The 51,006-nt window shown below is 42.4% G+C and overlaps 3 protein-coding genes across 6 annotated transcripts; 1 reads left to right on the top strand and 2 right to left on the bottom strand.

Moving 5' to 3' along the window:
• Positions 1 to 5,790: 5,790 nt before the first annotated feature.
• Positions 5,791 to 32,060, top strand: LOC143005296 (RNA-binding motif, single-stranded-interacting protein 2-like). 4 transcript variants are annotated; one of them, XM_076156610.1, is made up of 14 exons: positions 5,791 to 5,950; positions 15,540 to 15,703; positions 19,948 to 20,006; positions 21,185 to 21,276; positions 25,510 to 25,667; positions 25,847 to 25,926; positions 26,023 to 26,132; positions 26,321 to 26,364; positions 26,549 to 26,642; positions 26,792 to 26,842; positions 26,975 to 27,085; positions 27,203 to 27,283; positions 27,432 to 27,519; positions 27,657 to 32,060. In XM_076156610.1, exons 1-13 carry the CDS (start codon positions 5,879 to 5,881, stop codon positions 27,510 to 27,512), a joined length of 1,197 nt encoding a protein of 398 aa, XP_076012725.1. In that variant the 5' UTR covers positions 5,791 to 5,878; the 3' UTR covers positions 27,513 to 27,519; positions 27,657 to 32,060. The 4 variants fall into 4 exon arrangements, with proteins under 4 accessions (XP_076012725.1, XP_076012723.1, XP_076012724.1 ...); XM_076156608.1 differs by having other exon boundaries at positions 26,023 to 26,159; XM_076156609.1 differs by having other exon boundaries at positions 5,792 to 5,950; positions 15,537 to 15,703.
• A 1,275-nt stretch (positions 32,061 to 33,335) lies between these two features.
• faim2b (Fas apoptotic inhibitory molecule 2b) lies at positions 33,336 to 37,000 on the bottom strand. Its single transcript, XM_076156788.1, has 12 exons — positions 36,612 to 37,000; positions 36,403 to 36,463; positions 35,699 to 35,766; positions 35,540 to 35,604; positions 35,399 to 35,452; positions 35,252 to 35,302; positions 35,132 to 35,171; positions 34,981 to 35,018; positions 34,250 to 34,337; positions 34,053 to 34,148; positions 33,793 to 33,846; positions 33,336 to 33,684 (listed from the first exon to the last, which is right to left on the bottom strand). Exons 1-12 carry the CDS (start codon positions 36,624 to 36,626, stop codon positions 33,535 to 33,537), a joined length of 780 nt encoding a protein of 259 aa, XP_076012903.1. The 5' UTR covers positions 36,627 to 37,000; the 3' UTR covers positions 33,336 to 33,534.
• Positions 37,001 to 39,410: 2,410 nt separating this feature from the next.
• On the bottom strand, positions 39,411 to 50,684 carry LOC143005350 (nuclear receptor subfamily 1 group D member 2-like). The gene is made up of 8 exons (XM_076156739.1): positions 50,058 to 50,684; positions 44,270 to 44,584; positions 44,078 to 44,166; positions 43,818 to 43,962; positions 41,590 to 42,164; positions 41,118 to 41,303; positions 40,805 to 41,015; positions 39,411 to 40,689 (listed from the first exon to the last, which is right to left on the bottom strand). Exons 1-8 carry the CDS (start codon positions 50,125 to 50,127, stop codon positions 40,493 to 40,495), a joined length of 1,788 nt encoding a protein of 595 aa, XP_076012854.1. The 5' UTR covers positions 50,128 to 50,684; the 3' UTR covers positions 39,411 to 40,492.
• Positions 50,685 to 51,006: the final 322 nt, after the last annotated feature.

Genomic DNA, 51,006 nt, shown 5'->3' with positions numbered 1-51,006 from the left:
TTATGTTTCCAGTATGATGGTTAGGCAAAATATCTAAGTAAAAGTAAAATCACAGTTCAAATCCAAGTAAAGCTCTCTTATTTCCTCCATTACTGATTCTGACCTTGAACCCTAAACTGAGTGTCAGCGACTCAACCCCTCCCTCACTCATGAACTCGCTGAACTCCCCACTCCCATTCATTTCCACTTTCCTCCACAGACATCCCATCCTCCCACCAAATGGGACTCTGCACCCCCAACCCATTGATGCTGTTGGGCTGTGTGTGTGTGTGTGTGCGTGTGTTTAGGGGGGTAGGGGGACTACAATTTAAGTGGACATGGGGTGGCATTTCCTCAACATGTGCTGCTGTGCTGCCCAAGAAAAGCTGTGTATAGTTACATTTGCTTTGTGTGACTTTTATGCCAAGGTTGCACATTCAGATTCTTTAGATAAATAAACTAAGATCGATTTCTGAATAAATCTGAATAAAGAAATATCTGAAATTAAATGAAAAAACTGTGAAAATGACCAAAAACTTATTAAGCTTCTACATTTAAGACAAAAGATACATAATAAAATGACTGAGTAGCTGCTCGTGTAGCTGCTGGTCAGACAGAGCTAAGTCCATTGATGGAACTCTCCTCCTTAGCGATTCTGCCTCCAGCAACTTTGCAAGCGAAACATTGCATGCATTTTTTAAGCCTCTTTTAATGTACAGATGCTTATTTGGGATATTATGGTTTTATCCACAAGTATGAAGCTTCTCACTCTTTGGTCCATACTTTTTATAAGTCAGTTTGCGCCCTGATTTTCATAGGTTTTCCATCTCGCTAAAGTTTATTTGAGTTTTTAGGAAAGCCCTATATAAAAAAAAAGTCATGGTTCCCACCAATTCAGATAATCTGTTGTATATTCCCATATCCTCCACTATACCCCTAACCCAAACACACATATATACTGTATACAGATACAGTACTATAGAAAAACACAATCACACACACATACGCACGCACACACACACACACACACACAGCTTAGCTACTCTAGATGTAATAAGTATGGATTTGCAGGCCAGAACACTTGGGATGGAGGGGGCTGGGTTACTTAGCAACGAGCCTGTTGATGTACAAACAAGGTCTATGTCGTCAAAGTGACTGGTCGTGCCAGACTGAGGTTCTGCTAAGTGCAACATTGTCACTGGTGCTCTTAAGTGCAGACAGAGACACAGCCCACAGACAGGCTGCACTCAATGAAAGTGAGACCAACAGTACTAATTCCTAGAAATAGTGCTGACGGTGTTATTTGTGCGTTACTAGACGTTGAAGTGGGACGTGCAGCGCTCAGAGTGACTGCTGTGGGCTGCCTGTGGAGAAAGGAGTGGGAGAGGCTTAGCAACACACACACAGGGCAGAAATGTGGTAATTGTGCAAGTTCTGACAGCTCATAAATGTACAGATGTTAAAACCGAGAGACGGTGAGAAAACGAATTTATTTGATATGTTATAGTCTTTGTTTTTTAAAGTATTACATTCTTTTTTGAAATCAAGACAAAGGATAAAACACAGCCGATTTCCCCTTTGATTCGTTTTTCACATTCACGTACGAACGTTGCATCTGTTTCAGCTCAAAACAAATTAGGAGTAAACTGCACACACGCTGGAAATTTCAGTCTGAAGGATTGGCAAGGTTGTACACACACAGCAGTCACGGGAGTTTGCCAGATTCTGTCAATTTTTGCCCACCAGCTGCAGGCAAACCTGAGAGTAATGCGAGGGTGTGTTTCTCCTCCATCCATCCAGCGGTCGCTTTATAGAAAATTGCATTTGATGTCACCTCTTGGTTTTTTGGCGTGTAGATGTGCTGGAAAGAAATACGTCTCTACATGACACAAGGATCAATGTGTATCCAAGCATAGGACTTGAATGTTGCATCCTGGCTGTGCTGAGAGGTGGAGAGGAGCAGAGGTGCTTTGAAGTGTAACTAATACCCGTTGCTTTGTAGTGTAACCAATACTTATTATTTAGAATGCCAGAACATTTTAGGCACCAGATTCCCCCTGCCATCTGTGTGTGGATACATCGCACAACCAATCTGTGGCAACGTGAGAACGTGAAAAGGCTTTTATATATAGCAGAAGTCGATTAGAAGCCTGAATTAGATGGAAAAGTGCAGTGAATTGACGTGAGAGGTAATTTCAGGACAGTCGTTCACACACTGATAGCAAATGTTTAGATTCGGTACCATGTGTGGCTAACGTTTAACGGCCTTCATCTGTGTCCTTCAGAGGAAAGCTGCAGAAGGTTTCTCAGCCAGTGTGGGCACCAGATGCGCTTGACCTGCTCCCACACACCATGACCACCACATCACTGTTTGTGATTAAAAGATTGGACTGATGCAAAAGAAAAACGCCGTCCCCCTCAGCTCAGATGTTTGTTTTAGCACAATTAAGATGATAGAATCTTTGTAAAAGGCTGAGCTGTGATGGCTCCCACAGACTTCAGTTCAAATACACACTTTCACTGTAGGTCTGAACAGTCTCATGTGTGTGAAAACACTTCATATCAGCATATACAGACAGGAAATACAACGTTTGATCTTTGGCTGCTCTCATGTGGTGAACAATCCCAAGTTTAAGTTTATTTTAGATCATTTTAAGTTAAGTAAAAAATCATGCATGATGTATTGATGAAATTTAATGGATTCTGTCGCCGAATAAGACTTGTTGACCTTAAGTGGCTCGAGAGGGTGAGCATGGCAGGTGAAGGAAAGCACATAGAGACTGCTTGCATGAATTATAAACCAATGGATGCTTAAGGAAATTGAATTACAATCACATAATCGTCTTGAGGGGCGGCATGGTGACTCAGTGGTTAGCACTCTTGCCTCACAGCAAGAAGGGTGTTAGGCAAGTTCCTGGCTGGGAGTCTGTGTCCTTTCTGTGTTGAGTTGGTATGTTCTCCCCATGTTTGCGTGCGTTTCCTCCGGGTTCTCCAGTTTCGTCCCACCTCCAAAGACATGCAGCTTAGGTGAATCGGAAACTATAAATTGCCTGTAGGTGTGAAAGTTAGTGTGTGTTTGCCCTGCGACAGACTGGTGACCTATCCGGAATGAACCCTGCCTGTCGCTCAATGACTGCTGAGATAGGCTCCAGCAACCCCGGCTATGGATAATGAATGAATGAATAATCGTCTTGAATGGCTCAACAAACTTCAGTGCATCTTTAGGGGTCAACACAATGATCCATGTAATCCATTAGGTCAAGGTTTATCTCACATTTTGACCTGTAACTCTTGATAACTCTTAATAACACGCTTCTTTTTCACCCGAGTATCTTGGGTCAAGGCAGATTCAATGAGTATGCTTGGATCCACTTGGCCGTGATTGAGAGTTTGACCAAAATTACTGCTTTTGCTTATGCTCCTATAAGTTGATCCAGTTTTTGCCATTGTGTGACAGAAGCCTCTTTGGAATACACTCTATAGTGGCTTGTCAGCAGAACTTTCTGGCCATGTCAGGAAAATTTGGCAGCAAAGTTTCCAAAACAGGATGTGAACCATTTATCTGTGTTTTTTTTAAATCTTGATAAAAAGGACGCCGCACATATGGACAGATTCAGTATAAATATTTATATTCTATATACATACTTGGATGTCTTTTCAGTCCTGAACATTTCAATGTTTCTGGTAAGTTTATGACTGTGGTGGAAATCTAGATGGCGGTGAGCACAAGCATTAGCAACGACATCGTGATCATTTAATGTTCTATTTTTAAATCACTCTATCAGTGCAAGTATTTTCCATTGATTCCTTAGCTCCCGGATCTAAATCCCATTGTGTACTGCTTTATAAGGTTGATTTGTTATTGACATTCACTATACAAAACATTGTATATGTGTTATCTTCAGCTCTTTCAATAATATTTTTGCAGCTTAACAGTTAAATACAAAAGCGCGTTGGCGAGTACTTCCCAAACACAATGCTACTTTCTGTCAGAGAAGATATATAACAAAAACTGCGTGTTCAGGTTCCACTTCCCACAATGATCCTTACCGATGAAGTAACTCTGGGTGATGTGTGATCTAAATATGTGCAGTCTTGGCAAAGTCAGTTTAAATGTGAGTGTATTTTCATGCCTCAGAGCTACCCAAAGAGAGTTTACAACATGAGCATCACTATCCAAAATCATGAAACCAGAGAACTCTGACTGTAATATGTGATATATTAGCTGGCGCCACTCTATATACAAAGACTGTCTTTGTTTGTGCTCATGCAAATTTACAATCGAATCAACTTTGCTATCAGTTCACGACCACAAAGTATTTTAACTTCATAACAGTGACATTACTTGTACAGCAATCATATAGATAAAATTCTTAAAAGCAAAAGCATTTGGCATTCGGTGCAAACACAGATAGACAGCTACAGAAAAGCAGGATATCAAGCCAAAGTGTCCTACTGCAGAGATAGCTTTTAAGTGCACCCTTATCAAAGACATCCTGAATACTGTCATTGCTAATTATCATTTGTTTGTATCACAGTGGGGGCACACTGACTGCACATCTTTGATAACGGTTCATAAAATACTCATATGACTCGTAAAAAAAGCCCTAATTGTGCCTGTTGTGCTCTTTCTGAAATAGCCTGACAGGGTTGAAAGACGGCAGTGTTCTATCTTGGCTTAAACTTTTAGGAGAATTTCACAGTTGGAATTTCTTGGCGATGAAATTTTCCAATATCTCCTTAAATCCTGCTGTTTTTAGACCTTGGCCTGGTTTATTGTGCCATAGTATAAGCTTTTGCATGGAAAACGTAATCGGAAAAAATCACTGAAAGCGTAGGCGTACTACCAATCTCACCTTTCACTTCAGAGCTATATGACCTTTATCAGAGAGCAATGATATTTTTTTAAATTTTCGAGTTGAGAGTGATAGCGGCTGATCCATGCCCTTTGTTTTGAAATGTAGAGGGAATGTGGGGTGACATGTCTGTTTATAGAATAATTATGAAGGCAAGAAACAGGGAATAATTTGTGATGCTTTGCTATACATTTTACTCTATTTCAAGTCACTTTATATTCAACAGGAAGTCATAATGTTGTTACTGTTGCTGGGCAGAACCTTGTATCCTTGCCTTGGTGTAGAATTGGTCAATTTAGTCAATAGGTTTAGTCAAAGTATTTGCTGTGTTTTGCTCAAACCTGTAAAGGAGCAAGAACTGTTCTCAAAGATGACCTCAACATCTGCAAAAACTGGCGATTTTTACGTCTTTCCTCACTGTTGGATGAGAACTTTGTACCGTCAGACCGTTGAATTTACTACATTTGTTAATCTTTTTTCCTTTGACCGTTGCTATTGAAGCCCGATACACAGTACAGGACAGCCTCGATTTTTAAGCGTTTTGTCAAGTCAAGTCAAGTTCATTTGTATAGCCCATTACCTCATACAGTATAATGCCTCAAAGGGCTTTAAAGGCCCACACAATGGCTCCCGACCTAGCCTGAACCTCTCTAAGACAAGGAAAAACTCCATAAAAGTGGTCCCCTCTCCTCCGTAAACCAGGTGTGCAGTAGGAGGTGAAAAAAAACATTACAAAGACGTTAAAGAGATGGAATAATAGAATAAGTACAACTGGTTGCTTTTCTGGTCATTATGAGGCTTTCTCCCCTGGCGAGTGAACACATACGCCGGAGCTAATCCTCTTCTCCGTGGAGCCCCATGAGGGACCCCTGAGGGCGCCCAGGAGCCATCGGTGGGGGCCCGGGGCCTCCTGCTCGGGGGAGGCTGCAGCAGCAGCACCACTAGCAGTCAAGCAGCGGGACTCCAGCTCCAACTTCCCCAGATGCTGACGTCAGCTGGCAGCCTGGGCTGTGCTCGCCGCTCCGGACATAGCGCCGAGAAAAATGCTGCTCTCCGTACCGCCAAGGACAGGAATCAACCCATACAACGGCTATAACAACAGAAACAACAAAAAGGTAAAGGATTCGGACATTTTCTTCAGTTTTACGCTTGTTCGCCCCGCAGGGCAACACGGCAGCGTGTGTGGCGACAGAAAAGGCTTGTGACAGTGAGCTGCAGTGTCCTTGAAAAGCGAAACGTTCTGAATTTAACTTAAGACTTGGCGGAGAGAAACGCCGCTTTCGGGCGGCAGCGGCGGGGGGCTTCTAGGTGGGACATTTCCTTGCCGCTCGGACCTGTCAGGCCGGGGCGGTCCGGTGGGGGGTTATTTATTTTAATTTTGTGGCGTTTGTGTGCCACAGTTTGGGGCTGTCGATACGGGCTCTGCTCACTCATTTGAGGAGGAAAAAAAGTCAATGGTGGAGAGCAACTTTTATGGGGAACTGTACCGAGCTGGGATAGCGCGTCTTGTCCGCGAATGTGCCCGTGCAGGGTGGGGGGCAGGGTGGACACACGGGCCGGGGTAACACGGTGGAAAAACACACGGTGCCTCTTTCTCCCCTCGCTGGATATCGACACTTTTAATCGGCTCTTCATTGTCTGCGTCGCCGCGTAAGTTTGCAAAGTTTTTTTTCTCCTCGTTTCCCATCTGAAAGCGGAATATGCCCCACCCCTCCATGAATCCCACCAGGAATACATTCCCAGAAATGATGAATGCGCTCCTGGTTACGCTCTGTGTTGACATTGTCACTTTGTAAGCGCTCTGAAGAGGACAGGAGAGGATATTAGTGTCCATGTTATGAAACAATATGGAGAATATTGAGGTAGTTTAGTGTAGAAAGTATCCAAATTACGCCGATGATCGGATTATTGTTGATGTTTCTTCACAGATTCTCGTTTGTTCAGACAGACTGTACAGTTTGTCTCCCATGGACATCAGAATTTAGTAGCGATCATAAATCCCTTTACATTAGACTTAAATGATATAAATAACAGTATGTTTGGATTTTGCATCTGGTTTTTATCCTCATTCCTCTCTGTTCCAATTTTGTCTGGCTCAACCAGACTTGATTGTGTATTGTGTTTGTACTGTATTGTGATATAATTTGAATGAACCTGTGTTGCAAGTTTATACAACATGCTTGTCTAATTAGTTAATTACTTTATATGTAATGCGTTTTGACCTCCTTTAAGTCACCATGTTCACATCTGAATGTATGCTGCCATTATCAGATAAACAACTCCTTACCATAACAGATTAATATACCAAGAAGCAATGGGAAATATCAAACATCAAATTAAAAAGAAGATAAACTGAAAAAAGTAAATTTCCTAAACTGTATTAGTCCAGAGAGAGCTTCAATGTGGATACTGAGCTGTTGCAAGACCTCAATAATGTTTTAAGTAGCTGATTTCCTATTAATGATCTATGGACAGTGTGTGTGTTGTCCTTGAATGCCCTGCTTCAAACAGCAGTGACTCTGTTAATATCAATGCCACATGTGTACTACGCATTAGATATCCACACACACTGGATAGGTGAGTTAAAACTGTATTTTTTTCTTCATAGTGATGTTATTTACTTTTCATATCCACACCTCCCACACACTGTTTATAAGCACATTCAACCTTCCATTATACTGTCATTAAGGCATTAAATACATTTTCCCAGAGTTCATGTATGCACCATGTGACTGAAATCAGCACAAGTTGAAGTATGCTTTGAGAAACAGACCTAGATTATGCCATTGTTCATAGATATATTCCGGCATGTAAATGTCTCAATCAGATTAAGCCACATTGGGTGCAAGCATGCAGGTAAAGGTACAGAGTGACTATGTTCACGTTCACACAGCACTACGATTATTTGTTTGTACCCCAATTTATGTAAAAATGCAATTAAGCCTTGTACATGCCTGGAGTCTATTATACATTGCAGTATGAGATTAATCTGCCCATTGGGAACATAACTGAGAAAACATACGCAGAGGCGGTGTACTATGTTTAAGATGTTTACATGCCTTTATAGTCTAGGTCTAATACTCGGAGTAAGTATTAGATTTGTGCAAATTTCAGTCACATTATTGTGTTTACATGATGTTTGAAAAAGACGTTTTATTGCCTTAATCGCCGTATGATTGAAGCCTTAAAGTGCATGTAAACGCCCTGAGTGTCAGTGTGAGGCCAAGCTTTATGCTTTTTGGGACTGATTGCTTATAATGAGGCTGATCCAGGAATGTTCACGCCGAGTCTCTCCAAAAGTCAAACCAGCTAAATGCCTTAATGTATTTCCATCTCAAGTACGTTCTTTATGTCCATCGGTGGCGCTTCACTGCACATTATGAATAGATTGAGTGGGCTAGATTTAAAAAGGGAAACGTGAACCTGGGGTTTCCATGATTCTGATAATAACATACCATCTGAGCAAGGTCATGTTATCAGTGAAGTAAAACTAAAAAGTAAGGAAGATAAGAAGTCCAGCATGTTTTCCTCCTCTAGTATGTCAGTGGTCCCGAGCTTTTTTTAAAAGTTCACATCGAGGTCAAGTTCCTGTGTTATGATTCCTCACATTTCCTCCTGCCTCCTCCACCTCTTTCTCATTCTTTCCCTCTGCCCTTGTCCGTTCTGACATACCTGCAAAAATACACTAAACAAAAGGCTGGACACAAAGTAAACATGTGGAGGGGCCAACAAAATGCTCATTGTGCGCAAGCTGATAACTGGACGAGATGAGTGAAGGTGTTCGGTGTTTGTGTTGCGCCTAAAGCCAGCTGCTCCTCCCCTGACTCAGCATCTGATTTCCTGCCTCATATAAATAACATTAATGTGCTCAAATCAAATTTGTCCGTCTCCTGCGTCACACTTCCTGGATGGAAAACGGAGGCGGCTTGTCGCTTCTCACGGTGTCGCGGCTTTGTCAAATGGCTTGTTGTCTGTGAGTCAATTGGATTTTTATTTCTCATCTTGGTGGGAATTTAAAGGTGTTAATGCCTCACTAGTCACTTCAATGGAGCAAAACACAACGAGCACAATAAGAAAGGAGAAATACATTTAAAGGAGCATCGAATTATCTGTGGGATGGAAAGAGGCCCACTAAAAAGACCGTTCCGCACATGGCGCAATAACAGAAGTGAGCACAAACTTTCAGATTTCACCACTTCTTGCTCATTCTAACCTTTTGTGAACCTGTGCTCTCTTTACCTCGACCGTTGTATGATTTTACTTCAGTGCAGCACTAGTTGACGCTCAGACAGGCAAGAGTGGAATTTTTGGAATTTAAAAGTCTTAACAAACAAAAGCAGTTGGTTGAAAGACTCACGTTGCCATATATACATCATAATCCCAGTGAGGCGAGTGAAATGTGTAGCATTGGTTGTTTGTCCTCTATGTTGCACTCGTAATCTGAATAATAGCTCATGTAGGATAAAAATGCTTCATGCAGACACCTTCATTAAAACGCGACGAGCCGTTCTGCAATAGTTTGGCAGGTAAAGCAGGTTTGTGTCGCCATAGGTTGTCGGTGCTAATCTTGAGTGGGTCAATCTGTAACCATGCTGGGTGCATATTTACATGAGCTCAATGAAGTTTTGTGACATATGGCTGGAGAATGGCTGGAGAAGAATCATGGCTATTAAAGAAGAAGAAATAATAACCATAATATGCACAATAATCATCAATTTTGTCCTTTGATGTTCCAAATACAACCACAAAACTCGTATTCCGAGAGGTAGATCAATGATTATGGGAAATAAAATAAAAACTAAGCTTTGAGAATTTGGTAGAACCATGGCAAATGTATGTTAACCAAGTTCAAGATGAAGAACAGAGAGTTTACAAGTAACAGGGACAAGTATTGGCAGTAATTAATAAAGCCTGACAGGTACTGGGTTGATGCACCGCCAATACTGTGATTGATCTTTAAACAAAACAGCCAAAATGCATCATCCTTCCACATGTGCTGTCCACATGTGCTTGCTGCTGTTGTTCTGGATTTGATTCTAAGACAACAATGTTAATGAATGTAAAGAGTTGTGACAGCCATAGATCTAAGCTTAATCCTCATTGTTACTAAATGTCAAATACGAAGTGTCCTTGTATGGGGACACAGCTCCCTGGAGCTCAGAAAGGCTGGGCGTTGTTTATTTTAAAGTGCATCAACCGAATGATGGAATGTAAAAATGTCTGAGGTTTCTTCCAACTCATTAAGTCAGTATAATATAGGGATTCACTAAAGGTTAACATCATGTGAGTGTTATTTCATACTGATGGATGCAATGCATGACACAATCTAGGTATGATACAAACTTAGTATTTCCAGAACTAAACATGTTTGGTGCAAAATAACAATAGTAAATTATTTCTAAAGGCAGGAGTTCACTTTCAATTCACATTGAATTGTTGGTTGTCGTTGAGTTTCCAGTACATATGTACTATAGGATATACTTATATACGTATATAGTGTCAGGTAACTGGTACAGCATTAATTTTGCGTACAGGTGAAACGATAGCGACTTGTTTACAAAATTAATGGAATGGAATGGAATGCAGTCTGAATAATGTATTCTGCAGGCGGTGTAAAAGGACTCGGTTTAGTTACATTGTCTCTTTGCAATGCCACAGATAATTACTGTGTGTGTGTGCGACATGCTGCTATACACCAAATATGCTCACGCAAGCATGTTAAGCAGGAGGAAATACATTACATACCAAAAAGAGCAGCTGGCTACTTTGCCATCTTTGCATTTTTTGCATTAAGTAAGCTGGTGTTGGTGCCTTGATTCTTGCTGAACTGGACCTGTCACAGCCACCTTTGTCCCATTGGCTCTGCTCCAGGCACTGTATATGTTTATCCATCTCTGGCCTTTGTTTAATGTGACAGTTGTTTAGAGTGGTCGCCGCCCAAGGTGAACAGGTAGAGGGAGAGAGAGCGAGCGAGCGAGAGAGGGAGAGAGCGAGAGACAGAGAGAGAGAGAGAGAGCGCGAGAGAGAGAGAGTCCTTGGAGAAAGCACAGCTGTCAGAAATTTGATACCTGGACTGCAGTGATGCCAGACACTGAGTGTTTGTTAGATCTCTCGCTGCGCTGTGGCCAGTGTTTATAGGTATCTGTTTCCAAGCTGGCGAGCTTTCGCCACCTGACCCAGTTTGATGGCCAAGTGTCCACGAGCATGTGCATCGAAAATCTCCTCTGCAACAATCTCACGAGTTGGATTATTTGGTGCACAGTCTGTAAAGATAAAACAAAGGAGAGGGAGAGAGAATGAGAGAGAGACACGGAGAGAGACAGAAGGGGAGGAGGATTCGGGGACGAGTTGGGACGTGACTTAGGTGTCCCTGTCACCAGGTTGGAATGCAGGGCTTATCATTCAAATGGCGGCGTGATAAGATCAGGAGTAGACAGAGAACTTCCTGTCTGCTGTCATATTGAAGATCACAGTTTTACCAGCCACACAGTCGTCATCTGTCTTAAGCCAGTGTAAAAGTATTAATCATACCTAACGTGTATCTTGTATTTAGAATTAAAGCAGCTTTTCTGTATTTCCTGTGACATATAAACAGTCTATTTGATGAAGTGGATGGATTTCCTGTCCACACCCTTATTTATCAACATGACAGACAAAGGAAATGGTCTGATTTCACACAGTGCTGAATTTATTGTGCTCAAACTATTTTCTGATGGATCAGGAATTTATCAACTATTTTAATACCAGATAATTTTAACCATTTATCAGCTGAAATGGCACATTTTCATTGGTGAGAGCTTAAATATATTTAATATATTACTGATTTTATCCATCAAGCTGTGTATATCCATAGTACTATTGGGAATGGATTCCTTTTGGATTTGATTTTACTGTTGGTAGTTAATATGATTCCTGTTACAATTCAATACTATTTTCCTGGTATATCCCAAAGTGTGAGCAGCAGCTCAGCAGAGTAATTTTACACACACTCATTCATCCAGGCTATAAATCTGCATGTTAACATGTTTGTAAGGCAGCTGGTCACACAGGCTTGGCTCTTCACTGGGAGAGGAGACGCTCTGCTGCAGGCGGCAGCAGCCAGGACACGGGGAGGTGGGCACCCCCAACAGCCAGGAAATCTGTGGAATTCTCCAGGTCAAACTGGGGTCAAAGGGAAAAGCCCCACAAGGAGAGAGAGAGAGAGAGAGAGAGAGAGAGAGAGAGAGAGAGAGAGAGAGAGCTGGGGAGAGAGAGAAAGAGAGAGCGAGAGAGGATGTGAAACAGACGTAGCAGGAGATGCAACATTTGGAGATATCGCTGATATGATTCAGTTTGGCGGTATATGGATATTAATCATGTGTTTTTGTTTTGTTTTCAGATATTAGAGTCAAAATGGGGAACCTACATTTAACGATTAAGGAAATAATTACTAATTACTAATATGTCATCGCGTGGAATAGAATCAGAATCAGAATAGGCTTTATTGGACATATTTGCACATACAAGGAGTTTGCTGGTGTAGTTGCTCTACATGTACACATTTAATATAAAAAAGTACATACTTGGCATTATGTGGGAGTGGGCTAAAACACATTCTTTGATGTGCATATTTTGAAGACAAAGCAGCTGAAAACTGCATGTGATCGCCCATCTGTTGCCTTTCCTGCAGAGTTAAAAGGGGCTACTGGGCTGCTTTGATGTCTTCTGAGCAGAATGATTTTTGGAGTAAATAATGCATTCATTTCTTCAATCTAAGGAATGGGTTGGAGTCTGTTAGCAGTTGTAAAGAAGTCCAGTTTGAGATGTATTTCCTAGCAAATCATATATTTTGGGACTGTAGTCTGAATGTTAACATGGATGTTAAAAGTTGGATTGTAGTCATTAAGTCATTTTTTGTTCAAAATCTTATCAAACATCACAGTCAGACCAGTTAACGGAGCTAGATTATGTGAATGTAATTTGACTTTACATGTACAAACATTGTGAACGCTCCTTCACTGTACAATTAGCGTGAGCGTCCTGTACATGTGCATTACCTACTCTGCATTCTTGCTTTTTCTGGAGCAAATCCAAAAATCACACATCAGGAAATAATCCATTTTTATGGGGCAACTTTTGTCCTCATTGACGTAAGTTTGCGGGCATCTTAAACACACTTTTGCCTTTTGCACAGTGGGACCCTCCAAGCCTGTCATCATTGGACAAGCTGTGTGTGTCAGCTCGGTCATATGACATTCATTAACAGATTCATTAAAGTCACGACAATTTCTTACATTACAGTGTATCGGTAATACAGGGGTCATTTTTGTGCCTTTATCGAGCTTGTTGTGCGGCTGTGTTGTTGATATGTTCCTTGTACAGTCTGAAGCTTGAGTTTGTTGCGCTGTTAAAGAGTGTGTGAGAGAGAGATTATGTATCTCTGCTGTTCTATTCTTTCATCCACAAATTAGCAACCTTCACACAGCACACTGAGGAGATGGATTAAACGCACTTCTTTGTCTTTTGATAACAAGTTAAACCCCCTCCAATTATTCGCAAGGTCATGTACCCAAAAGATCGTATCACCTAACACTTTCAATTGCTCCATTAATCCCCAATTACAGCTATTAATTAAGAAAGCATCATAATTCGGCCAATTCTGATATGATTGTGCCATCTAAGACACAGACTTGTAAATGGTGTGATATTTTCATCAGTTGTTATCTAATAGCATGGAAAAAGACACTAAATGAGTTGATCTTACCCGTTGCTTAATCACTAAACACGTTAAACTAAATTAAGGCACAGGGGAGAATAAAGTTGCCAAACAGAAGAAGAAGTTGTCTTGCTTTGGTGTAATCTTACCATGCAGCTGATTTCTGTTGTTGTAAAGAAGACTGCAGTTAGATCAATACTTTGCAGAATAATCGATTATCTTGTTTTTTTAATCGTGTAGTCGATTACGATAGATAAATTGTGACAGCCAACTCATATCACCAACTAACACCGTGAACGTATTCTGTTGTAGTAGCCTGTAGTGTGTACTATTCTGTTCTATGTACACATGCATTTGTGTATGCAGCTCTTCTCTTTGTTTTACTTCAGAGCAGGACTTGCCACCGTCTTATTTATCGTGAACAAACAAATGCAAAGGTTTGGGCTCTGTCAACAGTAGTGTAGGAGAGGATTACCCTCAGAGGAATGAGTGTGTTGTTGAGGGTGCTAGGCATGCTGCTGGCAGAAAAGGGGTGGGAGGGGGGAGGGGGGGTCTTAGTGGACACAAAGCGGGACACCATGCCTCATGGACGGTGTCTAATTAGGGGGGATTGGTTGGTGTTTCTGGTGGTCCTGTTGTGGCTGTGTGTTCCTGCTGGGCTTTTCCCTAAACACTACCGGTCTGATCACTGACCCCCTTCCTCCCTCCAGAAATTAACCCATTGTCCTCCTGTGACAGGAGGACAATGGACGATCTAACAAATGAGGCACTGCAACTACTCAGGGAGGCAGAGATCTATCAGAAAACTGGCCTTCATACGCAACCCTGAATGATAACTCTGGGCTGTCAGATGAAGAGTCACTGAGTAACCGTTTCTGGCCAGCATGCTCTGCTCTTAAGTGTTGCTTTTTTTCTATGTGTCTGATTTGGTGAGCAGCCAATGGGCCTGTTCCTGGAAAGAGGAATGTTTTTTATGAATTCCTGACGAATGAATCGATGAAGAAACCTCAATTACCCCACTAATATATATTGCTGTTCGCACTTACAAGATCTTTTGTTTCATTTTTTTCAACTAGAACCACAATTTAGTTCTGAGATGAGATGGCACATTGCTTACTGTGGTACAGAATTAATCGCAGTGAGAAGTTGATTGCCATGATTTAAAGATTGGCTCTTAGTGCTCACGGTTGAGATAGCCTACAGAAAAAGGCGTGGATGAGGTTTAGTTGTGGTATAAGCTTTGTTATGTTGTGTGGCATGAATACAGCAGGGTAATACAAACACTTGCAACATGAGAATGTCATCCAGTAATGAACTCCTGGAGAGCTGTTGTTTTTCATCTTAAATCCTCTGGTTTCTGTTCTGTTGTTTAGATAAATCTTTCAGACCGAGCTTAACCGTGTTCTTGCTTTTTGCCTTTTGGGATCTTGCTGGCTCTTCAGCTTAGACGTAGACGTGAGAGGGAAAAGTCAGAGGACTCAAGTTCAACAGAGACGTACCAGCTTCAACAGATGATTTGCTTATAAACATCTGCTCTTATCAGCAGAGGAGAAAGAGGCGGATGGCACTGTTGACGTGTAGTCTATTGCTTAATTCCGTGCAATCAGACTTACTAAATGTTGGGCTGAGTTTTGTTAAGGCTTTGGTTTGGACACACACCGCAAAGCATTTTTTGTGGTCCCAAAAGTAAAAAAAATACGTCAACCAGTATGTAGAAAGCATAGGGGGCCCCCTTTTCCCTATATGAAGCGGGGAGGCAGGAGGCCCTACATTCCCCTCAGAAAGCTGTATTGGTGAGTGTTGACATGAGGGCTGCATGATATCACTTTATGCAACTCCCACATAATCGCCTCTCTCATGCAAGAGTCTCTTTTATCAGCCTGCACCACTAAACTATTAATTTCTTTTACATTTAAGAGAAACAGCACAGATGTCCTTTAATCAAGCTCCCGGATCATTGTTTTTAGACATAGCGACGCTAATTATGACTTTTTCTCTTCTCGCAGCAGGCCTATGTGTCCTCCGGCCACCAGATGGCGCCCCCCAGTCCCAACACTAACAGCAGCAGCAACAGCAGTGGTGGGGGAGGGGAACAGCTGAGTAAAACGAACCTGTATATCCGCGGCCTCCATCCTGGAACTACAGACCAGGACCTGGTCAAGCTCTGCCAACCGTGAGTACATTTCAACAGCAATGCGAAAACAGAAGTCGGAGAGGTGTGACATCACAACGTTATGATGTCACTTACCTGTCAAAGCTACGTAACTACGGTTCTGATGTATTGAAGAGTTCCATGTCTCCTTATATGCTAATACAATTCCTCTATGTCGTTTAAATTGCAGTTTGGTCAGGATTTCACCGTATTAGATATTTCCAGTAAAATACTCCATTTAATAAGATAAAGTAGACCAGACATGGAGACGCAGTGTGGCTGACAAATCCAGCACTCAGATTTAGGGGAGGCATTTACGTCACCATAGTTACAGTTGCACGCAACCCATTGTCCCAGGCTCCCCTTGCAGGCTGATGTGCCTGATGCCAACATGTATGAATAACAGAAACCCGCAATGCGTTTTACTTCCTGTATTTGGCTCGGTTTCCTTTCTCTGTGAGGTTCGTTCCAGGTCAAAGGCACTAGGGTTCGATTCAACCAAAACAAAAAGTGTGAATGCGAAAGCACCCGAAAGCTGCTTTAGAGCTTTTAAATAGGGACACTTTGAAACCTCTTCAATGTTTTCATCTGCAAAAAAAGCCATTGGTCCACTTCTGCTCTCCCCAGCTGCACACTAAGTGAAAACATGGTATTTTGTAGTCCATGGCAACAACCATGGACTATGAAAGGTCGAAACTCCAAAATGAAACACACACTTGCTGGCTAGCCTCGTTCTTTGTTGGTGTATATAACTAGTTGTGTAGGTGGGTGAATTCAAATGTGTCACATGTTGTGGAAGCTCAGTGTGTTTTAATGTGATCTGATTTGGGCCTGACAAAATAAAAGGCTCGCACACGGAAGGCTGTTTGCTTGAGTTATATGGGGTTTGACAATTGTTTGTCAATACAGTCTACATAGATGGAAAAGTCATTGTCCAACAGAATGTCACTGTTTGGTTTTGTGTATAGCTTTGGTGCTGGTTGGTTTTACACTACGGGTTACATTTGCCTTGAGTCAGACCAGAACCCGGGTAGGTCATCCTAGATCATCAACCTGAATCTCAGTCCAAGTTAAGTGGACTCAGTTATGTTTAGATAGTCGTCCATGATGGCAGAGAGTTGTGTAGATACTCCTTACTGCTTTTTTCTTGAACTCGCTGCCAAATTTGATCGGGCGTGGCTCACAAGAGAATTATTCCACTGTAATCAAACTTGGTGGATATGTGCACTCACTATATTCAAAACATGAATGCAAAACATGAAGTGGTCTGATGGTGTAGCTATAAAAATGACACTTTCATTTTTGTGACCCAGATCATCAACCTGAATCTCAGTCCAAGTTAAGTGGACTCAGTTATGTTTAGATAGTCGTCCATGATGGCAGAGAGTTGTGTAGAATCTCATGAACAGCTGTGATGTCTGCAGCTATTCTCTTCATCTGACGGGCACAAGAAATGGAATCGTTTGCAGCCATAATTTAATATTCAGAAAGAAGGTTGGAAGGCAGAATAAACAAAGGCAAGGAGAGCATGATTAAATTAGATCAAAGAACGCACAACAATCCAAATTGTTTTCAAAACGGCAACGGCTCAGATGGAAATTGAGGACAGGGGGAAGTAACGCTGAGAGTCAGGAAATAGGAGAGACGAAGGTAAAGACGGCGAGGGGGCCAGAGAGGGGTAAGTCATCTCCTCATGTCCTGATCTAACCTTCCACTTTTGTGAGACTGGCTTGGGTGCAGGGAATGTAGACGTGCACACTGTGAGACAAATCCAGTAATAAAGTACACAAACTGGCTTTGGCTCCAGGCTTCAGCTTCATGTCACAGAAATGATTTATGTTCAAATAGTTAAGCCCCTGTGAAGCCGGAGAGAGAACACCCATGCCATGCTTTTATCATTTCCACGGGCTCTTAGTGCTAAGACTAGATTTGATAATGCCACCATTTGAACCGCAACCCCTCCCTTTGTTATATTTTTATTTGATTCTGCCATTTAACCATTCTAACTCCCCATAAGCCAGCATCAAAACTTTCAAAATAACTGAATAGGATGACGAATGTTCCATGGCTTGTATCTAATAGTCATGTAAACATTGGCGTGGGTGTATACATTTGCCTAGTCAAAGTTTAAAAAAAGTTGAATTGGACAGATAGAGCCAAGAAAAGCTCACATACTTTTTGTTAAAGACTGGGATTTTGAGCTTAAAACAGGAACGTGACAGAGGAAACACTGTAGAGAAGTGTAGAGAGGCCATTTTTGGGGGGTACTCTTCAATGGGAACATAAGTGAGTGGGAAGAGAGTAGCATGGCCTGCTGGGAAAGAATGTCCCTATATGGGTCAGAGCTATTGCAGGGCTGCTGCAGATGGGGCGAGGTAAGCGGAGGGTCACACTGTCACTGCCTGCCAACCTTTGAACTTTCTGTACGGGAAAAACATGTAACACACATGTAACTTTACTTTCACCATAAGTTATGCTGTCAGTATGTTTGCTTATTCGTTTATTTGTGTGTCTGTCAGCAGGGTATCTCAAAACCTTATTGACAGACTTCAATTCGGCAATTCAGCCTGTTTTTTGGGTCTAAAAGGTTTGAACCCAAATCCTTCCATGGTTTCCTTCCGTGTTGGCCACACCCATTTTTGCCTAACTAGATTTTCCACCATTTTATTTTGTTTAGGTCTTTGTTTATCTTCTCCTTCAGTCTTGGGTCACTTGTCACAACGTTTCATGTGTAGAATGTCTGAACCAAACTGGACAAAAGTTCTATATCGGTTTTTGATACTCCTTACTGCTTTTTTCTTGAACTCGCTGCCAAATTTGATCGGGCGTGGCTCACAAGAGAATTATTCCACCGTAATCAAACTTGGTGGATATGTGCACTCACTATATGCAAAACATGAATGCAAAACAAGAAGTGGTCTGATGGTGTAGCTATAAAAATGACACTTTCATTTTTGTGACCTAGATCATCAACCTGAATCACTATTGGAAGCTTGTGTTTGCGATGCCTCCAGTTAACCTCTGTATGATCAACAGGGGTTCAGTGATTTGTGTTGTATGAACTATTTTAAGCTTGCATGTATTGATGCGTCATGACTGCTTTGCAACTTGCAGAAAAGGTCAGCCGACTTTTAAGCAATGCATGATGAATATATAATGCCTGATGACTTGCACACAAATCTGCTGCAGTTTGTTTTATAAGAAAGATTCATTTTCTGTGTGTGCAGGTGCTTTCTTAACTAAATAGATATGAGTCACTGTCATTTTAAAGGTGAATACTTGAGGCTTTGGTGTTTCCGCCGCAGCTGTCTTAGTCAGATCTGAGTCATTTGGCCAAACGCCCTCTAAAACGAGGAGCGTAGGACCCAGCGGTGCGCAGAGGGCTGTGATGTGAGGGTGGAAAAAGAGAGGAGAGGGACGTGGTGGGAAGGAAAGCAAACCGGAGGGGTGAAGCATCAGGTTACAGAGTACACTCCGCCCAGACGCCATGTCGCCCAAACAGAGGAACACCAGCTTCCCTCACTGCAGACAAGGGCAGGTCTATTATACTGTAGTGCTGATGCACTGTCTTAAAGCACTGCATTCCATTACGCTTCACATCTATTACAACACTTTTCATGGACAGCACATTACTGATTTTCGTACCATGAATGTTTAATGATAAATGCATTAATTGATTCTTCTCTGTATAGTGTTATTGATTGGCCTCTGTCCTGTTTTCCCACTAAGAACTTTGGACTTAAATAGCACAACAGAATGCCACTTTATACTGTATGCCATACCCTGTGTGGCTCCTTCTCTACAAAATGGATCAAGCATATGTACGCATTCCCTGGAAAGTCATTATCTCAATTTGCTGGGCAGACACAGCTTGTAGCAGCACTTTACGGTCTCATTTCATGAAGTGAGATGTTTGGACAAAAATACCTAAGAGCAGAGCTGTATTTAGGAGCCGACAGTGCTTGGAACACATGGTTTCAGCCCTGGGGTGCTGTCTCCTGCCTTTTGAAAACAACAGGGTCCACCAGCAGACAAAAACAGAAGGGCGGAGGCAGACAATGTTTACTGTGACACTTATGATCGGTTTAGGAAGACACAATGGGTTTGCGCAAAGTATGTATTCATGTTTACACCTGCAGCCATAGAGCCTGAGGAAGTGAGGGAGGAGTGGCTTGCAAGTGGTAGGAGCAGATTCCTCTGTTTGCCCTGTAGTCACCTCTTCAATCACTGATGACTTTTTTGTTTTGTTCTTGTCTTTTTTGAAGGTATGGAAAGATTGTGTCGACCAAGGCTATCTTGGATAAAACCACAAACAAATGTAAAGGTGAGCAAAGTCATTTCCTTTCATTTAATCACTCAGATCTTACATTGTAAGAGACATCAGAGGGGCAATGGACTTTTACTAAGTGGATGTACAGTAGATAGTACTACATTGAGTGACTAGTGTTTTACTTACATTTCCATTTTGGGGTGCATCTGGGAGGCTTGTTTCCTCCACAACATTCCAGAGATGTTTTTTTTTACTGCATATATCTCATGGGTTACAACAGGCAGTATAGTAGCAACTTCACTGCACCATCAGGACTAGTAACAATGTGGTTCCTTCAGCAAGTTCGATTCCCTCTTGATGTAGCGGCCATTAGAAGGATGGAAAATAGAGTTACTGATGTTTCCCCCGCAAAGTCTATCTACTGTAAGGACCTGCACCCCCCTTAGCACTCTTCGTTTTGGTGTCTTTTATTTTAACAAAAGCTACTGCAACTTCTGAATATCTGAGTGAGGGAAGAGGTCACCAAAACAAACAAACCAGCAGGACAAAGAAGAAGGGGAAAAAAAGAGGAAAAATGGCTGGAAAATTGACCCATGGCGAGACATTTTGGTCTTGACGGGACTGCTATGGGATGCCAGAATGTGTGTTAATGCAAACACGACACCAGAAAAAGGCTTGGCAGTGAGAATAAGAGAAATCATGTGACATTTCCAGTAATATTCCACAATCTCTGCATGCAAGGATTTCAAAAATGGCACCGGTCCTCCTGTTCGGGCTGGGAGACGATCCATGCAGCTCTTCTTGAGTAGTTAGAGTAGTTACCTTAGAGGCGGAGCTTGGAAGTAGTTCCAGAACAACCATTTTGGCACTAAAATGGGTCTGGGCCTGAAATGAAGGAAAGTGCCCAACTTCCTGAAAATGTTCCTGTAGTGTGAAAGGCACCTAAGGTTACTTTACTTTACGTGTTCACATTTTACATTGACTAAGTGAAGAACATTGTTATTGTTATATTGTTATATTGGATATGGAGAATCCCTAAAACTGACTATGATTTTTTAACCAGAGGGTAAAACAAAACTATGAGAGTTCACAGCATTAACACTTGAAAAAAAGTGGTGAAAGTCAACTATCACTCAGGTAAATGACTCCAGTGCTTCTCCCACTGCTGCTTCTTGTCGACACCTTGCTGTTTATGAAAAAATTGATAGTTCTAATCTGTAATTGTATTGCAGGTTATGGGTTTGTGGACTTTGACAGTCCAGCAGCAGCACAGAAGGCAGTTACAGCTCTGAAGTCCAGCGGGGTCCAGGCTCAGATGGCCAAAGTAAGTTTAACCCGTGTTCATCCGCAATACGATCTTGTTTAATTGTCCCCTTCCTCTCACCCCTGGGCTTTTCCTTCCACCGTATTGATCTGTTAGAGAGCCCCTCTGGTAAACCGCGAACAGTCGTGGTCCCTCAAACAAACACGCAGGCGAACACACAAAACAAGTTCACGCTCCCTATCTGTTGCCGTCGCGCCCTCTCTATCATGTTAAAGATCTGCTGTGATAGGCCGGCAGTAAATGTCCTCCTGCAGAGGTTACAAGATGAATGCAGGTTTAAAGGGAGGTGTGTACGCTGCTTTGCCTCACTGGAGGCTAGTTCTAATGATAGACAGTTGCAGAAACACCTCCTTCAAATTGAGACGTTTCACACCACTCCCTCTCCCTTTTCCTGTTAATCCTCTGCCCCCCCCTCTTGTTTTCCTCCATTGCCCTCTCCGCCTCCTCCACTCTCCGTTCGCCTCGCACCCTCTTCTCTTCGCACTTGTGTATGTTGCTAACCTGCTCCTGTTTGTAGCGCTTGTGCCGAACTCTTTGTCCGAGTGTCTGCAGTCAAAGCAACTCTTGTCGGCCCATTAAGCTGATCCCCTCTGGCTCTCGGGCTCCTCAATGAAGGAGCCCAGGGGAGGGTGCCACTACACCCACCGTCAATGGGACAGGCACAATGGCTTGGCATTGTCCATCATCTGGGCCTAGGCCTGGGGCTGACACCAGCACTTAATACACACCAATCCAACGTCCCTGCCCTGCCCTCCCTCAGTTCTGCACCCAAACAGCACCACTGCAATGTAACACCGCGGTCTCCCTCAGCCCCGGCCCTGGAAAACTGTAACAGATCCACACTGCCAGCTGACCCGAGCCAGTCCAGTGCAACTAAACACTGGTTCTAGGTTCACTGCAGCTCCTGGGTAGAGTGCCACACAATCCTGTGTATCGCAATACCCTACAAGTGCAACTAGATACCAAAACTCGACTCACCCAGACAACATGTGCTCAGTCAGAGGTGTTGATAACCACTATAAAAACCTAAATATACACAGCTGGCTAGGAGCCACTGGGTTATTTCAGGTCACAAAACTGGGCAACTCTTTAAAATCAATGTTTAAGATCAAACACCACAGTGCGGTTTGACCAGTTTGAACGGCACGTCTTTTTTGTGCGAGCCTCCGCTGTGGCTGCGCTCGTGTTGTTCTGCAGCAGAGCGAGCCACGCCTTGCTCTCGCCCGTCCTCAGTGCGTCCGCCCGGTCCCGGAGAGGGCCACCCCAGGCTCCGGGCTGCACCACAGCAGGCCCAGAGGAGCAGTGTGCGTAGGGACATGGGGAACAATGGCGGGGTTAAAAATAGCCTCCTCCTTTACTTCCCAGCACCGCCCTGTTCAAACTCAGACGTCAGCTCACATGCAACACTCCATACACAAGCAGGCAAATCTGCCAAACACACAGACACACCTCGGCAGACTCGGCTTATCTGGGGCCTGGCACAAATGCTGCCGTGACGTCTTGGCAGATTCCTTTCACACGTGCTTGGGTTGGGTCCAGCAACATTTTCATACCCAATCAGGTTGAATATTGTTTTGAATTAGGACCTTTCCCAGTCAAATGTTATGATAATTGATACTTTTATACATATATACTTTGATTATTTGTCCTGCAGAGTCTGTTTCTTACTGTAAGAGAGGCTAGAAGGATTCATAATTCAAAAAGCAAATTCCGAAATCTATCTGACAAAATGTCGACTAAATATTGTGTGTATTTTGACAGTTATACTGTTATACTATTAATTTTTATACTGTTTATGACAACAGTGTCCAGTGTATCAATCAAATCACCTGTGTGCCGTCCTGAGGTGGTTCTGTACATGGTTCTGAACATAGCTGAATCTTCGTTTTTGTTTTTAATCTGTTATGTTGTCATTCGAGTAGTCAGTTATAAGCGATTAATCGTGGCGGCTCCAGGGTCTTAACCCACGTTGTGTTCTTTGGCGTGTGACCTCAGTATGTACTTGTGTCTCATAATTAAAATTACATAACAGGTCATTAGTATTGCCGCACCCAGATTGACTCAGAAAATAGGTTAGCTCCTCCTGTCCTCGCCAGGTGACTGACTGCTAACAGCAGAGGCCACTTATGAGGGCAGTAAATCACCATTCCAGAGGACAAAGCGTGGACACCTTTAATGCCATAAATGCAGTCATAGATTCCTCACATCCAGATCGATGAGCTCACAGGAAGCCAGAGCAACTTCCCATGTCACATTCAGCTGCACCTCCGTGCCAACTGAGGCGACTGTGTCGCATCTGGCTACTTGCGTGGACGATGCCTTGTTCGCGCGATTATCACTGGAATTTCACTTCTGTCTGCCAGTTTCTGTCATACACGGATGAACAGCTTTGTTATGTGTGGTTTGCTATCTGACAGTGATAGTTAGGCAGTGGGAGCTGAAGTGAAAATGAAAGAGAAATAGAACAGGTTTTTCAAAGAAGAGATGTTATCAGCACTCATCTCTCCGCTCGTTCTTCTTTTACGCTTTCATTACTCAGGACTCCCACTACTTCCTATCATGTCAGTTCCCTCCTTCTGTACACAATATCAGCTTATTATGCCACTCATTTCTCCCGGCCTCCCGTCCTCCTCTCTCTCTCTCTCTCTCTCTCTCTCTCTCTCTCTCTCTCTCTCTCTCTCTCTCTCTCTCTCTCTCTCTCTCTCTCTCTCTCTCTCTCTCTCTCTCTCTCTCTCTCTCTCTCTCTCTCTCTCTCTCTCTCTCTCTCTCTCTCTCTCTCTCTCTCTCTCTCTCTCTGTATTCCCTTCCCCTCCTTTGGCCCAGCCTCTCCTCTCCTGGTTGCCAGGCTCCCGTTGCTCTGGGAACTATTTAACTTCATGCCTGGCTTCCTGTCTGTGTCTGCACAGTCACACAAGGTTTCACTTTCAAGACAGGCTCACCAAAACGTCTCTAAATCACTGAAATTGTCACGGCTCTTTCATTTGCCTGCAGCTTCGCCATGTTACCTTATTAGACAACATTTCAGCCACATTATCTTTGCAGGGCGATGTAGATTTATTTGTGAGGAAGTTTACTCATATCCGTATTCATAGTTGAGTCATTAGAGATTAAAGTGTTATCTTTATTAGGTCCATAACATGAGATGTGATGAAGCATTAATGTGCCAACAGAGGCAGTCGGCATTGGAAGTTTTCTTCTTCTGTAATCACAAACTGTGTTCTCCTAAATAATTTAACAGTACAGGTCATCTTATCGCCTTCTGTTAGAAATATTTCAACTTAATTTCAAGTTTTGTCAGTCAGGTTAAGGGTTATGGTGGATGGTTCTAAATACTACGGCACTCACGAGGATGCAAGCCGGCGGCAAATAGCAGAATTTCATAACACTTAAGCGTAATTGCAAACCAAACACTGCATCATAGCTGTTGACTTTATCTAGAAAAACCGATCCACAATTCAAACAGAGCTTGATTGGAGCTGCAAAGTACATTTACAGAATTATACACCAAGTTCAGCCTCCTGTTCAGCTGGGACTGCAACCATATTATGCGATTGGAGTTTTCTTCGTTGCTCCTTCTTCATCTCTCTCAGTATTTTCTATTGCGATATTATATTCTTGCACAAAGCACAAACCCACCATTAAAGAGTAGACAAATGGAAGAGGAGATAAATAACGCTTGGCAACAACTTATTAAATTGTAGGAAAGGGAAACTTGTAAATTATCTTATAACACAGATCCTCATACCCCCCAAAAAAACATATCATCATCATATTATAAACATGGTAGCATGTTTATAATATTGAAGTGGTTCTGGTACCCCGACTCCACTCACTCCCGGAACAGCACGGTTAACTCGCCGCCAGTCGGACAGTATGGAGTCTGCCGAGTCGGGGTACCGACGCCGCTACAGGACGCACTTTGTTTGTTATTCAAAGCAGGAGCTTGCTTCATGCACGTTTTCTCAGCCAGGGAAGCCGATTGATTTAATTATCAGACTGGAAGACAACCTGCACCAGGATAGTGCATAGGCGTTACTGTTTAATGGCCATGTGTTACAGTAACGTGCTGCTTATGTAGATACTAACATCGGACTTCACCGCTCCCACCCTGTAACATGGTGGTGTTGTAAGGGGAAATGTATCTACCAGACCATCAGTGAACAACACATCCCTTTGTTTGTATCTAAACACAGTCTGTATGTGTATTGACATTCATTTCTACTCTCTGTACAGCAACAGGAGCAGGACCCCACCAACCTGTACATCTCCAACCTGCCAGTGTCTATGGATGAGCAGGAGCTAGAGAGCATGCTCAAGTCCTTTGGCCAGGTCATCTCCACACGCATCCTCCGAGATGCCAATGGGACCAGCCGCGGTGTGGGATTTGCCAGGTTAGACTGTAACACCCTGATGTAATACAGGACTCCATGGTGGTGTGTGTCAGTAGGAGATATTTCATGCTTATGCAGTGTATGGCCACAAACACAACTTAGTTAAAGAGCAGCTCTGGCTTCAATGTCACATAAACAACATTCCATACGTAACATTCAAGTTTGGCTTTTTGTTTCAGAATGGAGTCCACAGAGAAGTGTGAGGCCATTATTCAGCATTTCAATGGCAAATTCATCAAAACTCCAGCAGGCGTGCCAGGTTTGTCTCTTAAAGGAGCCTGATTGCTGTTGTTGCAAGGCTTTTGTTTTCCACCGTGACTAATTATCTCTCTCGTTTGATCTGTTGCTTCCGTAGTGCCCACAGAGCCATTATTATGTAAGTTTGCCGACGGAGGTCAGAAGAAGAGGCAGAACCAGGGAAAATACCTCCAGAACGGGAGGCCCTGGGCCAGAGACGGAGAGACGGTAAAGTGGACGCCTTGGAATCCTAAAGTATACCTAGTGATCATCTATCTTACCTTTCTCATGGCACAACAAAGTTTCTAAGTTGAATTTGATCCATTGCAGTCTTCGCTCGCAAAACTGTTTAAGTACAGATTGTGGCGGTGATGCATGACCTCACTGTTTCTGAATGCTTTTTATTGTTTTCCCAGGGAGGAATGACGCTTGCGTATGACCCTACAGCCTTACAAAATGGGTGAGTGGAATGCATAGACTGACAGAAAACAGTCCCAACCCTCCAATAAAATCAGTGTAGTACGCCAAATCTGGTATAACACTGCCCCCCGCAGGACTCTAGAGGAACTAAGACACTATTTCTCACTGTATGAAGATGGACGTTGACGGGATTGTTGACATGGTGTGTTTTCTTCACTTTGCAGCTTTTACTCATCACCCTACAGTCTGGCTCCCAATCGAATGATCGCCCAGACTTCCCTCTCCCCCTACATGCATTCTCCTGTTTCCTCCTACCAGGTAGCACATTTCACTATACACCTGAGACCAAATAATGCATCAGTCAGGGTAGGATTGTATTTTAAAGCCATACAGTCTTAGTATGTTTATAAAAGCACTGAGGGGCCTGTGAATGCAGCAGAGTGACTCTCACACCATTTTGTCTACAGGTGCACAACCCGTCCTGGATGCACCACCAATCATACCTCATGCAGCCAGCTGTGAGTTGACCCTCACTTCTTCCTCAGTATCACCGCCTCCGTCTCATGTTGCAATATTGTCGCACAGCCCGCAGCGTGTCCTCGAGTCGCACGCCGTGTTCTAGTCCTCATTTAGTCTTTGCGCATTCACAGGGCACTGTTCTTACCCCAACGATGGATCACGCCATGTCCATTCAGCCCACGTCCATGATGGGACCTCTCACCCAGCAGCTGAGCCACCTGTCCCTGGGAAGCACGGGCACGGTCAGTACCAATAGGATAAACACGTAATACATTTGCGAAGAGCTGATTTGTAAAAACAGATTATCTCCAGTTTTATACTGATGTAGCGCTTCCCTCCCTCTTTGTTCCTCTCTGCAGTATATTCCGGCCAACACAACTATGCAGGGGACCTACATCCCCCAGTACACCCCAGTGCCTCCATCCAATGTCCCAGTAGAGGTATGAAGCACTTCCCTTCAGACTCAGAACGAACCTCGCCTAACAGCACGAAACTTTGAAATATCTGACCTATATACTTGGTATTTCCTGATTTCCAAAATCACTTGAACACAGCATGAACACAGCTTGCATTGCGCCTCTTTCTTAGGAGAACAGTGGTCAGCAGCAACAGGTTGCCATGGAGACTCCTTCAGAACACACAAACTACTCGTACCAGCACACCAAGTGAAGCTAAGGTATGGACACAACAGATGTACGCACGCATGTACACACTTTTATAAGACGGTGAAGCAGTCGGAGTGAATGTTTCGAGGTGATCAGTGCTGTGTATTGATCCACTGATCGGTATTGACTGAGTCGTTTGTGCTCCCAGGTCGGCTCAGCGAGACGGCTAAGGGCACAACATGAATCAAACCAAACACGATTCAGCTGGAAGAGAACTGTGCTCCGTACCATCAGCAGGCACCTGAACTTGAACATGGATGACAAAAGGAACGTGTGCGTGTGTGTGTGTGTGTGTGTGTGTGTGTGTGACTGTGTGTGACTGTGTGTGTGTGTGTGTGACTGTGTGTGTGTGTGTGTGTGTATTTTTTTTAAAGGACAACACTTACTTCATCAGATGTTTCTGCTCACTTCTTCCAGAGTTGCTCAACCAAAGGTGGGAACCTTCTCCAGTGAAGCTTTGCTCTATTTTGATAACTGAGAAAAGAAAAATAACCATAAGTTTTAAAAAATAAAACAAAGAAAAATAAGAAAGGAGGAAAAGACACAGAGCATTATTTTTGTGCAAGTAATATAACAAATTCTTATTTTTAAAAAGCATTCTGGAAATTTCAGAGTGATTCAAGGAAGAGTTCAAACACAATGTGTCTTTTATTTTTTTGTAAAATATGCAACTTTTATTTTTATTTCCTGGTGTCTATTGTTTTCTATTTGCCGCAGTGAGGAAACAGTTTGTACAGATTGAAAGAGTGGGATCGTCTTAGCCGCTCTGATGTTTGGCGTTTTGGGAGGCAAACCGTTTAAAGCTACTTCTTCCTGTAACTGCTGCACGTGTTTCTATTCACGCACAGATGATGATAACATCCACTGTTTATACTGTCGGCAGATTCAGTTCACTCTTTCATAAATGAACAAAAGACAATCAATAAGTTCTATTTATGTTTTAATTAGAGTTCTATTTTGTAGAGTTAGAGGTTATTTAATACTTTCGTCTAAAAATGTGCTGAGATGGACGTTTGGAGCATTCACACATTCATAAGCTCTGTTTGGGAGGTGAATGGAAACAAAATTATTCTTGTAATGATCACGATCAAATTATTGATGCTTGGATCATTTTAAGCTGAATTCAAGTCCGTCACAAGTGTAAGTTTCACACTAAAGCTAATTTTTGTTTTAACGTAATTCCATGTTACATGAGAAGTCCATGAGAAGTGGTTTTAAGCGGTTTTGTTCAAGCAAATAATCAGGTATCACTAGATAAATGAACCCTCGGGAGTCTAAAGATGTATTTCCGCTTTTTAATATTCATTGAAATTGGCTTTTATTTGCCACTGAAAAAGTAAAAACATCTTGTGAAACTCTTCATAAACAACAAACCAGGAATGTGGACGAATTTTCTCAATTCTGAAATGGAAAAAGCCTCCAGATTCATTTCTGTTGTGTTATGTGGCAAACAAAAGCAACATTTAAAAAAGAATTAAACTGCAGATATAACTTTAGACTGGTGGGTTATTAATAATTTCTAGGAGTAAAACAGAATCAATTACTTTAGACACAATAAGAGTGAGTAAGAATGATATAAAAAAAAAGATTATGTGTACAAAAGACCATTGCAGTTACTAAATTAAGATATAGTTTAGCAGAGCAATGAGGGAAATTGAACAGAAGACTAACAAAGTCCCAGAAGAGAAGAATGAGTGAGAGGAAAGTCTCTTTTTGTATCAATGCTGCTGTTGTCACCTGAGTTTGATTCTGTCAATGATTTCAGCTTTTTGTTTGTAGAAGTAGTTGTGAAATTGAGTTGTTTTTTCTTTTGTCTGTCACTTGAAAATCTTTTGAGCTATTTTGCCTTATTTTGTTTTTGATGAATTTTATCTTTAAAGTAGGTTAGAGTTTAGCTGTAGAACAAGAGTAGATGTTTGCTTTTCTCTGTGTCGGGACTGATGCTGTTTTCATGTGCGTTTGCACAGAGAGAAAGTTTTTTCCGTTTAGTTTTTACACAAATTACTGTTTCCAGATGTGTTTGTAACAAAAAAAAGGAGAGAAAAAAGCCTTTTCAGAGTCGAGAGCTGAATCAAGCACTCACTTCATTTAGTCGTTGTTGGTCCAGAAAGAATCACACTCAGTATGTTTACATGCCTGCAGCGCGTTAAGTCTCTCTGTAGTCTCTGCAGTGCCTCCTACTGATGGAATTAGGAAAACTGCGGTAATCCATTCAGCCACGCCTACTTGAATTTGGCACCAGATTTCAGGAAAATGGTCAGAAATATCGAAAAACAACGATTTTTTTTTACGTTTTGTTACAGCTGAGCTAAAATCAAGAAATTGGGGGAAATCATAAAAATTGTGGAAAATGAACTCACAGAGAAAATGGGCGTGGCTTTTATTAATGGAGAGATTCATCAGAGGATTCCAGGGACATAATTGTGATTCTATGACTTATAGCTCCAAATGTTATAAAGGACAAAGCTGTCATTAAAACGCCTTAAAGGGGTTCCGTCTGCATGTAAACGTACTGAGTGACGCTGCGTCCGAGGCTCTGTACATACAAGCCCGCCGACGTCTGGGCCCTTCTAGCATATTCAGTGTAGATCTCATCACGGCAGACGGCAACACCTGGATGCGTCAACCTTTAATTTATACATAAACATCGAAAAACTGTAGATATGTAGATAATAGAACTAAATGGTTTTACAAAGGACTGCTCGCTAGACCGTGGAAGTGCCATTAAAGATGATTCTTACAGCCTTTAGTGAGACAGCAAGTCTGAATGAATTTGATCCGAAATTCCGCAAAAAACTTCTAAGCTAAGCCTTAACGCTTTTCTCTGGACAAACTGCCTGATATCTCACAGGGCCGACACTCAGCTGTACATAGAGAAACGTGTGGGAAAGGTCACCAAGCAGTCACGGTGTCTTTGAATCCAGTGAAAACACAGAGCGATCAAGATTTTCTCTAGGCTTGTTTTCGGGCACCGTTTATTGATTCTGATGATTTTTTTTTGTCTTGATGATTTTGTTTTTTCTTGTTTTGTTGTTGTTGTTGTTGTTGCTGTGTTTCTATTGTTCGTTTCTGCAACCAAAGACATTGTAGCCATCCATCCTTGTTGGCCGAGCTTTCTGACGCCCGTACGCGGCGCTCATCCACACATACAAACACACACACACAACACACACACACATAGTTGGCATGTCCTTATTTCATTTCTACAAGAGTGACAAAAACATAAAATGCAGTAAGTGTGTGTTTCTTCAATCCATCCTCACACACACACAGGGATCAAACAACAGCTGATTTTCACAACTCAATCATGTTTACCTGCGGAGGAATCCAGCAGTTTCAGTGGTGGAGGATTGGAGGTTGCATGTAAACAGACTCATCCTGAGTTCGATTACCTACAGAGGGCATTGTGCAGTTTGTTTGACGGTGTCAAACACGACTAAACACGAGAGCCATTTTGTAAATAGTCTACTTTTCCTTCCTCCTCACACCAGTTCATTCGTTTCTACATGTGCGTGTGTTTTTCCTCTCCTTCTCTCTCTCTCTCTTTTTTTTTAATGATGAATAACCTGTCCAGATTACACAGTGAATAGCAAGTTTTCAGATTCAGTGCACCATGAAGGAAAATGTCATGGATATTGTTTGTATGTTCAGAGGAAATAAATGATATTCCATGTGTTAGCCATCACTTTTACTACGAAAAGGGTTTTGGAACTATGAAATGACCGCGTTACAATGCAGTGCTTATTTATTTAGTTTATTTATCATGAAATCATGATGCTCTCAAGATGAATTTGCATCACATCTGAAACGTTGGAATCTTACGACCACCTGTGGTTTGTTCTATAGAGACGATAATTGAAAGAAAAAGCTTCTTGCACTTATGAGAAAAAACATGTTAATGCTCTTTTTGTCCATCCTCGCGTAGATTCAACGGCTTATTTCATAGTTTCAAAATGTTTTGCTGCTAAAACAGGATTTCCAAACAGTCGGTCAGATGTTGCCCCATCTGGATCTTCAAAATGTCTCATGTTTATGTTTTTAATTTGGTTGATACAGAGTTTCCTCAGCCCTCCTTTACCGCTGACATGAGGGAAATCGTTTACTGTTGTTTTGGTAAGAAGCAATTTTAGCTCTTCACGTTTTCTATTATTGAAGATACGAAAAAAATCGTCTCAAATTTTAAAAAACTAATTAGAAAACTACAAAACACGTGTCATGAGGTTGCTCAAGCGGAAACTTTGTATGAAGCAAGTTTGTGTGAATCAGTGATGCGTTGAAAATCCTTTGGGCTCGTCTCCCTCGCTGCTTGTGAACAGTTTTCTTATTTATACAAGAACTCATTTTGTACAGTTTTGTTAGAGGAAAGAGGTTTTGATATTTGGTTATTTTGCAAAAGCCACTTGGCTACTTTTGTCTTCCTGTGCCAGAGTTGCTAAATTGTCTGTAACTTGTGTTTTTTTTATTGATTGATTGAAAATTTCCTTCTTTCTTGGTTTTCTCTTTGAATTTGAATATGTCTGTTTTCTTTTTTTTAATAAAAGTCTTGTTTCAATGTTTGGGTGAATTTTAATTCTCTGTCTTACGGTAATTTGTAGAGTGGCACTAAACACGTCAAGAAGAGGGCGATGTCATCATCAATTCCATCATTGAACGACATATAAAAGTTCTCTTGATAGTTGCTACAGATGTGGTAAAAGCAATTTAAAGGAGTTCTTTAAAATATCCACCATGTACACACATAAAAGCGACACAATGTTAATGAATAAAGTTTATTTAGATGTTGACAAAGTGAAATAGCGATTACAATGTATTTAGAAAAAGTATCTTTATATAAGTGTCTCTACTACCAGGTATCAACTATGGACACTGTGATGAAATCTCGTCTCAAAAGGCCACATTAAAGTCACAATAGAACTTGCAACTGATATCTAAATAACCAATAATACAATATGTTCTTAAATACACACACACATACACACACAGCCTCCCACACAACCCTAAAGGAACAATTATTCTTAAATATCTGAAAGACTTGAAGCTTTTTGAGACGCACTGATTCTTTGGAAGTTCCCATGCACGCTTAAACAGATACATACATTAAAACATTACGTGTTTACTTTGATGATCTTCATGACAACTGAGCTTCAGCTTTGTGATCTCTGGGGAAATTAAACTCATCCTTCCTGAGTTTGAAAGTGATTTGACTTTTGGCTCAGCAATACACAACAATAGATGTCAGGAAAGTGATTTATAATCGCCTCTGTGTTTGGCTCTTTACTTTTATCTATATATGAGGCTAACGAGCTTTAAACACACTTTTGGGCAGGATGGACATGATGGACCTGTCCTCCCTCCACACATCCACACAGGAGGCAGACACACAACTTCAAACTGATTGTACTAATTACACAATGAAACTCAAAGGAACAAACATTGATCTCAGGTTGCTCGCTACTTTGAAATGGATTCCAAGTCTCTGAGGAAAAGTAGTTAGCTACATTGAAGCTACTGCAATGGGCAATGTTAAAGGTTTGTGCTGTTATGCTTGCAAAGCTAATAAAATAGTAAATTGGAAGAGTTTGTGTATTTACATATATTTACATTGAATATGAGTAAGGTTGCAATAAAACAAAAAATAGAGTTAGAATTGGACAGGAATCTGATGTGTAGATTGCATTTACCATAAGGATAAGTTTGGTGACCTGGATGAGTGCTGCATGCTGGGATAGCGGCAAGTTAAGTGTAACGTTCTGCAGCAAAAAAACAGCACTGGAAAAGCTACAATAGCTGAGCTGCTGTCAAGCTACTGAAAAAAGTAGCTGAGTTTGTAGCTAAAAGAGCTTTTACTCTTTGTAATCCCAAACACAGCACAACGCACACAGGACAACAGTGAATCAGACGTCAAACTCTTCAACTCACTAGGTCATTTCCTTGTATTGATCCATGGATGATAGAGATGAAAGGTGACAGATACATTTCAACCTGTCAGAGCGCAGCAGCGAGAGTTTATGCTATCGGGAGAGAAATCACTCACGGCCTCCTCCAAAGCAGGCAAGCAGGAAAGTGAACAGGTAAATAATGTCCAGGTAGAGGCTGAGTGTGGCAAAGACATATTCCTCCGGGCTGAGGGAGTAACGTTTGTTCCCCATCAGTAACTGAGTGTCAAATGCCAGGAACTGTGCAGGAAGAAAGACGGGCAAAGAGAAGAAGAAGAGGAGTAAAAATGCCACTCTGGGCTGGTTGATGTTTGGATGCAGTGTGTGTTGTGTGTGTGTGCTTCTCACCATAGTGAAGAGGATTGCACCCGCAACAGCATAGAGGGCGTGTAACCAGGGAACCTGCAGTGTGAGGTCAGCGTTACAAAACCTTCTTAACAAGGACAGGAGCCTAATTTAAGACAGACGCTGGCTTTCCTCGATTATCTGTGTGGGTTAATCTGCCCTCATTCACCTCAGCGTCTATTTATACCTCCAACACTCATCGCTCTGTCTCCACAGATAAATACTGATGGGATCACGTAAAAATAACCGAGGGGGGAACTTACGTATCCGAAAGGGACGACAATGGAGACACAGATGGCGCAGAGAAGCATGACCATGCACAAGCAAAACAGGACGCCGTGGTAGGAGGTGAAGTCGATCTGAAGGAGGAGAGAGGAAGAGAGGAAGAGAGGAGGAGAGGATGAATGATTCGCTCTCTTCACTCAAAGATCAAATGTAGAAATCTCACCAGAAGTCTCACCTTGGTTTGGAAGCTGAAGATGGTGACAGAGAGACACACCAGAGCAGTGATCCCGAGGCACAGAAGCACAGACTTGGAGTTGTAAAAGCTGAAGGGCGACAAAACAAGATTTCAATCAGTCACTTCAGTTAGAAATAATATGAGAAAATAAACTTGATTCAAAGTCATTTAGCTGCTGATTCTGATTCTGATTCTGATTCTATTTAAGTAAAAAAAACATAAACAGGCAACAATAACAATAACTTTTTGGATCATAACTCCCTGTGATAATGTGTTCATACTGACAAAATGAACAAAATAGCCACCTGTCTTTAATAAAAAATCTGCTAGTATTTGGAAAACCAGTCAGCAATCTAACCAGATACTTCAAAGAACCTTGTCTTTATTTAGAAGCTTTTAAAAACTCCACTCACTGGGGCTGATTGACAGGAAAAAGAGATTTCCAAAATAAAGTTGTAGTATTTCAAGGAAAAAAATGTAAATGTTAAACGCATAAAGTTGAGAATTCAGAGAGTTTTAACGTTCTAATACTTAACCTGCTGTTTCCTTATTTACTTATTGAAGAATATAACTTCACCAGAGCCTCTAAGTCCATTTCATCTTGCTGACACACAATTCTCACCCTTTTTTTCCCCTCAAAATGTACAACATTATACTCAAAATCTCTCTTAAAGGTCTAATGCTCCACCATAGTTTTGAAAAAGGCAAACAAATCTGCATTTTATTATCACCTGGAGACAAAACCCATCATGAAGGACATGCTGAGAGTCTGCAAAGGAAAGAGGAACACACAGGAGTCAAAGTTATGGATGAGGTGAGGTGAAGAAAACATAATACTGTGATGTATTTAATGCACTACATGATTTACGGATGAATACTTACAAAGAGAGTCAACAGGATGAGGTTCCAGGGAAACTGCCTCCTGTGGAAAGCAGAAAGAAGAGCATCATACAGTATGTCCATCAAATATTGAGTTTTTATGAATATTTGTTTTGAAAGTACCTCAGATCGCCACAGCAGGATAACGCGATGTAAGTAACAAGGAACACCATGCTGAGATCAAAGAGAGACACAGAACATCATCAACTTTCACATTAATGACCTAAAGGTGCTGTAGCATAATGTGGGTGAAGATCTAGGCTCACTTACTAAGACGTAGAGTACAAGCCAGGGTGAGTCTGGATGAAGAACCTCACAGGTTCACTGCAGACACACACAGAGTCAAGTCTTCCAGTTAGTGATGTGGTGTTGTGATCCATGTGTGTGAATAGTGATGTAGTAGTGTCTTACCAGAATGTGAAGAGGCCAACAATCGCCACAGACACTAACAGCTGAACCAAGAGGATGGCGTAGACCTGCAGTGAGAGACAAGGCAGTTTGGCTTTAATGTGTTTGCTCTCATTTCATCTTTTTGTTCTCTCATTTTTCTTCGAATGATTTCTTTTGTACCTTCCTGATGAAGATCTGTCTGATCTGTCTGTCATCCCACGCAAACTGAGCCTCCATCTCGTCATAGCCTAGGAGGATAGGAGGATAGGAGGATAGAGACCATAGAGGAGATATTATTGAATACTCCCATATTTACAACTTCAAATGTTTTACGTATTTTGTGTTAAATAATTTTGATTGTCTCTAAATCTTAGACACTAAATTTACTGAGCACATAGATTTCACTTTTGCCATTTTAAATTGAAAGCACCAAATCTAGGCACCGCTTCAAACAAATACAGATACATCAACTCATTTGTTAAATACTGAACATAATGACACAAAAATCCCTTTTCGTGGAAGCCATAAGACACTGTTTATTTTATGGAATTAGAATAAAAGCCTTTGGTTATTCATTTAATCAAGAATTCAAATACTGTCTGTTATTGTGCAATAAACACGCAATCAACGAAAGAAGCTGAACACCAGTTCATGATGCTGTGATGTAAACAATGAAATCAGCATGCTTGCCTTTTGGGTATCTTGTCGGAAATGTAGAGAAATTATTTTGTGATTCTGATCATTTTCAAAAGTACATTACAATTCTATCATTTCATTTCAAACATAAATTCATTTGGATATATGTTTTTGGTGTTATATGTTATACTCAGTATCACTCCAGTGTGTGTCTGCATGTGTGGAGCTACACTGAGGCTTGTGTTTACCTGCAGTGGCCTCCTGGTAAGTTGGCGGCTCGTTGTCACTCTTGCTCAAGGTGCTCACCTGCTGGGTCACAGTGTAGAGTGGGAAAGAGTCATGAGTGCTTTTACAGAACCTGCACTGTATCAACATCATCTATAAAATGGCTGAAATATAGAAATAAAGAAACAAATCATTAAGTTGCTATAGAGGTAATCAAATGTTATATTCATACCTTTGCCTTTGCCATGTTTTCACCCTTTTTGCTCCTTAGTGATGATGGGTTTAGTCACAGATGATATGTTTGTAAGCTTGTACTGAATTCCAGTCTCCTTTCCTCTCCCTCGTTGGCTGTTCAGTGTGTTCCAAAGCAGGGGATGGTGTGTTTACTGTCTTTGTACTGTGGGGATTACACTGAAGCTTTACAGGACTTCATGTGGTTAATCTCTCTCTAACCCTGATCCCACAGCACCCCCATCCTCTGTGCAATGAGACAGTCCAAACAGCGCCCAGGTCCTTTCCACCACTGAGACAGAAGTAGGCCTGTACCACTGCTTTTGCTAAATAGGGGTGTCCTGTCCTGTTATATGTCTTCTCAGCAGTGACCCAGGACAGATAATCATCCTCGTATGTACCAGACAGATTCAAAGAAGTTACATATCCAAATTACATACATATTGTGTAACGTTTCTGCCCCAATTTAGAGGAACTAGTTCACCACAGACACATTCATATACAGTATATAACACCTATAGGTAGATGAACAGTATACTATTTTTTTTGTCCAATAAATGGTAACCATATGTTTTATAGCTATATATTTATCAGCAAAATAGTTCCGATTTGGTAACAATGACACGTTTTTGATAAGAGAGTGGTTTAGTAACAGCACAGGTGTTAACTAACACTAACAAGATGGAAGTTAAGAACATTACGGTCACAGCTTATCCTTACAAACACTATTAATGAGCTTTACCAGCAGGCACCCACCTTTCACCTTACATTTTTTTCACCCCGCCAAAATGACGCAGTGGAATAATACATTTTAGAATTGTTTCAGATTTGATGAAAGACCCTTGTATCAATGGAGGCAGAGCACTTATAGACACACATTTTGACAATACTGATCCAGATGTATCAAAAAAAAAATCTCATTTAGTCTTTCATCTGCTGAGTGAATGAATGAGATTGTCAACCCAGGATGATGCTCGTACTTCAGTGTGTAGGGTCAAGTTTACAGCTGAGATTAATAAACTATGGTGGCCTGTTTGGATCCACTATTCACTGTTTTGTTTGTCCATTAATTCATCCATATATTAATTCATTCCCTGTTAATTAGACATTTCTGACTAACCATGTACATGGCAGCATTTGTTTGTGGTGGATTGATCTATGCTAGTGGTTCTCAAATCTATAAAACCAAGTAAAACACACTGTAAAATAAAATAAAATAACATAATAAAATAGAATAGAGTAATAATGACGATTAAAAACCTTATATGTGAGCTGTGCTCAAATTTGGGGTGAGTGGGCACTTTAAAATGTAATTCCTACTTAAAATGCAGAAAATATTAAATCTAAAAACGATTGCAATACTGTACCTCTGTAGATTTCAATCAATTTCAATAGAAGCTTCCTTCGCCATCGGCCGCACCACCAGAGGGCGCCATAAGTACAGGATACGCTGAACATAGTTACTGGATTCAAATAGAATCTAGGGATAATCAAAGTAGCAACACATATACAAAAAGCTATTTACCTTGCTTAAAAGTTCCAAAATTCCAGAAAAATTAGTTCCTTTAATTGGTGTATGATTTAAAAAGACACAAATAAAAAACAAACACGTAGGTTGTATCAATTTTATACAGAAGAGGACACACTAACATGGCAAGGACGCTGTTTGTCACAAATGTTGGTGAAACTGAATACACCGTAGATCATTTCCGATATGTAGTCATCTATTTGGTCAAGTCAGCTGTACAAATATTTGCTGTGACAATGTTGACATATGTTTTGAACGTTTGTCAAAATGAGTTGCTGCAGTTATCATTCTGTCCAGCAGGTGGCAGGAGATGACCTCAATATGAAGTGCAGACGTCACAGAGGTTGGCACGCTTCCCTTTTTCCATGTTCCTCCAGGACATGAAAGATATGAGGGGTTTTTCTGATGCAGCTTTGAGAATAAGAGTTAGTAATGTGATTCCTGATATCCATCTTAAAAATACATGTAATCTAGATGAGACTATTTCCCTCCATAATTACCTCTGGGATACTAAAAATATAAATCAATCTAAATCTATAAATCTGTCAAATTACTGCTGCTGCTCTGTTTTGTCCATAGGTAAATCAACTAAATTATCGACAAATAAATCACAAATATGCACACATGACCAATAAAGGCACCACATGCGTCGATTCGAATCGATTTGGAAAAAATATGACGTGGTTAAGTGATTAAGAGGATTATGCTCATTGTGGAGAATTCTGAAGGCCACAGCCACTGTTTCTGGAAATGTTTCCAAATTCCAAATACGTTTACCGACTGGTTCCTCCCAAGCAATAAATTTGCCTGCCAGAGAGACAGGAATTATATTATAATTTATGGAAATATGTGTTTCAGTCTTTCATCGGTCGCCTTAACAACCTCCTGCCATCTAAATCGGGCTTCTCCTTATAAAGTCTGGCACCTTTACTTTCTGCCTCCAGAGCCTTTACACATGTATGTCTCCACTTAACCCACACTCATCCAGTCTGTGTTACACCAGCATGTTGTTTAAACTGAAAGGTCACAGCTGATCATCTTCCTCAGTCTGGGTTTGTAGTTCAAACACAATTTAATCTTTGAAATGACCACACACACACACACACTCATGCCTCAAGTGATGTTTCTTGTTTGCGATAACGCCACTAATGGCTCTGAAGACCTGGAGCCCGATTGGCCGATTGCAGCTGTTGCTAGGATACGGCTCTATGGTATGCCTCGGCAATGCTGATATTAAACTCGCATTAAGAAAGGAAAAGATGAAGAAAGGGAAAATTTTATATCATGTTATTTAATAATGGTACTCTATGGTATATCATAAAACATTTACAAAATATTCACAAGGTGATGCAATCAACTGACAATACATATATTTCAGTTACATACTTTCAAAATTAAAAGCTTATACTTTTTAAAAGCTTTGCAGTCAGTAGAACAATCTAATGTGTTTTCAATTATGTTAACTTCATACAATACTACCTTCATTTACATATGCAAGATTCTGCAAACTAACAGTACAAACCAAGCAGAAAGAGTATATACAATATTTACAACAGAGCACTTTTAACACACAATATGTCCCATCGATCATGGTCTGAGCTGACCAGTCATTTCTCCCTGATTGCCCTCATTTCATAAAAATCTCTCAACAAGCACAAACGTGTAATGTTCCAGGAAACTCGACATGATGGTACTGTATATATTCTGAAAATAGCTTAGGTCGTTCCAACAGTGCATTATGCAACCTGCACCTGTGTGTTAGACATTTCTATTGCAATATCATAGACTTTATATTGATTTCAGCTTCTATATGAAAGCATGGAAAATTTCATTTACCCTCGCAGCATAAATGAACGGTAAGAAATCATGGTTGTTGTAAATGTCTGTACATATTCAACTCTTCTCTGGAAAATGAGTCTGTGCTTCCTTCCTCGCCAGCGGTGTGAGATCTCAGAGGACAAAGTGAGGAGAGATGTGGAATTTCGAAAGAGAACAACTATTTCTCACTTTTTGGTCTTCGGAATAACTGCCGCCGACGATCACCAGGGAGGGAGAGGTGATGAGTTGGTACTGAAAATGAATGTTGACTCGAAGAAACACAATGGAGAATATGGTCTTTTTTTCAGTCCTGGAAGCATCTGGAGACTTTGCATTTTTTATCTAGTTCACGAGAGCCCGACCTCCTGCTGTGCCCACGTCCTTTACTGATATTTTCCCGTTCCGTTCAGTCACGTGTCAGACTTGGCACAGCTCCCACCACAACTATCCATCAAAAGGCCAAGTGACTTGGGCAGCCTAGGCTCGCATGGGAAGCGAGGAAGTTCTCCACGGCGGATACCTGTGGCTCTCCCAATTCAAGGATCGATGCGGAAGGCCAACAGCTTGTCGGAGTGCATGTTGTTCAGGGTGCGCAGGTCTGGCAGACGCAGCAGCAGCTTGGGGAAGAGGGTGGTGTCATCCGGGCGCCGATGAGTGATGAGGGAGCGCAGGGCTTTTATTAGATTCTCTTGCAGTTGCTCTACTGCTCCAACCTCGACGATGCCAGAGCGATCTGAGGGGGAGAAAGGAAGGAGGGGGTAGAGGTTAGAAACCAGGAGATGAGGAAACGTGTGCCCTGAAATCTACATACTTGTGGTATGTGTGCATGTTTGTGCGTTTGTCTTTACCTGCAGACACCAGCACAACAGCCATGAACAGCGCCATCTCGTCTGGCTCAAGACCCAAAGATCTGAGCTTGTCGCTGAAGTCGAACATGGCGTCCAATAAGGAGCCCATGCCCAGAGCTCTCAGCGATGCCAGGGAGTAGGTCTGCCCGTTGAGGAAAGTAACAGTCCTTGCCTTGGCGTCGAACAGTGAGCAGAACCTCACCATCAAAACCTATAGACAGAAGCAAACCAGGTCAGCATCCAACAGGTCTACAAACCGTATGAGACGAAACATAAAGAGAGTTCAATTACAACAAATTGTGCTTGGTTGTACCTGGAAAGTGCCAGATTTGAGCAGCATGACTTGGTCGTGCTGGCTGAGACTCTGGAAGCCTGGGATGCTCTTGGCAAACTCGACCACTTCTTTGACAGCTGGGGTGAAGCACTGGGAGAAAGACTCCCAAATCTCTTGACTGGAGCGACTGGCTGGAGCCACGGGACATGAATTGAGTGGACACGCCTGATAACGAGAGAGGAGAGGACAGGAAGCGATTAATATACATAGTAGACTGATTGAATCATGAGATACAGCACATTTTGCAGAGTGAGCCTTCTGCAATTATAGGAAAACTGAGGGAGATCAAGAATCTAAGATAACAGGTTTGTCTGGCATGATAACATTTTGAGATTGGACCTAAAAATGTATCCAGTGTTTTGTAATTAACGTTATCGGCCAAAACTAAAGACGTACTAATTACAGTGCAGTTTATGGCTGAGACAAAAAACAGGCTAAAAATAAGACTCACCAACACTTTGGCTCCTCCGTTCAGCTTCCAAGGACAGGAGCTTTGGTTCTGGGAATCGCTGGAATGAGAGCTGTTCTCATTGGCCAAGAAGGACTGAGATGATAAGCTGTCTCTGACTGGGCACTGACTGGGGGCGTAGGTGTATTTGGCATTGTCAGTGTTAGCACTAGAGTTGTGGGTGTTGGAGTCCACGGGGCAGCGTGTGGGGACGTGGTAGCCGGACGTCAGGCTGGACTGCTCCCCTTGGGTGGAACTGGAATGGGGCTGATGCCGTCTGTGGGCTGCAGCGTGCGAGTGAGAAGCTTCCTGCGCTGCGTTGTTGTGGTGGTGGTTGTTGTTGTTGCTGCTGGCGACCATTTTGAGTGGTTTCTCTTCGCTGTTGACAAAGTTGCCATGGTAAGACTGCGATCTGGCCGCAAACGCTTCGTTCGACAGGTTCTGCGGACTGCAGGGGGCGTCGGCGGGAGTTGTCTCCATTTCCAGGGAAGCCGACTCGTTGAGGCTGTTCATGTAGCTCTGCATCTCATCCAGCAGTCTCTGTTTCTCCCTTTTTGGGATGCGGCCAAAACGCACAGCTGAGGAAACAAAGAGGGCGATCCTGTGTTAGCAAGCGCTGACATTTCGCACAAGTATCACTGCTAATTCCAGCTTTCTAATCACACAATGATCTGTAAAGGCCTTTGAATGGCGGCAACACCACAGTCAGGCAGCTATCAGGGGATCCACCTTGGCCCTGGTGCTGCATAGTTTCCATCTCTCCCTGCTCCATCCACACCTGTTTAGCTACTGGAAGTCAGGTGTGTTTAGCCTATTCAAATTTCGCAGACACCAACTCTCCACTAGCTAACCAGGTGTGTGAGGGCAGCGAGGGACGGATACTACGCAGGGTTGTGATACTCGAGGACCAAAGCAGAGGAAGACATTTAAAATGATTTCCACAAGACGCTGCAGATGAACAGCTCAGTATTTTTCATATAATCTCTGTTTGGAACGCTAATCCCCAAAACCTTTTCACCGTCTCTGATTACTCTGTCGTTCACTGGTGTTAATACAATACGGACACTAAAGCCTTCCTCTCATCTGTCTGCTCTGCTTCATCCTCTTCTCCATCCTTCCAATCCTCCCTCCTCCTCCCCTTTTGCACACTGCACCTCCACTGACAGACCTATTTTTAGTTTGCTGTATCCCGCACTGCCTCCCCCAATCTGTGCGAGCGCTGGTTAAAGCAGTCGCTCTCTCTTTCCTTTTGAAGTAGGTCACTGGGTCAACAGCATCGAGCCGAATGTTAGCAAAATGACAGAATGAGTAGGGGGGGGCAAAGGTGAATAAGACAAGAGAAGTAGGTAAGAGAGGAGAATTGACGGCGTTATAGGTTAAGTAAAGACCAATCAGTTGGGACTGATCCATGAGCGGAGATTGCGCAATGATTAACTGATGTGAAAATACAGCAAGAATAGAGGAATGTTACGATTTTGGGGCCGGGTCAAACCAAGAACATGTTCCCATTTAATTCTCTTTTTAATTTGACTATGGTGATTTAAAAAATCCTCTTTGAATGTTGAGCCCGGCGCACTCTGATTTATCTGCAGGTGATTTTTCACTCCTGCTTTTTGGCTTTTTTGGGTCGCCTAAATATGTTTACTCCAGAAAATCCATGATTTATGATCACCTAGTTTAGTCGCGTCCCCGGAGACACGAGCGCTGCAGGAGAAACTGTAGAGTCGAGACAAATTACTGCGCTGATATGCTTTTAAACTATAGAGCCAGGTTTGTTGTTTTGTATGATTAACAGGACCGAATATCATTATGTTTCCAAAGACGGCGGAGAAGTAATCGGAGAGAGAGAGAGAGAGCGCTGCAATCAGACACGTGGGGTCGCCAAAAGCTCTGTGCCCCAATTTCCCAAAATAAACTACATTTTGTCACAGTTTCTCCATGACTGATGACTACTGGGACTCTGGTGCTCCTCTTTTCATAAATCAGACACCAGAGCAAGGACAGAGGACGACAAAGGGGAACAAAGGACACGGAGAGGAGCTCAGGGAAAGAACAGAGACGAGAACATGAGGACGGAAATGACCAGTCAGACAGTACAGTTCTTCAAATTAATTAAAAAACGACAACTAGAGAATCGTCATTCGGCTGCTAGGAATTACTTTTAATATTTGAGGTCTGACGTTTGATGACGGTTTCCCATTAGAACATACAGAACAGAAACTGTCTCTTACCATCTCTGGACATGCCCACAGAGAGACACTTCTTGAAGCGGCAGTGCTGGCAGCGGTTTCGGTTCATGCGCATGATCAGACAATTTTCATTCTTTACACACATCTTGTAGTGGATATTCTGCTGGATGCTGCGTCGGAAAAAACCCTGGAGGAAGGAGGTAGAAGAAGAAGAAATTAAGTATGCACCTTGGTGTGTATGCAGTATATTTAGTGACAAAAAAAGAAGATGTGATAAAAACGCAATAGATAGTGGGTCTCACCTTGCAGCCCTCACAGGCGTGGACACCATAGTGGAAGCCAGATGCAATGTCACCACACACTTTACACAGAAGCACCATGCCTCCAGTTTCTGTAAAAGAGTCATAAATATGTTACCAAAGGGATAAAAGACCATAAACAAACTGACGGGTAAATACAGAACAGGTAAGAGTGTAAATAAATTATGTACTTACTGGTGAATGTGCCAGTAAAACCACAAGGTCTCTTGGCCACTGTGGGATGATTGTAGGCCGCAGGTGATGCTGCTGTAATTTGGGTGACTGGAGCATTGTTCACTTCAGGAAAATGGAAGACCCTTTTGGGGGAAGGGGGGGATCCTCCCCCACGTTCCCTTCTCTGCTTCAGGGACCCAATCTCCTGAAAGGAGACACCCTCTGGGGACGAAGGCTGGGAGTGGGAGGAGGGTGACTGGGTCTGGTATCCACTTGAGGGGCTGCCAGGACTGGGACTGGCACTGCCAGATGAGCCAGCATACAAGATGACACCACCTGGAAGGACAAAGACGGACAAATGCTCATTCATTTTATCTGGGTCTGTGTCTGCACGCACACTGTAGACGGGAACACAAGTGTTGAGCAATGCTCTACTTTGAGCCAATGGATTGACTTGGCAGAGTTTCACAAAGGCAAACAGAACCCTGATCGTGTTGGGACAAGAGAAATTTGATCTGATGAATAATTTAAAAATGACACAGATAGAACACTTAATCTTCAAACCTGCTCTGCTCTGCCGTGTCTTTCTGACCTAAGCTAATGGACATCTGAGTCAAACAAGTCATGCCATGGGCTTGAAAAGGTGTCAGTATGTTTATATATATACTTTTACATTCTGAAAATCCTGTGGAGAGTTTGGCGTCAATGAATACAGGCCGCTACAACAAAGCAGAAATAAATATTTCTCTTTGCATCATGGAAAGCTGAATGGTCTAATGCGGTAGATTAATTACAGACGTTCGAAGCGGTATGACAGTGTATCAATGCGTCACTCAGTAAGTGAGTCAGCTCAGTAAGCCAAACAACCTGGCTTTGACAAGATAATAGCAAAGTGACTCATGCATGTACTATGTAAGCCCGAAATACTGCAGGAGCACTATGAGTCATTTAACTGACCAAACCAGAAGCATCAGGACAATACTACAAATTAAGGGTCTATAAATATATAGGTATATATGTTTATATTCCAATCATATTTTACCAATGTCACGATTCAACTATACAAAATGTGTTTTTTTCATGTCAGCTAAGGTCACTGTACCCGTGATTTACCACAGACACATGAACCTCTGCTGGATATACAGTCACGTCAAGGCCGAAGCGCCCCGTTACGCCTCGGCATAACGCGCTCAACATCCTCTTGTTTTGCAGACGTGTGTTCTTCCCTGCATGATGAGAGCCTGCCCCTCACGTGCAGCCCGAGCCAGCCAGCTGCCTGCCTGCTCCCTCAGCTCAGAGCCTGTCTCCCCTCCCTCCTCCAGCCCCCTCCTTTATCATCCCTCCTTCCTCCTCCTCCTCCCTCCCCACATTGGCTCCAGGCCTGCAGAGCCATCTATCCACCAGCCACCTGACCGGGAGCTCACATGGACTGTTGACACAGTTCCCGCCTGGCTCACAAGGCTCTTTGCGCAGTCCCGTGTAGACAACAGCAGCAGTACAATAACAAGCGCTAGGGCCGATCACGTTTGAAAGAGAGGGGGATTTAATGCTGCGAATACAGAGGGAGGGAACGTGAGAAGTTCAAGGCTGCCTTAAGGATGGAGCTGCATTTCACAGAGCCAATAGAAACTGTACAGAAGACCACACACAGTGTAACACTGTATTTAAACACCTACATTATCTATCATCTACATTGTGGATGTAAATGAATGTGAAGAGGACAAAGCCACCAGAGCTCATTCACACACTTTTAAATCCTGACATCATCTTTAATTGTTATTTTCACCGTTTACAGTAAAATAAATAAAGGAAATAACTTAATATATCCAGAAATACTCCCTTGCCCCTCCGATTCTGTCCTGACTGGTGTAAATGCCAACCTCATACACAATCTACATACTTCTCATTCCTAGTATTTTCATCAATGGAATATATCTTTAATGAGGAACCTGTAAAACAACAAACACCAGCTTCGATATCAGCTTTATACTCTAGTTGGACCAACAGGTTCCTGCGTGCGAGATAAGCAGTGGTTAGTCTAACTTGAGTGGCCATATTATTTAAACAGTAACAAGACCTTTAAATGGTTTACATATTCTTTCCGAGCACATTTCCACTTAAGGACCTTGACTCATGGGGGGAAAAAGCCTCTTGTGCCGTCTCTCCTTGAGCAAACACGTGCTGCATTGCCGTTTAGCTCACACTGCCTCCTTAATTCCACAGCTTACACGTGTTGAGGCTGAATGTAAGTTAGTCAGGGATGGATGACTTCTGGGTGGTGACAGTTCCAGTTAATGACTTCACACACACCACGCATTTACACAGATTATATACACACAGACATAGCCTTGTGTGTGTGTCTGTGTGCTCACCTGTGTGTGTGTGTGTGGGAGGGCAGTAAACGCCTATAGGCATGTGCATTGCCCAGAAAAGACAGGATAACGCCCTATTGTGACCAAGTCCACGCCTCCCTTCTGTACATTCACCATCACATCCCCGCCCCACTTGTGTAAAGATTACATATTCAGTGGGCTTATAGCAATTTCATGGAATGTGCTCTGACCAGGTGCCAGACGGACCTCTGGTAATATGGCAGGCACAGGTTTCAACATGTGACATATAGAGGCACACAGGGACACTAGAGCTGCAGAATAAACAAAACCCTATGCAGCTCCTCCCATTGCAAATCTACCCTGGCTTTCCCTCTCATAGGCCTCACCCCCTGGGCAAGCATTTATATGTCACTAGTGTAAACACCACCCATGTCCCATGTGTGTGTGTGGGGAAAACACTCCCTAAATTCGAGTTGCCTGTCCTTTCCGTGCGAGTGTTTACAGCTGCGCATGAGCAATGGACTTACTCCACGTGAAACAATTGGCTAGATGTCATGTGGCTATTAATGGAACATTTGAAAGAAATGATTCTTTAATTATATATCCCATGAATATCTAGGGAATCTGTAAAAGACAACACATCAATAGGTCAATATTCTTTGCTCTGGTTTATATGCTTTTATTTGTCCAAAGTTTAACAGAAACATTTTATAGTGATCTAGGTCACCCAGGCTTACTCATTAATGTTTAATAGACTAGGAGATGCAGGGTATACTCGATCTGGATAGAAATTCAATCTCTCATCCTTGGTTTGGCTTTTATCGTGACTTAGCTGGCTGCGTGATCATCTGCCATGGCACTGAGCACAAGGAATCTGGTTTCAGTGCTGGCATCAGAACTCTTTCCTGACATTCAGCTATTCATCCGGCTATCGCAAATGACGTCCAGGATGCATTTAGATGGTGACGGGCGAACGAAGCCTTGTGAAGCTCGTCTTCCAAACTCATCCAATATCCTTTTTGTATCTGTCATCACTAAAAGCTCAAACTATTCAGATATCAGTCATGGCTTTAGGTCAGAGGGTCAGCTCACTCAACACTAAATTACGTCATCCATCATCCTTTTAGCAGACGGATATTGTAGTACACTGTGATTAAGGCATTTAATGATTATTCTATGACTTATTTATGCCTGAACCTATAACACCGACCACACAGTGTTATTGCCATGAAGACAGGGGCATTGGTTTATCAAGGCTACCAATAATTCAACAATGACACCAAATAGGATAAGTGCAAGAACTGTGCCCAATAACAACAGCTGACTACAGACAAAATGTGAAGGAGGGGATAGAGCAGCACCCCACTTCCTCTCACAAAAGTAACAAATAATGTTTAGGCTGTGTATGTAATCTTAAAGGCATAATCTGTCCGAAACTCTCACAAGTTGTCCTGTCTTTCTACGCTGTCTAAAATGTCCCATCCTTCCGAAAAAGAACATAAACACACTATTGTGTCCAACATTCTTCCTTCAGTTCAGATCGACATAACAATATTCCTCCACATGGATGAAGCTGGATCGGCAGCACAATGCTTAGTGTAAGCAGACATGAAACAATTATTCAATTTAAAAAGCGCATTGAAATAATGGGATTGATTTTGAAGCCATTTGTCTCTGGCTAAAAAGCCATTCAATGTTAAATGGAAAACACAAGTTGTTTCTGGCATGGAAGAATATGATGAAGAACTTTAGTAGAAAGAAATATGATCCCTAAATTGCTTTGAAATCTAAATGTTGATAGGTAGTCTGATGTAAATGTCAAGTTCAAACCTGTAAATTCAAGAATGCTGCTACCAAAATTAAAGATGCGTCACACTGTATTAGTAGGAGGAGCCGGTTAGCCAGGTCACCTACTTCCCAAAGTTGGCTTGCAAAATGTAGGTTAAATTACTCTGTGGCTTCCAGAAGGAACATAGCAACACTCATTTTCAATACAGTGGGATTTAATCACTGGTTACTATTCCAACCCAGTAACCAGGGGGTTGAACAGGGCATTTAACCGCCAGTGACCCACTGACCAAGCTATGCACAAACAGGAATCCCCGCTCGAGCTGCAGAGGAACGACCGGTGGAGGCGGGGCCAGGGAATCACGCGCCGCACGTGGAGGCTGGGGTTCATACACGTGCTGTCAGCTCGAGTAGAGGCGGGTGCGTATTAAAACTCTGGCGCGTGATTCCAACATTATCACGAACCCTCCGCTACCCAGGATGCCCCTGGGCGGAGAAACGTTATGCTAATGAGCGAAGACGCAGAGCAGCCTCATTTTGAAATGATGTCTAACGAGAATATGCTAGTTTATATTAACGACATCGCCCTTTGACCGTCAATGCAATATGACAAGTCACGGAAATAAAAGGAAATTATCATACTTAGATTGTGGTGAACCGTGGGTTATCATTAACTTCCGCCTTTAGATATAAACCACGAGTCACGTGTTTGACCTGTTCACATTTTTCCTTCACAGATCGCCCTTTTAGTCATGGCCAGCGCATTGAAACAATTGGCACGGGTGCTTGTTTAGGTCGGTGGGCGTGACTATTCCTTGACAACCATAGTCGCTACACATGTGTGTGATGGGGGAAAAACACCACACCTCGCCTCACCTTAGCTTTTGTCGATTATGAGGGTGACGTGCAGCCGTTGGTACAAAGTAACACACACGTCATTCATACATATGCCGCAACATCCGATATGTGCGTAGCTGCTCCAACTTGCACATCTTCGCCGCATTTAACCCATGGCATAAAATGAGCGATACGGCGATCACGACGACGCATCAAAAGGATAAAATAGATATATAAATAAAAAAATTGTAATGTAAAATTAGATGCTACTGTACAATGTGCCAGATAGGCCAGGGTGTATTTTTTGGGTTTGTTTTCATGCAGAGCATCGAGTCCACTGCAAAGATCGGAGAAAGGTCCTCCTTGTGCGCACTCGGACATTCGGTCAATTCCGGCTAGTCCTGAAACCCCGGGCAACAAGCTAAACGCCAGACAGCTTCAGTACAGTCAATAGCCAGGCATGCCGCACACACAGACACACATCTAACCACCTCGTGTGTGGGTGTGGGAGAGGGGGGCTGTCACCATCTCATTTCCATGCAGATTATGTTTTAACATTGTAGGAGCACAACGTAGACCTCCATCGAGAATTGCAAACTTAAACGGTGCATATATGGAATTATGCTTCAGAAATGCGATTAAAAAAATATACAAATAAAATAAAAACATTTGTAGATATCAATTGAATCAAATTGTGAAACATAATCTCCGCTGTCATTCCTGCGGATACATCTACATATGGCAGTGCCAACAGAGACGCTTAACGCATCCACCGTCTAAAACAATGTACAATCCACTTCAAAATAAATCAACTTAATATATAATTACGAGAACATATAAAGCTGACTTACCGCCGGGGCTGTTCTCCATGTTTTCAAGTGGGTCGCTGTTGTTCCGTTCCGTGCTGTAAAATGCGGGCATTTAATGCTGGGCTTGCTGCCTCTGCGTGTCGGTGAAGAGTTTGGTTGATACAGGTAAAATGGTCATGAGCTGCCTAGCTGTATAGAGGTTATCCCAAAGATCAGACCGTCTGGAGGCTCTTTAAGAAAAAAACCCGATCAGCAAAGAAAATAAACTCTAACGTCACTATTTGATGCAAGTGAATCCAAGAGAAAACGTCCATAGAGCAGTAAATGCAACCGTCCTCTCCGTCTGCACACCTTATAATGGGAGGAGATCACTGGAACGTAGTGGTGGGGGTTCTGTGAATTAAAGAGGTCCAACGGCACTCAACTGCTTGACATGTACAGTCACCATCAAAACACGACAGAAGTGTGGAAGTAGTTTAAACACTCCCCCACGCGTCAATACGCAGCATGCGTCCCACTAAGTCCAGCACGTTTTCAGGTGCCTGAGAAATGTGACCGTGTTGTGTGTGTATATGTGTGTGTCCCTTCAACTGCCTATTTCTCTCTCTCGCTCTCTCTCTCCCTCTGTCACACACACGCACTCGCTCGCTCGCACGCAGACACGCCACCCTTCCACCCACACACCCCCGGCCTTTTTTTTTTTTAACTCTTTCTCACGTTCTGATTGGCGGAGAGCCCCCGCGTGCATTAGGCACATTGTACTTGCTCCACACTGGAATGCTGCTTAAAAGCGCTACAACATGTGCGCATGGCATGTGAGCTCGGGCTGCCCTACTGACACACATTTTATGCTAATGAGCTGCATGGGCTCGGCCCTGAGCGCGAGGCACGGAGTCGTTGAGAGGTCTCACTCCGACCACGCTTCCGGTGAATCAGTAGGGTAACGACAGCGCCCACCAACCTCTGCCAGCAGTCTTCAAAATGCAGCCAC

Source organism: Genypterus blacodes, unplaced genomic scaffold (assembly GCF_046128005.1).
Source record: "Genypterus blacodes isolate CSIRO-AG114 ecotype Tasmania unplaced genomic scaffold, CSIRO-AGI_Gbla_v1 ptg000070l_1, whole genome shotgun sequence".
Classification (NCBI taxonomy): Eukaryota; Metazoa; Chordata; class Actinopteri; order Ophidiiformes; family Ophidiidae; genus Genypterus; species Genypterus blacodes.
Note: the sequence above shows the minus strand (reverse complement) of the source record. Positions and strands in the feature narration are given on the sequence as shown.

Excerpts from the sequence above, each read along its gene's own strand:
- LOC143005296 (XM_076156607.1), top strand. The coding sequence starts at position 5,879 with ATGCTGCTCTCCGTACCGCCAAGGACAGGAATCAACCCATACAACGGC. Across the intron at positions 20,007-21,184 it reads AACCACAAACAAATGTAAAG|GTTATGGGTTTGTGGACTTT; the intron begins GTGAGCAAAGTC and ends ATTGTATTGCAG. Across the intron at positions 25,668-25,846 it reads CGCGGTGTGGGATTTGCCAG|AATGGAGTCCACAGAGAAGT; the intron begins GTTAGACTGTAA and ends TTTTTGTTTCAG.
- faim2b (XM_076156788.1), bottom strand. Across the intron at positions 35,605-35,698 it reads GACAGATCTTCATCAGGAAG|GTCTACGCCATCCTCTTGGT; the intron begins GTACAAAAGAAA and ends CTCTCACTGCAG. Across the intron at positions 35,453-35,539 it reads GTTGGCCTCTTCACATTCTG|TGAACCTGTGAGGTTCTTCA; the intron begins GTAAGACACTAC and ends GTGTGTCTGCAG.
- LOC143005350 (XM_076156739.1), bottom strand. The coding sequence starts at position 50,127 with ATGCCCGCATTTTACAGCACGGAACGGAACAACAGCGACCCACTTGAA. Across the intron at positions 43,963-44,077 it reads ACGCCTGTGAGGGCTGCAAG|GGTTTTTTCCGACGCAGCAT; the intron begins GTGAGACCCACT and ends TCCTTCCTCCAG. Across the intron at positions 41,304-41,589 it reads ACGGAGGAGCCAAAGTGTTG|GCGTGTCCACTCAATTCATG; the intron begins GTGAGTCTTATT and ends TCTCGTTATCAG.